At 42.3% G+C, this 72,089-nt stretch overlaps 1 protein-coding gene across 1 annotated transcript; it reads right to left on the bottom strand.

Annotated features, from left to right (window-relative positions):
- Positions 1-24,695: 24,695 nt before the first annotated feature.
- Positions 24,696-48,273, bottom strand: LOC130069978 (tripartite motif-containing protein 16-like). The gene is made up of 6 exons (XM_056234202.1): positions 47,379-48,273; positions 46,506-46,601; positions 46,185-46,418; positions 30,747-30,900; positions 30,549-30,596; positions 24,696-26,077 (listed from the first exon to the last, which is right to left on the bottom strand). The coding sequence occupies exons 1-6, from the start codon at positions 47,946-47,948 to the stop codon at positions 25,539-25,541; spliced, it is 1,641 nt and encodes a 546-aa protein (XP_056090177.1). The 5' UTR covers positions 47,949-48,273; the 3' UTR covers positions 24,696-25,538.
- Positions 48,274-72,089: the final 23,816 nt, after the last annotated feature.

Raw genomic sequence — 72,089 nt, 5'->3', positions numbered from 1 at the left:
GTGTACGCATTGTTACGTGTCAGAGCTATTGTGTCTTTTGGGATGTAGTGTGTTTTATATGTGGCCATACATGTTGCTGCCAAAGTGGTGTAATTAAATGGATCAAGGCCTGTACACAAAATGAATTCGTCGCGGTACTTCATGCATGCCTCCCTCAGCAAAACGACATCGTTTTTACCATAAAGCGCAAGTTCTTTTTTAAAATCGAACACTTTGTCAGATATGGTATTGTACCAATCATCAAACGCAGCCCTGTCTTGGTTCGACATTGTTGCATACCCGTAAAATTTCTTGTCAGGGTACGGGCCTATGTAGTTGTCATTTTCAACGCGGTTAAAGTGGTGCGGAAAATACCCCTTCTCTGCATTAGTCAGATTAAATGCAACGGGTGTCTTGGCCAGACGCATGGGTATGAAGGAATATGTATCAATAAAACGTTGCTTGAAAGCTGTGTCATACATTAAGATTAGCCTGCAACCTTGCATTGTGATTTTAGGAGCAATCCCCATCTTAGTAAAGAATTCCAAAATTATGAAATTGTCAAATCCTGCTGCATTGTGCGCAAGCCATGTGTAATTAAGGTAACGTGGTTGTCTGAATTGTTTAACGAGACGATCCACACAATCGGTCCCTTCAGCCACGAATTCCTCGCCATTAAACGTGATAGCACATACAAAATTGGCAACGTGTTTACCATTTTCATAACGGGTCTCAAAATCGTAGAAAATGTAACGATCGTTCGGCATCTCCGGCTTAACTGGTTGGATAAAACACTGATGCATACCATCGGTGACCAAACTCTCACCACAGTGCACACAACGATCTGCAGGGCATTTATGGGGCTTGGGTTTAGTACCGCTGACATGGTAACGTCTATTACATTTACCGCAATATTTAGTCACGTCGCACTGCGCGTATTGCATACCCCGAGGTGGTTTTTTATGCATCTCGAAACAATAGTCAGACTTACAGTAGCGCAGGCAGTCGCCGCAATGTTTTGGCTTTTTGGGGTGTTTATGACATTCCGGGTCATTACAGACATCGCAGATGTACCGACATCTGTGATCTCTCCTACAGGTGAATCCTCGGTGGCAGAACTCACACACGTATGGGGTGCCAATAAATGCACGTAGATTTTTAATCATAAAATAATGATTGTCATGCAGGTACAAAAATACTGTTTTAGGATGCGGATCGTCTGTGTTTGTATACTTCTCCAAAACACCCGTATCAGACCAATAGAAGACAACTATTTTAACGCTCAGCATCTGTTCAAACCGTCTGATGTCATTAAACGCTATCTTGTATTGATCACCATAGCCAGCTGACTTCTGTATTGAAGATGCTACAGACTCAAGCTCTACGTGTGGTTTCTGTGGATTTAGGAAATGTGCCAGACAGATTGCAAAACAAAGATTGTTTGAAATGTTCGTGGGACAGAACAGATTAAGTCTGTTTTTGGTAATCACTTCATTGTGGGCAAGATCACGGATCTTTCGATAAACACCGCCGTGTTTACTTCTCGCTATCGACAGTCTTAAATTCAATCTCTCATCAAACTGTACGTCAGAGTTGCTCTGCATTATTTTTTCAAGGTCGTTTATAAATAGATCTACACTATAACCATTGCTACCCGTCAAAAGTGTACTAACATCTGATGTCAAACTCGATCCCCTCAACGTGATGCTGATTAAACACCCGTCTCCGCCTAACAGTTTGGAAAACTCCACAATTTCAGAAAGTGTGTCATGTAAAAACACTGTGTAGGCTGCTAAATCTGTCGAAGATATCTCTCGCAAATTTATAAGCCTGTGGACTTCCAGACCATTGAACCGTGCTCGTGGCAGTACCGTGTACCCACTAACATCACCACCTACTGTTACAAGTGATTCTATATCTCTATCTGTGAGACCCATATTGGGCGCTTCAGGGTTGAGTGTGCGATGTGTCTGTGTACCTGGGCCCTCGCCTGACTGGTGAAAAGACACAAGATGATCAAATGCAGAATTTGGTTCTGGACGAGGTTCTAACACCTCTCCTGCTTGTTGGGTATTTACAACATGTTCAAAATCATTATTTGGGTCAGGATCCTCATCGGACATTGATCTCACGATGTTTAATAATTCTACCAACGTATCAGTTGAAGACTCAGACCTATTCATATCCTCCACAGTCTGTATTAAATAGAGCAATGTTTCTGTGTTACTGCACTGTTTGAGGGGCACCACGCTACCATCGTTTCGTCTAAACCTAGCTACCGGACCCTGATCAAAACCATCTGGCTCCCGACAACGTTTAGGCATTTTAAATCAGATCTTTTTTATTTTATTTATTTAAATCACATGTAGCAACACCTTAAAAACTATGGATAATAAACCCTGTGTCCATACAGTAAAAAAGATAGAATGAAAAACTGTGACAAATGTTGAAGAGAAAAAAAAATAAATAAATAAAAATAAACATAGTATGCAAAATATATATATATAAAATGTAGTCAACTCACCCAAGTTTCTTTTTAAGCATGAGCACCAGTTGCTTTAACAATTCTGTAGTTAGGCCTTGTTCTCTGGCTACTTTTTGAACAGTACCACTATGCAACCGTTGCGCTGCTATGCATTGTTTAAGCCAAATTCCCTGTTGTTGTTGTGTTGACTCATAAGCATCTAAACGTCTCTCAATGGCATTAAGGCGTTTGTCAAAACGTACCTCGAAGGCATTCAATGCGGTCTTGACAGAGTCCTGTATCAGTCCGGCTATGTGCTGATTGTCTATAAAGGGTTGTGATTCCTGTTTGTAAGCCTCCTGATTTGAAGGCAGCTGTTCAGGGTCGGATTCCTCCACGACCACGACCCGTTCGCTGGTTGGAACAGACTGCGGTGTTTCTTTAGGGTCGTTTGTAAATACACAGCCGTCCCACGATTGTATCAGACCCTCACTCCAGCTCTGAACATCATTTATATCGGGAACTACGACCACCTCTGTTAACCCTCTGATGGTCTTCAAAAAAAAGTCACACTCGTGGTCTTCGGGGTCTATTGGACCCCAGACAACAACATTTAATTTTGTAACCGAACAATATATATTTTTTTAACAAATATAATTTTACTCTGTTTATTAATGTTTTTACTCAACATTTGTGCAGTTTTTGGAGAATTTGTGATTTTTTTAAAATTTCTATAAATAAATAAATAAATATTTAATTAAATAGGATTTTTACAAAAAAACAGCATTTTATGTTAAATAAACTTTACAAAAGACCCAGATTTCTAACTTTCATTCCTGGGGATACCATGTATAATTTTACAAGGTTTAATGTAAGATTTTTGCCAATTTTTTGGAAAATACAGGTTAAAATTTGTAATAAATCACTTTAACCACTAGATGGCTATAGAGCTCCATTATATGCTATTTGCTATTTGAATTACTGAAAGATATAGTTTCTAAAGTTGGATTCATATCTAAATATTATAAAATCACAATTATAACAAAAATAATCTAATTTTTGTCAAAATTTAGCATTTTTTGTTCTGAAAAAACACTATGCATGGTAAACCGCATGACTTCTGCAGACAGGGTTGGAGCAGGTTTGGCACTTCACTGTTGTTGTTGTTGTTGTGTGTGTGTGTGTACATTTTATTTTTATTTTTATGTGTACAGTGTCACCAATTTATTTTTGTGGTGGTTCTTCATTTTGTATGATTTTATTTGACAAATTATAAGACTTTTTATAGCCTTACAAATGTATTCCTGTGTGTGTGTGTTTGTGTGTCTGTGTGCGTGTGTGTGTGTGTGTGTGTATGTGTGTGTGCGCACATTTTCAATGCGTCTAAGTGTTACCAATTTATTTTTCTGGTGGTTCTGCATTTTAGATTATTTTATTTTACAAATGATAAGAGAACAGTTTTTATAGTCTGTATGTATTCCTGTATAAATGTATTCATCTTTATGTGTGTGATTGTGTGTGTGTGTGCGCCTGTGGTGAGCATGATAATTTTGGATTCTGGATGTTTTTTGCATTGTTGGAAGTGTGCCACTTTATTTCTGTCATTTCTGTCTATGTGTTCTACGTTGTTTCTGATTTTGATGATGTTATTTTGTCTATTTTGATTGCGGGGTCCAATAGACCCCGAAGACCACGAGTGTGACTATTTTTGTCACGCCAACATAAAAACAGATATCATTAAAATTTTTTTTTTTTTTTGTAGATCTAGAAAGTGTTGAGAGCCGTAGACAGTTTCAAACCATTTGGACAAAGAGAACATTTTTTTTAATTTGAGCGAAAGTCATTTGGGGTCCAATAGACCCCGAAGACCATCAGAGGGTTAAGAAGTAGAAAAGGGTGCAAACAAAAAAAAAGTTAGTACAAATGTGTGTTAATATTATAATGATAACAGTAATATTAATATTAACTATATTTTCTAAGACTAAAAATAAAATAAAAATCAGTCTGGTACTAATGTAACATTAAAAACAATACGTATTGTCAAATTCTCTCTCTCTCTCTCTCTCTCTCTCTCTCTCTCTCTCTCTCTCTATATATATATATATATATATATATATATATATATATATATATATATGTATATATAAACAAACAATCAAACAAGACCATGCTAATATGGAATGGCACAGCAGCCTAAAATCATCATGTCTACACTTTTTTTTTTACACACAGTTCTCCAATGGTGTAATGTATGATAACAACAGTTCTAAACTAGCGTATTGGCACATTATACATCCACAAACACATTCGACCTCTCACTATCACATTCAAATAAACAATATTTATCTTTCTGATTTAGTGTGAACAGAAAACAATCCATCAGCTTTTGTTCATTACTTACTTTTAACAGCTGATCGTCTTGGCTTTTTCGGGACAGATGTCTGTGGTACGTCTCTCGATGACCCATCAGCAGAAGCTTTTGCGTCCGCATGGGACACCACTGCAGCTTTACGTTTCAACTTATTTTTCGGTTTCGCCACTATCCGCTTCAAGATAGCCTTATCCGGTTTATTCACACATTCAGACACACCGACATTGCTCACAACGTTTGATAAACCATCTGTAAATACATGTGTTAAAGTTTTAAAACAAAATCAACAAACCATAGCAGCATAACATTGTTTGATAAAGCCAAATTACAATGCACTTACCCAGGGGAATAACTTCAACGTTAGCTGACTCGCTGCTTCGCTGTGGTCCGTGTACTAAGGCCTTGATAGTTACGCGTTTCGGCCCTGGTAAAAACAAAAAAACCCAGAGAAGATAAGATATTTTCACACAGCCACAACACTGTTTAAACACAGGTGTAACAACATTTAACAATACCTGGCACAAGTGCTTCCGTGATCGCTCGTGAAGAGGCAACAGCTTTGTGCGTTGCCACAGCTGTGCTAGGTCTAGCCACGCCTCCTGGCGAAAACAAAAAAAAACATCATCCGTCACACACACGCACACAAACACACACACACACACACAACGTATGCAACATTTAAACATAATTATACGTACCGCTGGCTTGATTTAGGAAATTAATCTCCTCAACAAGATCGAAGAGACTCAAACTATCACCACCTGAAGCGGGCAGATAAAACCTTAAGTAAGCAATAGAACAGCGACGCTCGTAAACAAAAATAATGTTTCTTAACAATGTTACTAAATAATAAAAAACACTCACTGTTAGAACAGGATTCCATCTTCTTGCACTCACGATTCCAACAACACAATATGGCTTGGAAAATAGTTTGAGAACGAGAATAAACAGCGGTGATGCTTGACACGAGACACGACACACTAGTACGCTTCAGTGACTGTGCTCGCGTTCAACACACATTTATACACGCAGGTTTTGGCGAAGTGTGAAAACGGGCCTCCCCAGCAGACAGAATACACAACGACATAACATCTCGCGCAGGTAGACGGCCAATAAACCCGGAAGGCCAAGGGCCAGACACCTTTCTTTTACACCTCTGACCCAGGATGTCAACGCAGGAGGATGTCACATGGCGTCGCGCAGCCTAGACATACCGGAGCCTGTCAGCGACCCATCATAAATCAGAGACAGGGGAACCTCAGAACCATAAATCAAAGTCATAAATCACCTTTTTTGACACATGGTTTATGTTAATACTACTATTATTTTATCAAAATCTAGAATTGTTCCCCATTCTGCTTAAAACATTCTTCATATCATGTTAATCCCTGTCAATCATACAATGCCTTATTTTATTCTAAAACTTTTCATATCATTTAAACAGTTAATTTGACTTCCATAAATTCTGTCAGACCATGTCTATTTTCATCACAATAGTTGTCTACTATATTTCTCCTTTCTTTTCCCTACATGCCAGTTCCTTCATTATCCTCTCCTTTCTTTTCTCAAACATCCCAGTTCCTTCATTATCTAACCAGTACATGATTGTTTGCACAATCCCCACACAAACATATCTCACACACCAACCTTTTGTTTTTCACTTTCTTCTTCCATCAAGTCTCTCACCCGTCATAGTGACACTTGAATTTCCAATCTTTCCTTTGTTTTGATAACATTAATTTTAACTTTATTTTTTTTCATTATAACTACTTCTCACAGTATTCCTTTATCAAATGGTTAGTCTGAGTTCCAAAAAAAATGTTATCCGTATTGTCTCAGTCCCACTTATCTTTACTGTTTTGCAGAAACCAAAATATCAAATTACAATCCCCTATTTCACACAGACAGCCTTATTGCTGCTTGCTACTTCAATCCTTATCATATAAATTTAAGTTCTCTAGACATCTAATGTCATGCATCCATTTACTGGATGAAGAGGTAAAAACCTTATTTCTCTCGACAGTTCTTTTTTATCTGCCCCTTTAAGACCAATCCATTGTTTGTCCACATTGCTTACACACGTTGAACACAGCCATAACAACCTTTTTGTTTCTCACTGCCCTGTCCAACTGATTCTCGCACTACTTTCAGTCTAGTTGTGCTCAGTGTTCCCTCCCTGGGGAAATCATGGTATTTTCTCAGTTTTTTCAATATCTAAAACATAAATTTTCCCCCATAATTTTCTCATTTGATAGAAAACCGGTGTATCAAATTTGCATGCTTACCTTGAGACTTCCCCATATTTGCTGCTTCTCTGTTCTCTGTGGATTTCTCTTCAAAGCGCGTTTTCCTGATCTGTTAGGCGTCCCCAATAGACCCGATTTTTTCTTTTAACCCAAATCGGTCGGGTTGCACTATTAGTGCCCTCCTAATTAAGGTTTACCAAAAAACTGTTCTGGTTCCCCCTAATTAGCCTCAGTACCTAAAAACAATTTGCTCCGTCGTGGAACAACTGATTTTCAGGGTACCTATCTGTTTGAAATCTCTTGATCTGTTACAGTTCTCACTTAATCCCAGATTATTTATCTGCTTGAAATTTCTTGTTCTGTCACAGACCTCAATTAATCTCAGATAATTTTCTCTCGTATCTGTTTGAAACCTCTTGATCTATCTATAGATCTCAATTAATCTCAGATTACGTACCACAGAAACAGCCCTCAGCCAATATGGTTCACTCACATTTCATACCCGAAACAAAATACTTTTCCCCAAAAGAAAATATTTTAGACGTCTTTTACCAGAGATATGTTGGTTGCCACGGGTTCGCTTTCTTTTGATTCCAGTGGAGCCCCTCCCGGACCCGACAGCGGTCGGCCCCTCTCTCTCAAGCTTAAGAGGTAGAGCTGGAACTGCTCAGTCCAGGTGGCCAAACACCGCCCGCTCTCAGGTCCAGAAGGCACTTCAATTGAAATTTTGTGTGAAAAAAACTTTAAATAGGCTACAATAAATAAACTACAATATTTATAATTTAATAAGATATGGGGCCTACATTTGGACACAGATTTATCCTTACAATAATTTTGCCTGCTCATCAGGCTGGCTATCCGACACTCTCCATATGAAAGAGGAACATTAACACCTTTGTTCAGCAACTGTCCCTCCAACCCCCCACAGGCTATCGGAGTCTGAGGCTGACTTAACACAAAGAGAAGTCGCAATTCACACTTAAATCGCTATTCTAGACAGTGTTGATAATGAAGGAATTAAATTATTTAAGTTACATGTAGCCTAGTGATATTTCTGTCATAAAAGTTTATTACTAAATATTTCATTATTTCAATAATTGATGAAATAAAACTGGTTTGGGCCAGCTTTTTCCAAGCAAAACTAAATATAATCTGAAAAAACGCATGTTAATTTGTTGTCATGAACAAAATATTCAACTCAATATTAAAGTCTACAGGGATCTTTGGATCCTTACAACCAGGCATGCAATTTGTGAATTAAGTTTTTATTTTATTTTGTATTATTCAAATACATATCGAAACACGGTGCTTCGTGGTAATGCTGCTAAATTAAATAACATTTATATAATAATTATGAACTTAAATGAAACAATATCGCAACATTTCGACAAATACATTATTTGATCTGTTTTTACATTTTAATTCAGGGCGATTTAGCCTACATTTAATTAGAGCGAGATTTTCACCCTTGTCTTGTCATTTTCTCATTGGGAAGCGATCTTCCCAATGAGATCTTCCCGACGACAGATATACTGTTTTTGTCGTTAGCCTATATGAATACAAGTTTACAGTTTTGAACGATGTAAGCTACTCTACTCTTATCTGTATGACCAAAAAATTACGGGGGGGGGGGGGGTGGGATTAAAATAATTCAGCAGAAGCAGGGATGTTTAGACCAGAAGGAAATCCTAGTCCCCCCTGGCAAATCACACTTTACTTAAAACCATGTTTTTAAAAACTCTAGGTTGTAGGGAACAGACCTCTCTGCCATGCGCGCGCACGGTTTGGAGCACAATATCTGTCTCACAATATCTGTAATATATGCACGCTCGCTCTAGATAGATTACGGGATATTTTAACTAATTTGCGGTATAATAACTAGTCGATCACGAGTGGCTCAACAGGTAGATCTATAGATAAACTATATCTTTTAGGAATTTGACCGACCGGGTTGACACTTCAGCGTGAGAAATCGGGGGTGTGGCGTGAGAGCGTGAGATTTGGGTCAATTGCGTGAGTACTCTCACGCTCAATGCGTGAGAGTTGGCAGCCCTGAAAAAAAAACTATATATATATAGTATATATATATATATATATAATTAATTTTTTTATAGAACTGCTTTTGAAATTACGATTGGTAGCCTATTATTATACAGATGCAAAGTCGTTCTGTTGGATGCTATTTTGTTCCTTAGTGTAAAATGGAAATGCATGATATTTGTATTTTATAAATATAAGCAAAAAAAACTGTATGGTGTAACAGAGTTTTAGAGCTAGACAAATCTAAATAAATATAAAATTTACAGCAGACCATGTTTATGCGGGATTTGAACCCGTGTCATCTTGATGATGAACCGTCAGTTCTACCGCTGGGCTATGAATTTTCTCACTGAGAAATACCCAAACGTCTGTTTCTCACATGAGCGAGAAAACGTTTTGTCTTTAGCCTGTGAGTGTAGGCCTATACTTTAGCCTTTTAAAGTTTTAAAAGATTATATCTTATCTGTATGACCAACAATTACGGAGTAGGCTATAAATGTTTGTTGTAGGCTTATTTGGAAATTACCATAACTTGTAGTATTTCATCCTTAGGCTACAGACATTAGCCCCACTAAATGTCCCTTTGCGCCACCTGGCGGTCGTTTTGCGAACGACTTTGAACTGCGACTGGTTTATTTTTACCGCGGTGGATGGCTAAAAATGGTATGTGGGTGGCTAAAAGGTGTGACTAAAAATGTGCTTTTGGCTTTCATTTATATTTTGATTGTTTGTATATATATATATATATATATATATATATATGTGTGTGTGTGTGTGTGTGTAAATATTTATTTATTTATATATATATATTGTCCTTGCATTCTTTCTTGTGTGACACCCCTGAATGAAAGGCTCATTAGTATGCAGTCTGCTCAGGTGAGAACTGCCTAATTATTCATGAGGGGGTTGGGCCGTTCCGCCCATCCGCATATTGCCTTTGCAAAAAAAAAAAATGTTTTTCACAATTTAAAACAATCTATTGTTTTATGTGAATGATTAGGCAGAATGATTTTAGATCAATTTGAAGCAAAAACTCTAGGCGACAACATCCACTAGTCAAAAGTCTTGTGGACAAATATTTAGTATGTTATTTGTGGCCTTATATTAGAAACTTTAGTTTTTAGTTTTTTCAATAACTACGCATAAACAATATTCTCTCAAAAATACAAACATGTACATACATGTTGCTCACATATTATGGTAGCCCTGTGTGTGCTATATAGAGTGTAATTTCACCTGTGCCATTAATATGTTTATAAGCAACTGAAAAAAGCAGAAATGTCAGAGCATACCAAAACATCTCAAGGACCCCGAAAACACCTCAGACCACAGAGGGTTAACATTACGTGTTAATAAAGTATATCCTCTGTCCAGGCAGGGAAGTTTAGCATCATGTGCTAATGATTTGGTTTTATCCTCTGTTGTCAGGCAGGGAAGATTAACATTAAATGTTAATATTTGTGATCCTCTGAATTGTCAGGGAAGTTGTTTTTATCCTCTGTTCAAGCAGGGAAGATTAGCGTAAAGTGCTAGTAATTTGGGTTAACAATAGTTGAGCTGTGTTAACAAGTGTAGCCTCTGTTGATCAGAGAAATTTTAGTGTTTGTTTGTGTGGTAACAAAGAAACTCACAAAATGGTTAGAAGGAATGCTAGGCTAGTTCCATCAACTCAGAAAGGTGGACTAGCTAGCCCTCTATGGACAGACAGTGAGTTCAAATCACAATGTTAAGAGGGTGGTGGTGGTGATGGCGCAGTAGATAGGACACATGCCTTTGGTGTGAGAGACCCGGGTTCAAATCCACTGTGAGACACCAATGTGTCCCTGAGCAAGACACTTAACCCCTAGTTGCTTCAGAGGCGTGCGACCTCTGATATATATAGCAATTGTAAGTCGCTTTGGATAAAAGCGTCAGATAAATGTAAAATGTAATGTAAATGTAGCACATGGACTCCATACTGAGTCAATCAGATTTAATTTGATAAACAAATTTGGTATTCATCCAGACAAAGTATGGTCAATTGACGATTGTAAAAAGGTACTAGGAGCAAGTATTCGCAAGAACAATGTGAAAGCCATTATTTGTTGTCACAGAGAATTCAGCTTATCCATTGCACAAGAACAAGCTCAGTGTATTGGTAAATTAAAAGAACAGAACAAACAATTGCACACTCAAGTGTCCTGTCTCAAGAAAAAGGTGGGCCACAACCAGGCCTCAACCAAATGTGACTCTGAAAACCAACAGTCAAATGAAACTTATCCTGACTTAAAGGCACACTGCGGAACTTTTTGGCCACTAGTGGCGCTCGACCTGTAACTTTCACGTCTAGCATCCCTAGAGGCCACAAGCTCCGCAGCACTGTCGCAAAAGTCAACAAACAGTCAACCGGTCAGCCCATAGACAGTGGGTCAGCTTCCCGTGTCTTTAGATTGTGTGTGCTTGCAGTGTTTGAGGCGGGCAGCCTTGCCGCGCTCGATTCCCTTATAGCAGTCTGCTGAGAGAGAGCGAGCGGCTTAGTGCTAACATGTCTGTGAGTGAATGTGGGCGCGGGACGGCGGGCACATTTACTGCACTAAAAACACCGTCGGCCTGAGCTGACTGTAACTTATGTGTGTTGGTTTCGTTTTACAGAAACCGTGGGACATGTTGTGTGTAGTGTTTGTGGGCACTGAGTCGTGGGAACGTTCACTACATTTAATGTACATTTGACATGAGTCGATTTTATTTGTTCGAGCCCTGCACTGTGGCGGGCTGTGTTTGTGTGTAGAAATGAACAATGGGCTGTGGGCATTTTATTACACTCATAACACCATCGGCTGTGGCCGGAATACCAGAAACTACTACACTGCTTATATGATTTATCTGTGTCACCTTGGAAACGGCATTTGTGTGCAGGCAAGCGTCAGCATCGGTCGGGCACCCCTCCTCCTCCTGTAGCTCACGCCAGCGAGCGAACGCTGGACCAATGGTGATCCTCGTCCTGGCTTTTCATTTGTCACTATGCTTTTTTCTTTTTTTTAGTGTCCTCTGACAAAACCTTTGCCTTCTTCCTTGTAGCTGTTGGTTCGGCCATGACGAAAACATACAGACGGCAATCAAACGCGAGTTGAGCACTCACGTCAGAATCTGAGGAAGTTGTGGGTGGTGGGGGAAGTGACGTATGCCGTAAAGCGGTCGAAGTTTGTAGTTCTTTTTGTGCTCGGGTTCCTACCCGAACCCCGAAGTTACATAGTGCTAGGAAAAGCGATACAGACACCTTCAGGCTACGGCAGACGTGTCATTCAACCTATTGTAAGTCGATGTACCATCTCAATGGGTTTTGGTAATATATTATAAAGGTTGAAAAGTTCCACAGTGTGCCTTTAAAGTTTTTCTGTAGACTAGAGGACACTAGCAATTCTGGATTGATAGATACATTTTTATTTATTTATTTTTTATGGATTACCGATTGGGGGAGTGTCTTTTGTCTCCCCTGGTGGGAATCTCATTAATATTCATGCCCATCAACACTCCCACGCATACAGCGGTGCTGAGACAAAAACTGACAAACAAAATGTAAATCGTTATTTGGTTGTTTGTGAAAGAGTGGTCAGAATGATTTTCACATCATTTTGTAGTAAAAATTCTAGCCTACAAGAATAGTAACTCAAAAGTCTTGTGGACAACTATTCAGTATATGTTGGGGGTATATATGGGGGGTCTCATAAGGGCAGGTGGAGAGATGGAGGGTCTCATAAGGGCAGGTAGAGTGATGGAGGGATTCATAAGGGCATGTGGAGTGATGGAGGGACTCATAAGGGCCGGTGGAGAGATGGAGGGTCTCATAAGGGCAGGTAGAGTGATGGAGGGATTCATAAGGGCAGGTGGAGAGATGGAGGGTCTCATAAGGGCAGGTGGAGAGATGGAGGGTCTCATAAGGGCAGGTGGAGTGATGGAGGGTCTCATAAGGGCAGGTGGAGTGACATGTACATGAATTTTGCTCACATATTATTGTAGCAGAGTTTGTGCTGAATACACCAAAATTACATGTTGGCCAATGGTATGCTGTAGTAGCTGAAATAAGCACAAATGTCAGGGCATGTCAAAACATCTGAAGGGCCCCCAAAACACCTCAGACCCCAGAGGGTTAAAGCAGTAACTAATGTTTACAATGTAATTTTTTTAACAGACGTGTATAAATGACGGTTATTTTCTTAAGTTACGGCTCGTTAGTTCTAGCACTCCGTCCGCTTTAAATAAAGTAGAGCCGGATTACTTTTATTTGAATGAATTATCACATTTATTTAAATTCATTATTAAAAGAGAGAGACAGAGAACTGAAAGAGAAGGAAAAGAGAGAGAGAGAGAGAGAGAGAGAGAGAGAGAGACAGAGAGAGAGAGAGAGATGCGTGCGCGAGTTACCTGTGCGCGTCTCTTCTTTAAAGTCTACAGTCCCCTTGTTGCTTAAGCATAGCTAACTTAATGATTCATGGATTTATAAAAATTATTTATGAATGACAGGCAACACTGACAGTGACAAGGCAATCTTTATTTGAACTAATCATGTCATTTATTTAAATGAATTAGCTGTATCTGTATGTCAAACCAAACTTTTACGCGGATGATGAACGCTGGTGTCTTTTCCATTTTTCCTGTAGCGCTTTAAAACTGATTTAAAGACGGCATTGCTTGACTTGAAGTCTTTATCCCTTATGATGTTGTATTTTGTATTGTTACGGTTTATACCCATCAAACTTGCAACACTGTATTCGCGTCCAGCGGTAGACTGAACAGAGGCATAAAACTCCCGCAATGTCTCATTTAAAAGAGACGCAGAGTAGGTCTCGAAATCACAATTGTTGTGTCTTTGACGCAAAAAGTCACTGAAAGTGTTAACTGCACATTTAGTTGTCTTTTTCGTATTGACCTCATCTTTGTCGTCTTCGATCTTATCTAGCTCTGTCTTTTCCCTCAAAAAAAAGCCTAAAACTTAAGTAGCCTAATATACAGTATTTCGTTGTCACCCTGCCTCTCCAAATGCAAAACTGACATTAACAAAATGCAATAATGCAGTAACAGCTGAAAAAGTACTTGGGTGTGTGTTTTATTTTATATTTACCGGTCAATAATGCAATCGCTGCTGTCTGTCCCATAGAAGAACAATGACAGCCAGGGGATGCTTTGGAACTATTGGGGCTTACTTGAACCACATGACAGCCATCGCGGCGACATCAAAGAGCGTCGCAACTCTTTCTCTCTATGGGTCTGAGCCTACCTAAATAAACGTTTTCATATGTGTCTCTCTCTCACTCTTTTGCAAGTGTAACTCTGTTACTATGGTTACCAATGTTTATAGTAGCGGATTCATTTCGAACTGTAATCAAACTGACTGGAACTACCTGTGCATTAAACGGTTTTACTGCACACCTTCCAGCCAATCAGAATCGAGTATTTAAACAGCCCGTGGTATAAGCAAATGTAATTTCAAATGCATTAATGCACACAGTATATTATAGAATAAACACATTTAAAATACAGTAACAAAATAATTTTGGACAACACACTTGAGTTGAAATGATTGGACAGAGGACCAGGACTCTCCAATGAAGAGCGGCAGACAATAGTAAGTGGTGGGCAGGACACGGGGGACTACAGTTAGGTAGCGGCAGACAGTGGACTTTCTCTTTTCACAGGACAGCATCAGACAACTGAGTGTCACCTTTCGTTCGCAGGGCAGCAGCAGGCAGAATGCAGCGGCGGATGACAGGATCTCTCTGTTCACAGAACGGCAATGGTGAGTACAGAATCCAGCAGTTAATAACTGAGTTTTCTCTTACTACAGGACAGCAGATGCAGATGAAAATAACTTCACTTCACCTGCCCTTATGAATCCCTCCATCCCTCCACCTGCCCTTATGAGACCCTCCATCTCTCCATCTGCCCTTATGAGACCCTCCATCACTCCACCTGCCCTTATGAGACCCTCCATCTCTCCACCTGCCCTAATGAGACCCTTCATCACTCCACCTGCTTTTATGAGACCCTCCATCACTCCACCTGCCCTTATGAGTCCCTCCATCTCTCCACCTGCCCTTATGAGTCCCTCCATCTCTCCACCTGCCCTTATAAGACCCTCCATCACTCCACCTGCCCTTATGAGACCCTCCATCTCTCCACCTGCCCTTATGAGACCCTCCATCTCTCCACCTGCCCTTATGAGTCCCTCCATCACTCCACCTGCCCTTATGAATCCCTCCATCACTCTACCTGCCCTTATGAGACCCTCCATCTCTCCACCTGCCCTTATGAGACCCCCCATCACTCCATCTGCCCTTATGAGTCCCTCCATCACTCCACCGGCCCTTATGAGTCCTTCCATCTCTCCACCTGCCCTTATGAGACCCTCCATCACTCAAGCTGCCCTTATGAGTCCCTCCATCCCTCCACCTGCCCTCCATCCCTCCACCTGCCCTCCATCCCTCCACCGACCCTCCGTCGGTGTATGAATGAGTGAGTGAATGGGTGAATGTGAGGCAATATGTAAAGCGCTTTGGTGGCCATTGGGTCTGTGAAAGCGCTATATAAATGCAGTCCATTCCATTTATGATACCCTCCATCTCTCCACCTGCCCTTATAAGACCCTCCATCTCTCCACCTGCCCTTATGAGTCCCTCCATCTCTCCACCTGCCCTTATGAGTCCCTCCATCTCTCCACCTGCCCTTATGAGTCCCTCCATCTCTCCACCTGCCCTTATGAGACCCTCCATCACTCCATCTGCCCTTATGAGACCCCCCATCACTCCATCTGCCCTTATGAGACCCTCCATCACTCCATCTGCCCTTATGAGTCCCTCCATCACTCCACCGGCCCTTATGAGTCCCTCCATCACTCCACCTGCCCTTATGAGTCCCTCCATCACTCCACCTGCCCTTATGAGTCCCTCCATATCTCCACCTGCCCTTATGAGACCCTCCATCACTCCACCTGCCCTTATGAGTCCCTCCATCACTCCACCTGCCCTTATGAGTCCCTCCATCTCCCCACCTGCCCTTATGAGACCCTCCATCTCTCCACCTGCCCTTATGAGTCCCTCCATCACTCCACCTGCCCGTATGAGACCCTCCATCACTCCACCTGCCCTTATGAGTCCCTCCATCACTCCACCTGCCCTTATGAGTCCCTCCATCACTCCACCTGCCCTTATGAGTCCCTCCATCACTCCACCTGCCCTTATGAGACCCTCCATCTCTCCACCTGCCCTTATGAGTCCCTCCATCACTCCACCTGCCCGTATGAGACCCTCCATCACTCCACCTGCCCTTATGAGTCCCTCCATCACTCCACCTGCCCTTATGAGTCCCTCCATCTCTCCACCTGCCCTTATGAGACCCTCCATCTCTCCACCTGCCCTTATGAGTCCCTCCATCACTCCACCTGCCCTTATGAGACCCTCCATCACTCCACCTGCCCTAATGAGTCCCTCCATCACTCCACCTGCCCTTATGAGTCCCTCCATCACTCCTGATGGTTACTTTTATTCATTATTTTACTTATTTATTCATGTTTCTTATTGTTGTCAGCAAATAAAATACAATTATTTAATATAGTTATGCTTTGATTCATTGCTTGACTATAACTGAATTCACTGCATTTATCTAGTGTGTATTTATGCATATCTATGTCATTTGATAAAACAAATTACATTTAGCTTGTTTTACTAGTTTTTACTTGTTACTAATTTTCAGTAAAAAAAAGTTTTGGTCAGCATTTATCATTATTATTGTGTGTAAGTTTTGGGGTGGGCTAGCGATGCAATTCATTCTGTGGTAATCTGTTTTTTTAAGGAGTGATACTTACATTTTTCTAGTATAAAAATCAACTGTCTTCTCCAAAGGCAAGATCTTCGAGCAGCTGCAGAGCTGTGTGCTGTGAGCAATGTGCAGACAATACAAACGCCGAGGAAAACCTTTCTAGGTACGGCTGTCGAGTTACTGATGTTATGAGGTGTTAGTGCATCTGTTGCTCATATCATTTTTTTATTGCAGAACTTATAGTTACATACAAGATCAGGGAAAGATACGATGGTTCCCTTTCGAGGGAACTCCAACTGCGTCAAATGACACTTTGGGGGAACGCCCCTCAGCGTAGCGCCTCTGAAGCATGAATGAAACTGAGCCGATCTCCGATTGGTGCAACGTCATGACGTAATGTGTGACGACACATAGGCGGAACTATAAAGGGACGCCGGCAAAACAAAATTTCAGCTTTCTGTTCTTCAGCAAGCGCTATCTGTGACTGTTTGTCTTATTTATTGTTGTCTGTTACTGAGTGAGTGAAATGGCGAGTGTGAGTTTCAGGAAGTGTGTGCATCCTTGCCCTCGCTACATCACGGGCGGGGACACACACCAACTGTGCACACATTGTTTGGGAATGCAGCACGCGCAGACAGCTCTCGAGGGGGCTGCTTGCGAGGATTGTGAGAAAATGACAATCCGTGTGCTGCGTTCCCGGCTGGCTATCTTCGACGAAGATGGTCAGCCTCGCGAGCCCCGTGGTGCGGGACCTGCGTCCGCTGAGGCGGCGCGGCGACGCTCTTCATGGGGCTCGCAAAGAGATCTGTCCGGGGATCCCGAGCCTGCTGAGGCACCTTCTCTGGATTCATCGGGCAGTTCTGATGTCCTCGAGCCTCGCGCAGAAGCCCGCCCCGCGGCTTCTTCTGCGCGAGTCGAGGATCCGATGTTTGAGCTGTCTGCCTCTGAGGAGGTAGACGTGCTCAGCATCGAGGGCGGGGGATTTCGGGGACGACTCGCCGCCCCGTGTCCCTGCGTATGAGGAGTTGGTGGAGGTTGTTTCCCGTGCAGTGGCCCATTTAAATATCAGCTGGCCACAAGATAAGCAGGAAGCGCATACTAAAAGTAAGCTGGATGAGCGCTTCCTGCAGCACAGGGAACAGCCGCATCACCGGGGCTTGCCGTTTTTTCCCGATTTGCACAACGAGTTGTGTAAATCGTGGAAGAAACCACATTCCTCTCGTGTTTCCAATCCCCCTGTTTTGAACTACAGTAACATCATGGGGGCACGAGAGAACGGTTATGGGATAAAGCCGCGGGTGGAACAGCCTCTAGCGAATTATTTATCCCCTGAGTCGGCGTCATCCCTTAAAGCCCCGGTGTTGCCCACTAAGCCGTGTAGAGACACATCATCGCTAGTGGGCAGGGCTTATATGGCTGCGGGTCGGGCTGGTGCAAGTCTTCACACCATGGCTATGCTCCAAGCGTACCAGGCCGACCTTCTTAAAGACATCGATGAGGGCGAGGGCCCAACTCCAGAAGACATTTCGGAGTTGAGGAAGGTCGCTGATTTGTCTCTCCGAGTCACCAAGGAGACGGCCCGCACGGTCGGTCGCTCCATGACGGCAATGGTGGCCTCGGAGAGACATTTATGGTTAAACCTTACGGGCATCAAGGAGAAAGACAGGGCTTTCCTCCTTGATGCCCCGATTTCGCCTTCTGGCCTGTTCGGCGACGCCGTTAATACCGTCGTCGACAGGTTTCAGGGGGCGAAAAGACAATCAGCGGCCTTCAAGCAATATCTCCCTCGCCGCTCGGTGTCTAAGAAGTCTGCTCCCAGTGGGCAGCCACAGCCATCCACCAGCTCCTCCGCCTATAGACAGGCTCAAAAACAGAGCGTTTCGTCTAGAGCCCCCCCTCAAGGAGCCTGGGGGCATAGACAGCGCTCTCAGGCGAAGCCTCAGCAGAAGCAGGGCGACCTGAGGGCCGTCCTGCAGGCTAAAAAGGCTTCGTCGAAGAGGTCCTAGCTGGTCTAGGATCTCTGCGGGCGGCCCCACCCGTGGTGGAACGACCGAGGTCGTCGCCTTCACGGAGCCTGCAGGAAATCGATGTTGCTCTCCCGCCGTTAAACACGCTTCGGGACACATCGGTATCCAGCGAACGCAGGCTGCACTGTCCGCCCCACAGGCTTGCGGTCAGGCAGCATTCGCGTCCGCCCATCGAGAATCGTTGTTGGTTCAGCCCTGCCGGGAATCCGCTTCAGGGGGCCGAGAGCCTGGTTCCCTTGGTAAAACATTTCGAGGCATGGAAAAATTTGACGAATATTTCTCCTTGGGCCCTGCGCACCATTCAAAATGGGTACAGGCTGCAGTTCAGTTCCCGCCCACCCAGATTTAACGGGGTGGTCTGGACTGTAGTCGACCCAGTGCAGGGTCGGGTATTGGAACAGGAAGTAAACTCCCTGCTGGCAAAGGAGGCTATAGATCGTATTCCTCCACCGGACAGGGAGTCCGGGTTTTACAGCCGCTACTTCATAGTTCCCAAGAAGGATGGGGGCTGGCGTCCAATAATAAGATCTCAGGCACCTGAACCGTTCTCTAAGGAGATTCAGGTTCAAGATGCTCACTATTCCCATTATCGTGAGTCAAATCCAGTCCGAGGATTGGTTTGTCACGATAGATCTAAAGGACGCATACTTCCACATATCCATCCTTCCATCTCACAGGAAGTTCCTGAGGTTCGCTTTCGGGGGCGAAGCGTACCAATATCGGGTTCTTCCGTTCGGCCTAGCTCTCTCCCCTCGCACATTTACCAAATGTATGGATGCAGCTCTGGCACCGCTGAGGCTTCAGGGCATTAGGGTGCTCAATTATATCGACGACTGGCTGATTTTAGCACAGTCACAGGAGCTGGCGGTTCGGCATCGAGATGTCGTCCTCGCCCACATCCAGAGCCTGGGGTTGAGACTCAACACGAAAAAGAGCGTGTTGACACCAGCCCAGAGAACTACGTTCCTGGGAGTGGTGTGGGACTCGGTCACGATGCGGGCACAATTGTCTCCCGCGCGGATCGAGTCCATCCTGACCAGTGTCCGGGATAAGGCTAGGCCAAGCCATCACTGTAAAGCACTTCCAGAGAGTGTTGGGGCTCATGGCAGCAGCATCCAGTATCATTCCATTCGGCCTGCTGCACATGAGGGCCCTTCAGTGGTGGTTAAAAACCAAGGGGTTCTCCCCGAGGGGAAACCCATTCCGCATGATCAGGGTTACGCGCAGATGCCTTCGTTCCCTATCTATGTGGAAGAAAGCTTGGTTTCTGTCCCAAGGGCCAGTGTTGGGAGCGTCATGTCGCTGGAGAACCGTTTCGACAGACGCCTCCCTCACGGGCTGGGGCGCGGTCCAGTGTTGCCAGATTGGGACGGTGATTTCCAGCCCAAAAGCTCACCAAAACCCGCCCACTACAAGAAAAAACCGCCCAAAATTTTACTGCCAAAATAATGTGATATAATTTCATTACCATGTCATGTAAGGTTGATAAGCACAATTTGTATCTCCTTAAAACAAAATAACGATGATAAAATAAAATAAAAAATAAATAAATTTTCCAGCAAAACAGATCAAAACAGGGCAATAATTAAGGAGAATTAGCCAATATGACTAAAATGTCCAGGTGGACACTGTCAAAACGGCAATCAAGAAATGAACCGATGACTTTAACCCTCGGAAGTACACATTGCAGAACATAACGCAGAATTTAGCAGTCAAAACGGATTCATCGTTGATTCAAACAAACCTTTTTCAGCAGCTGTCAGGGACAAGTAGAGTGCAGTCTGGATGGTGTAAAGTTGCAGATGTTTGGTTAGGCTAGTGTGCACATATGACATGGACAGGAATCGTCCCATATTTGATTTCAATTCAAGTCATTCAGCTGTGCTCTCCTCTCAGAGAGTGATCTCCTTCCACGTGTGCGTTTTTTAGAGTTGCTCACTACTGTACACTCTTTTGTATAGTAGGCTATGTCACTTTGCCTTAGCGATCACTTGAATATGCAGCTACAACTTCTCGCGCTCAATCGCGTCTGCCTGCGGATCGCTGATTGGCTAAAAGTGCGTGCTCGTCGTCGGTGATGTCAACACTAACGCCAGCTGATTCTGCATGAGCGTGTGTGTACAGTAATGTCATGATGACTGATTTTATGGACTACATGCACTTTAGTTTCGTTTTTTTTAACCAATTAGACTTTAAAATGTAGATGTTTGAAAACCGCCGAAATGATCCCAAACCAGCCCAAATTTTGACCACCCGCCCAAACCCTTTTTTACCCGCACAATCAAATTCAAAACCGCCCAATTGGGCGGGAACCCGCCCAATCTGGCAACACTGGCGCGGTCATGGACGGCCGCTTTACGACAGGCCTATGGCAGGACCATCATGCCTCCTGGCACATAAACTGCCTGGAGATGTTGGTGGTGTTCCGAGCTCTGAGGAGCTTCCTGCCGGACCTCAAAGGCCATCATGTCCTTGTGAGGTCAGACAATATGTCGGTAGTGGCCTATATAAACCATCAGGGGGGTCTGAGGTCTCGCCCTCTATGCAGACTGGCGCATCAGATCCTCCTGTGGTCCCAGGGGAAGTTGTTGTCTCTAAGAGCAACATTCATCCCGGGGAGTCAAAATCAGGGAGCAGACATCCTGTCGAGACAGGGGCTGAGGCCCGGGGAGTGGAGACTCCACCCCGAGGTGGTGGAGTCAATATCTCAGAGGTTCGGCCCAGTGGACTTGTTCGCGTCTCGAGAGACGACCCACTGTCCACTGTGGTTTTCCCTCTCCCATCCAGCCCCGCTGGGGTTGGATGCCATGGTGCAGACGTGGCCGAGGCTACGTCTGTACGCATTTCCCCCGATCGCTCTGCTCCCGGGAGTTCTAGATGGAGTCCGTCGCGGCGGGATCAGTCTACTGTTGGTTGCCCCGTTGTGGCCGGCCCGAGTATGGTTCTTCGACATAATTTTGCTCCTGGACGGCCCTCCTTGGGAGATTCCCCTCAGGAGGGACCTGCTGACACAGGCAGAGGGCTCAGTATTTCACCCTCGCCCCGAGTTATGGAAACTGTGGGTCTGGCCCCTGAGGGGGCACAGTACCTAGAGGCCGGCCTATCAGCTGGAGTAGTGGAGACCATACTCGGCTCTAGAGCTCCATCCACGAGGAAATTGTACGGCTTAAAGTGGAACGTCTTCACCGTTTGGTGTAGGGAGCGTGAGGTGGACCCAGTTAACTGCCCATTGGCTTCAGTGCTGGAGTTCCTCCAAGATCACTTCTCCACTGGTCTTACCCCGTCCACACTCAAGGTGTACGTGGCTGCCATTGCGGCTTTCCACGCTCCTCTGAGTGATGGGCCTCTGGGGAGACACCAGTTGGTCGTACGTTTCCTCCGTGGGGCATGGAGGATGAGACCTGCGGCTCGTACCAGGGTTCCCACATGGGACCTGGCAGTGGTTCTTGAAGGGTTGGCTGAGGCCCCCTTCGAACCGCTAGAGTCGGCCAAGAACTTGTCGCTGAAGGTGGCTTTTCTGTTGGCCATTACTTCTCTGAGGAGGGTAGGAGATCTCCAGGCGCTCTCCATATCTAACGGGTGCCTGGAGTTTGCTCCAGGCAACATTAAGGCCATTCTTCACCCTAGGCCCGGCTATTTGCCTAAGGTGCCGTCCAGTGCGGCACGGCCTACGGTTCTGCAGGCTTTTCATCCTCCACCTCACGTGACGGCAGATGAAGAGAGACTTCACTTGCTCTGCCCTGTCAGAGCACTGAGTATTTACATTCAGAGGTCCTCTTCATGGCGGAAGTCGGACCAGTTGCTGGTGTGTTTCGGGTCGCCCAGGAAGGGGCTTCCCGCCTCAAAACAGACCATCAGCAACTGGATTGTCCATGCGATTTCCACGGCCTACCAGGTGCGCGGTTTGCCTTCACCTTTGGCCGTGAGGGCTCATTCCACCAGAGGTATGGCGTCCTCTAGAGCCCTTCTCGCGGGGGCCCCCATCCAGGAGGTCTAGGGCAGGCAGGGTACGTTGTGGCGTAATGGGTACTCCTTCCCCCAAAGTGTCATTCGACGCAGTTGGGAGTTCCCTCGAAAGGGAACGTCCTCGGGTTACGACTGTAACCCTTGTTCCCTGAGAAGGTAACGAGAACTGCGTCCCTTGGCCATGCCTTCCCCTGCCTGGGAGCGCTTGCCTCATCACAGAGGCTGACATTTTGTTTTGCCGGCGTCCCTTTATAGTTCCGCCTATGTGTCGTCACACATTACGTCATGACGTTGCACCAATTGGAGATCGGCTCAGTTTCATTCATGGTTCAGAGGCGCTACACCAGGGGTGCCCAATCCTGCTCCTGGCGATCGACTGTCCTGCACAGTTCATCTCCAACCCTAATCAAACACACCTGCCTTTAATTTTCAAGTGATCCTGACGTGCTCTGAAGACCTTAATTGGTTGCTTCAGGTGTGTTTGATTAGGGTTGGAGATGAACTGTGCAGGACAGTCGATCGCCAGGAGCAGGATTGGGCACCCCTGCGCTACACTGAGGGGCGTTCCCCCAAAGTGTCATTCGACGCAGTTCTCGTTCCCTTCTCAGGGAACAAGGATTACAGTCGTAACCCGAGGACGTTTTATCTTTAACAATGAACAATCAAAATGACAGAAAACATAAATATGGGTTTGCACCCATCATAATATAAGATTATATACACAGGAAAAAAGAACAATGACAAGTTTAAATATCTTTGAAAAATACATAAAAACTGATTTTTTTGTTGTTGTTATTTACAAGCCTGAGGGATGAAACATTCAACAAGAAAAAGAGGAAATCATAAAGGACAGCCCTTGGGGGCCCAAAAGGGCTTTTTGCTTGTGGGTGAACATTTTGGATATAAAATAAAGAAATTAACAACATATTCAAGAGATGACGATTTGGGGTTTTTGTAATAAAAAATTATATCTTTAAGGATAAAACTGTGGGTCACATTAGAAGGGTTAAAAATAAAAATATAAGAACTTAAATTGACCATAAATGTATTGGTTATACTACAATCACAAAATAAATGGGCTGTTTCTTCAACAAAACCACAAAATAAGCCTAAGCAAGTTTCATCAATATCAAGATATTTACAGAGATTAATTAAACCTGACGCTCGTATATTTTAAGTTGTTGCACTTGTGATAACGCGTCGTAGGTCACATGATAACGTCAACATGGCAGATGTCCGGTTCGCATTCATACTCAACGAGATCAGGCTATAAAGTACCTACTCTTTTAGCGCTCGTTAAGTAAGTACTTATTGCAATTAAGTACCTACTCATCGAGTATGCGGTTTCGAACGTAGCCATCATCTTATCTAATGGTCGCCCTGCCGACTGCTCTCTTGCCTATTTTGGGGGTAAATTTCCTTACTTAAGAGTGGGCTTTACAGCTTATTTGTTAAATGTAACAAATAGTTATGTGTCTGATTGTCTCAGTTGTTACATCACTAATGTATTTTGGTGCAACACCAGATAGAGCGTTGTACACAAAAACAGCAATTTTAAAATCAATCCTAAACTTTACAGGAAGCCAATGTAAAGTCGGTAAAATTTACACAAACACACGACACATTCTGTGAAAACCCACAGTTAGAAGATTAAACAAGAGTGCCAGGGAAATAAGTAACATAACATATACAAACATAAATGACATAAATTCATAATAATAATAATAAAATGAATAAATGATGACATAGTGTAAATCAAATGACAAATACATATACATATGACTAATGATTATAAATTATTAAACTGAATTAAATCAAAGAAAATAAAGCACAAAACAGATGTATGGTTGAATTAACACACACACACACACACACGTTTCTATTGAGAATCATGAGATCCTTCATTTACACAGGAATTGATCAACAAACTGTGAGATTGATTAATTCTCTTGAATATGTGTTATTCCCCACAACTTTGACTTTCTGTTCCTGTATTTCTTTCATTGTTGCTTCTAACTTTCGCATCTTTGTCTTTTGAGATCTTTGAATGTCTTAAATTCAGTTTTGAGTTGAAAGTCTTGGATTTGTTCATCCAGACATTTTTGCAGTGAGTCTCATTGTGTCTCAGATTTCCTCCCTCTTCTCTGTTGGTATATTTGCCTGTTTTTTCTGGGTTTCTCTTTATTTCACTGACAGAAGTTCAGCTGTAGTATTAATGTAATGAGGAGAACGTAAGAGACTATAACATCTGACTGCTACTGTCACCATTACCTGTATGTCTCTGTCTTCATGGACTCTTATTTTGAATTCATTTTGTCTTGTGTTTGGTTTTCAGTTCCTGTGGTTTAGTTCCCGGTTCCTGTGTTTCCATTTCCATAGCAACACTTGTTTGTAACCATGACAACTTCTCACCATCACCTGTCCTTCATTTAGTCTCTTGTTATCTTGTGTATTTAAACCCCTCAGTCATTATATGTTCATTGTCTTGTTTTAATGTTTCCTGTTGCTGTTTATCCCTGATGTTTATTAAATATAAGTGTTCATCGTCTTTCTGCATCAAGCCTCTTATCTCGGATTATCTAGTCAAGCCAGCGTGTGACAGTCACTGATTTATCATGAAGCTTAAAGCATTATGGGCAGAATTTCTCTACAGTCTATTCTGATTCATCAACAAGTTTCACTGATGATCTAGAATAAAGCCTAAACCCAGGATAGAGCATCTGAGTGAATGTGGTGTGGACTGTGTGTATGAGGCTCATTGTGTCAGAGACGCTGTAGAAGGACAGAGTTCCTGCACTGTGATCCACATACACTCCTATTCTCCTGCTGATGGGCTCTACAGGGAGTTCAGTCTCTATGTTATTGTGTCTGAATGAGTAACTGGAGGAAGAGCAGTACAAACTCCAGGACTGATCATTAGATCCAAACCGACACTTATTACACCGTCCCTTCCTGCTCATGCTCTTATATGACACTGATATAAACACACTTCTCCCACGCCACTCAATCTCCCAGTAACAGCGTCCACACACACGCTCTCTACACAACACCTGCTGAAACACATCAAATCTGTCTGGATGATCAGGATACGGCTGGACTGTGAAAGTGTCAGTGAATTTAATCACTCTGTTCTTCTCAGACAGATGAAGGTTTTTATGTGCTGTGTTCAGATCCAGATTGAGCTGATGGGAATCTAATGGAGATAAAACATATCAGAATCAGTTATGAATCTGATCTTTTAATTTGTTAAACAATTAAAATGAGTTAAAACCACACATTTAATGAACATTTTGTCTTTACCTAATTTTATTGTGTAAAATCCACTTTAATACGCAAAACTGAAGTTTACTTAATTCATTTGAACTACCTAAATAATTAGTGTTGAATTAACTTAAACTGGGCAGTGGATTTTTAGTTCCCAGCATGCTTTGCATAGGTCTTGACCAGGAGAGTAAATGTTGAAATTAAGTGCTATTTTATGTGTTTTTAAAGGAAATGCCTGTTAGTGTTTAATGTTCAGTTATGTTTGATATGTAAAAGCGTTTCAGTTATGTCAGTTTTGTTCAGAAGAGTGTTTGTGTTCAGGCTGTGAGAGGCGACATGACAAACATTATGTGTCGCACTGAAACGAGTCTCTTCTTACTTCTTCATCCCGTATGTTACATACAATTACAATAAACATAAGTGTCTTTAGCATTTGCTAGTTATTATCTACAGCAGGAACTTAAATCTATTAGGTTGGTTCAACAAAACATTATTTGTTTATTGAACTAATTTTGTTTTGTTAAGCCTTTCTCTGCAAGCATGTCAAAAAATAAGCCGATCAGATTTCACTCCCCTTCTGACGTAGGAAGGGGATCTTATTATAATATTACCGCCCCTTAATCTGCACGTTTCCACCCACGCCGCCGCCATTTGTTTTTTTCAAGCGACAACAGTGTAACCAGTTCTAACGCAATGGCAAAAGATCCAGCAAGGCATGAAACTGTTCTGTCGTTGCTGCACAGACGAGCACATAACACTATTTGACCAAAACATTTCACAGCTGTCTTATAAAGGTATGAAGGAAATTGACAGGGTTCGGCTAAAAAAGGGAACTCAACTGGAGCAAAAAAAATGGGCACATATCCAGTCCATTGGAGGGGAATGGCGCAGCAAGCCGACACAACGAACCGGGCTTACAGTGAAACTGGCTTCATGGGAAGCAGCGGTTCGACAGGTGTCGCCCCGGCCCCCAACTCTAGAATATCTGTCAGTGAAGCACTCTGTGTCAACGCCTAGGCGGGAGCACACACTCATTTAAGAGGAGCTCACCACCTAAGTGGACATGTGCATCTCGGGATATTCACCAAGATGAAGACAGCCACATTTCCAGTGGGCCAACCTCGCTTGGAAACAGCCTTCCCTCTCTGCTGATTTCCTTAACAGATAAGAGCTGGTATGAGGTTCTAAGGCTTGCATTCTGTGCACGTATAAACGCAATGAAGCCTGCCTCCTACGGGGCAGCGCTTGCAGTTTCACCACCTGGTCCCAGTTTGAAGGGAGAGGTAGGAACCATGAGCACATATCCAGATCGGGGTCTCAGCTCGTGAGAGTTAGCCGGCCCGAATTCCAGGCACAAGTCATTGACCGAAAGCAAGCAAGTCCCTACCCTCTAGTAGAGACCATGCGAGCATGAGAACTGTTTAAAAACAGAATTTTTAACTCACTGCCTGCAGTGGCTCAGGGGCGGTCTCTGTAGTGCAGTAGCACCAGAGATAGGCCCAAGAGCCAGCAGCCATATCACCCTGTAGCCCAAGACTGGTTGCCCACTGAAGCTAAGCAGGGCTGAGCCTGATTAGTACCTGGATGGGAGACCTCCTGAGAAAACCAGGTTGCTGCTGGAAGAGGTGTTAGTGAGGCCAGCAGGGGGTGCTCACCCTGTGGTCTGTGTGGGTCCTAACGCCCCAGTATAGTGACGGGGACACTATACTGTCAAAGAGCACCGTCCTTTGGATGAGACGTTAAACCGAGGCCCTGACTCTCTGTGGTCATTAAAAATCCCATGCCACTTCTCGTAAAAGAGTAGGGGTGTAACCCCGGTGTCCTGGCCACATTCCACCCATTGGCCCCAGCCAATCATGGCCTCCTAATAATCCCCATCCACTGAATTGGCTCTATCACTCTCTCTCCTCTCCAACTATAGCTGGTGTGTGGTGAGCGCACTGGCGCCGTTGTACTGTGGCTGCCATCGCATCATCCAAGTGGATGCTGCACACTGGTGCTGGTTGAGGAGAGAACCCCTGATATGATTGTAAAGTGCTTTGGGTGTACAGTAGTACATATGAAAGCGCTATATAAATGCATCATTCATTCATTCATTCATTCAAGAGGATAAAGAGGGGCGCAGGGATGACCTCTGCTCCCTCAGGAACCTGACGATCAGAAAGTGCTTCCCATACTTCTGCATATGATGTTCGTCATCATATTGAGGGTGAAGGAACAGCCTACTCCAACCCAACTTGCAGGAAAGAGAGCACTGAAATGACCGAACGCTCTCGGGATCTCCTCAGGGAGAGAAGACTCATTCAACGAATAGGTTCCACTTCTAACTTAGCGAAGCACAACTGCCTTATCTTAAGGGGGTGCTTGCAGAAGTGATGGTCACTACCACATATCCTTGTGGTAGCCAGCTGAACCTACCCGTCCAGTTTTTTGAACGCGGGTGCAATCATGCCACGTCCCTGAAATGTATTCAGGGGAAGTCAGGAAGGCTGTCGAGGGAACTAGGTTTGGTTGGGCCAATAAGGGGCAACTATCAAGACCTGTTCCACTCCTGACTTAGCACAGTAGATGCAAGCGACATGCAGGCACAAGACAGGAACACTGCTCAACAGTACATGTGAAGATCACTGAGCTTCAGGAGCATCTCTGCTCAATACTTGAGTGTGATAAGTTCACTGAGCTCAGTTAATAACTTTAACTTTGCCTGTTTTTAAAGCCTGGATGCCCTTTTTTTTCGTGTTTAAAACGGCCAGCTATGTAGGCAGCATCGCATCTCTGAAAAAATTTCAGAGGATGCTGGGCTGTATGGCATCAGCTGCAGCAGTCCTTCAGCTGGGTCTGCTGCGCATGCGCCCGCTGCAACGCTGGTTGAACGCTCGTGTGCCTCACCGAGCCTGGGCATCCGGCGGCATACGAATCAGAGTGTCTCAGAGCTGCGTTTTAGCGCTGAGACCCTGGTTAGCGGCCGACTGGTACCAGCAGGGAGTGACAGTGGGAGCTGTCTCACACCGAAAACTGTTTGGAGATGATAGCGGTCGAGAACGAGCTGAAGCGCTTCCTCCCATACATACGGGGCCACCATGTTCTAGTCCGCTCGGACAATATGTCTGTGGTGTCCTACGTGAACAACTAGGGCGGTGTCAGATGCAGGAATCTCTGCAAACTGACAGAACGCCTTCTCGTGTGGGCCCATCACTCATTGCGCTCACTGAGAGCCGCGTATGTGCCAGGCCACATCAATGTCGGCCCAGTTAGACTGTCCAGGGACAACATTCCTCCGGGAGAATGGTCCCTGCACCCTCAGACAGTCCAGTTATTATGGAGCCTTTTCGGCAAAGCGGAAGTCGACCTTTTCGCGCCGAAAGACAACGCGCACTGCCCGAGATTTTTCTCCAGACCTGGCCCAGCTGCCCGCTGTACGCTTTCCCTTCCAATCTCGCTGTTACCACAGGTAATCAAGAGAATCAGGGAAACGTGCCACTCAGTGCTCCTCATAGCTCCGCGTTGGGAGAACCAAACCTGGTTCTCAGAGCTGGTGAGGCTGTCGCACGTAGCCCCATGGCCGATCCCAGTGAGGAGAGATCTTCTCTCTCAAGCCGGTGGATCGATTTGACATCCCCACCCGGAGCGCTGGTCTCTGCATGCATGGATAATCAACGAATACCCGTTGCTCTGCCAGAAGGGGTCGTAAACACGATCATACAGTCTAGAGCCCCTTCTACGAGAAGGCTCTACGCGTCTAAATGGTCAGTGTTCTCTGAGTGGTGCTCCACAAAAAGCCTGGACCCACACACGTGTGGTGGGTTTCCCTGGGATGCATGTAGTGGATGCTCGGCGCGCACGGCGTTGACAAGGGGTTCCCGTAGCGTAAGCAACTTACGCAATACGAGAGAACCTCTCGTAAGAGAACATATCGGTTACCTAACATAACCTCAGTTCTCTCTAGATGAGGGAACGAGTATTGCGTAACCTGCCGTGTTCGCGCCTTGAGCTTATTCGCTTCAGTCGATGAAAACCAGAGATCAGCCTGTCGAGCCCCTCTTTTATACACGCAAGCCACACCCATTCTGGCGGGCTGTGGCGCGTGGAGGGCGCGACGTCACGCGGGGCTCAGCGGTAGGCTGCTGCAGTTGCCGCAGGACAGTCAATGAGCACGCTTATTCAGCCTGCTATGGTCTGCTGTCTGCCGCACTGCGTTGACAATATATACAAAATTAAGGATAATTTTTGGCTTCAGATCTCAAGAAAACCCGTAGCGTAAGCAACTTTCGCAATACTCGTTCCCTCATCTAGAGAGAACTGAGGTTACGTTAGGTAACCGAGTAAGTTTTCTTTCACCTTCTACAGGAAGAACATGAACACACTCGGTGAGTTTTCTGCTTGTTTTCTTAGTGACTTACATTGTAGGAAGTCGTTCCTGGTCTTGGGAACAATGTTGGTGAAAGTGACTGTGGAAATCAACAGATGTGAAGAGTGTGATTATCATGTCAAGAGAAAATTATCCTTGCATCTGTTCCTAAGACATTTCTAATATGATCTTTTACAGGGTATGAGATGATTGAGGATCATTTCTGAGAGCAGAATCTCCAGGACTTTACCTCTGTCAGAGATCTTCTTCTCTTTGCAGAAATCCTCCAGTTTGTCTCTCAGCTGACGGACAGCATCTCTCACGCCATCAAAAGAGGAGAGAGAACTGAAGGGATTGTCATTTACGTCTGTAGATTCAGGAGGAGCTGAGAGAGACTGGAAACTCTACAGAAAACAGAAATCAAAGCTCATCACCTCCACACCTCATCAATAACCTGCTCTACTGTCAGATTTGTGCGGCTCTTGTTAATCTTTAGTAACTCCTCAATCCAGCCCTGCTCAAATTCATTGTATAATATTAGAGCTACAAATTCCAGCGTTTGCCATTTACACTATATGTGAACTTTCTAGGAAATCAATTAGATGATAAAGCATCTGAAAATAAAATAAATGTAACAGATCAAGCGCATCAGTGGTGTCACATTAATGGTTGTTTCCAGACACAGGTGAAATAGTTAACACTGTAACTTAATGACACTGCATTTTAGCAGAAAAATCACCATGTGCTAAGAACATTTAAGCACAAGACACATATTAGCATAAGAAAGATATCATTTTTAAATTTTATTAGAAAGACTGCGATCATGAATCCAAATGTTTAGTGTATATGGAAATTTTATATAAAATAATAATAATGACAGCAACAGCAAAATACCATGTTGGGTTGGTTATAACCACATTTAAAAAAAAAAACATTTGTCCAGAAACCATGAAAGTGATCCATTCCCAAATCTAAAGGTCAGTAATATACCAACATCTATCTTATATGAAATATTTTAAACAATCATAACCTTATCTGCTAACACTTTACAATAATGTTCAGTTATAAGTTTTTAGTTAATGACAAACTAATCATTTACAAAACATGACAATACATTCATATATTATTAATAAGTGGTAGGCTAACGATTTACAAATGTGATGTAAATTATCTTTAAAAATTAGTAAATCATGAAAAAATCTCCTGACACTAAGTCATTCATAAATGTTTATTCACTTGAATTTAAATAAATTATGCTTCTTAAAAATAGTGCTTCAACAGACCGCATGTTTGTCTTACAACTTCATGATACACCAATATTTAGAAACTACGGTGACCGGGAGGGGACATGTTTGGTTCACTTAGATTTGTCGTGGCCACGAGTTATTTACTTACTTTCGTGGGAAAGTCAAATTAACTTGTGGGAACGTGGTAATAAGTCGTGGCAACAAGATCATTTTGTCGAGGTAACGGCATCCTTATATATGGGTAGGGTTGGGTATCGTTTTTTAAAATTTTTATACCGGTGCCAAAACGATACTTTTAAAACGGTACCGGTGCCTAAACGGTGCTTGAACCGATACTTTTAAAAAACAAGAGAGCCTCAAAACGTTGGTGAATGACATTAAAGGGCCCCTATTATGGATTTTTGAAAATGACCTTTCATGTAGTGTGTAACATAGCCCTAAGTGAATGAAAACATCCTGCAAAGTTTTAAATCTGAAAGTGCACTCGTTTTTTCAAACGAGTCATAAGCCGTTTCGTTGTGACGTCAAGATAAAACATTAGCATATTGCCCGGCCACGTATCGCGCGCGCAGACACCAGGGAAAACTTGAACCTCAAACACTGCAGCTGATTCCTGCACTCAAAAAAATAATTCATTGGATGAACATGATTTAATCATGCCACCTATATTCCATCTAAACAAACCAAGTTAAGTCAACCAACCTTTATCATTTTATTTGAACACAAAATAGGTGCGTTGCTTAAACATGATATTAACATTTCCATTTAACTCATTTAAATCTTTTTTGAGTTATATGTTCAGTCTTAGTTAATTTAGTTAGATTACTTTTGAGTGTAGCTATTTGGTAGCAGCACATATTAGCATCTTAAATGCTAAGATTTACACGCTCCTTCAACCAAAGCAGTAGAAAATATGGAAATCAGTCCAAACAAAATGCTCCACTCTTCTCCACCATGGTAACCCACTGTAATTTAAAAGGTTCTAATAATTCCAATCTAATTTAAATTTAAACACAATTACACACTATCAAGTCTTCCCCTTTTCTCATTTTGTGTAGGTCTCCTGCTAACTGGCTAATTCATGTTATCACTGTCTTACTGAAATACTTCTGCTAATCAGTTGTGGGCCACTATTACGTTTGAGAATCATTGAAAATGTGGTGATCATTGAAAATGTGGTAACTCCAAAACAACATTAGGAAACTTTAAAATAGCATAATAGGGGCACTTTAAATAACGGCTTTTTTATTGAAAAGTAAATATATAAATATAAGTAGTCTAAATACAAAACACAACAAATTTACATAACAAATTCACAATAAAACCTAAGCCACCTAACCCAAATACAATAATTTAACAATAAATAACATTACAGTAGCCTACTAATAACAGCAAAGTAGTCTTTATTCGGTATGCTACAAACTAGCTTTAAATTTCAGCAAATCTTGTCACATATTTTGCCTTCTCTGGCTAAATACAACACCTCTCCTGACTTATTGCATGTCCTGCACAAGGTGAGCGTTATTTTAGAACGCATCACCTTAAATGCCGTGATTTGAAACCCATCGTGAAAGAACGCCGTCATTTACAACTGTGGCAATGAGCTCTTATCAGGATCAACTGAATGCTGGATTTCAAAAGTATGTGAAGTTCGCGGCTCTATTCTTGCAGAAAACCTGCACAAAGTTCTTGAATTAATAATTTATTAGATGCATGTCTGTTATTGTATGGACATCGACTTTACATTTTCACACTAAACATGACGTGGAAAAAAACAAACAGTGATTGGTTGCGTTTCATGTCAGTCAGTCCTTGGCAGATATTTTTATTCTAAAATACATGTAATTGAATTTCTACCAGAACCAGAGATGGGGACTCGAGTTTGAAACTCGGACTCGAGTGCGACTTAAGTCCCACACACAGTGACTTCAGACTCGACTCGAGACTCTTCCTCGAAAGACTTCAGACTCGACTCGGACTCGAGCTGCGGGACTCGTGAACAATGTTTATTTTTAGGAAACGTCTGATGAGCTCGCTGTTATCCCCCTCCCTCCGTTACCTATAACCTGCCTACGTAACCACGTACTACGTGGCCTATTGCTGGCAGTGCGCGCGCGACCACACATGAGAGGATAACAAACAAAAATGTCGACTGCACCGGCCGCTGCTGTGCCATTCATCGTTAGCTTTGGGGTTCAAAAACTTCAAACAAGACGCGCTCAAAAGAAGCGCTCAATGCAAAATATGCAGTCTCACAATAAAAGATTGTGGCTCAACTACATCTAATTTTATCAGGCATCTGAAAACGCACCCTGATAGGTGAGTAAACATGTTTAGCTCAGCATTGACCATCTACCGTTAGCTTGCTTATTGCTTTAGCTACCTAACGTTACGGGAGGTTAACTCCGACTGTCTTATGAAATATTAATGAGCGTTTGTTTAATTGCCAAACTTGTGGTGGTCGATTAACGTAACGTTAACGTTAATCATTTACGTGCCGCTGGCTGCCCGTTGTCTACAAACAGGTTACAGGATTATTGTTGATCATGTAACGTTACTGTTTCATTTAGTTATAACGTTACACTGGTTTGAGAGTCTGGGATGTGTTGACTTACAGTATATAAGCTATGATTAGTTGCATAGGCAGTGCAGCCAGAAGAAGCCAGAAATGTTTTGTGGCCCATACCTAGTGTGTTAAGAGAAGAGAAGGTTAACCAGTCTGATCTCACCCTTTGGATTTTTTTATTTCTAAGCATTTTGTTCTTAACAAGTTACATGCCATAAGTTGGTCAGTTGCTTCACATTTACACTAAAGATCTTGAGCATTTTAATGTTTTGGAAGTGCACTGTAGTGTTAAAAATTTCATTTGGATGCAATAGTTTATTTGCATTTAGCTACACTGATGTTTTGGACTAAATAGGAGTGTGTCAATTTTAGTGTTGTGAGTTATATCATTTTCTATATTTGGTCTTATGTCTTGGTATGTTCAAGCTACAAGGCAAAATAAAGAAATTAACTAAAAGTAAAGCATTCTTGGTGTTTTTGTCATGTTGCAATAGCCTGTTTACACTGATTATATACCAAATTCAAAGCTGATACTGTATGCTAATAGATAAAGGAGTCATAATAACATATGGTACCACTTTATTTTGATAGTCCACTTTAGACATTCTACTAACTATAAGTAACTTTGCAGCTGCATGTCAACTAACTCTCATTAGAGTATTAGTAGGCTGTCTGCTTAATATCTGCTAATTATATATTATAATATCTTATTTTGTTGGTTCCCCAACAGATATTCTACTGACTATAAATAACTTGGCAACTACAAGTCAACTTGTTCTCCAAACCCGAACCCACATCATAACCTGACAGTCTACTACAGTCTACTAATACTCTAATGAGACTTAGTTGACATGTAGTTGAAAATGTACATGGTTAGTAGAATGTCTAAAGTGGACTATCAAAATAAAGTGTAACCTACCATATTACATGCTTTGAATTCCTTATATAAAGCTATGCAGTGTTCTAAGCAACCTGGATGGGTCGCTGTACGTGATGCAACACTTATAACCACAAGAGACACAAGAGCCAGAGCGCCTGACATCAAAGCAAATTTAAAAGTGCTGGCTAATGCTAATCGTAAATTCTCTAAGATCATTATTCATGTCGGCACTAATGATGTTCGACTCCGCCAGTCGGAGATCACCAAAATTAATATTAAAGAGGTGTGTAAACTCGCAAGTACGATGTCAGGCACTGTAATTTGCTCTGGCCCCCTTCCTGTACGCAGGAGTGATGAGATAGTTAGCCGATTGGCCTCACTGAATGGTTGGCTGTCGAAGTGGTGTCCGCAGAATAATATAAAATTCATAAACAATTGGAAAAGTTTTTGGGGCAAGCCTGATCTGTTGAAAAGAGATGGTATCCATCCCTCCTGGGCTGGTGCTGCTCTTCTCTCTAGTAATTTGGCTCATAGTCTTAGAGCTAAAACATGACAATCTGGGGCTCAGGTCAGGAAGCAGACAGACTGGCTAAACCGACCGTCTGCTAGCGGCCTCACGTCACCAAGGTCAGATAAATCCCATCACATAGAGCCTCTTTCACCTAGATATCATCATATAGAGACTGTGTCTGTTCCCCGAATTTGGAAATCCAAAAAACGTCAGGTTAAAAATTTAATTGATGTTCAACAAATAAAAAGCAGATATAATACAGATGAGCAAATGATAAAGCTTGGGTTGCTGAATATTCGATCCCTTACTTCAAAATCTCTTATAGTTAATGATATGATTTCAGATTATAATCTTGATATGCTGTGTTTGACAGAAACCTGGCTAAAACCAAACGATTACATTATTTTAAATGAGTCAACCCCACAAGATTACAGTTATAAAAATGAACCTCGTCTGAAAGGCAAAGGGGGAGGTGTTGCTGTAATTTATAGTAATATTTTCAAAACCACTAAGAAATGTAGCTTTAAATATACTTCTTTTGAAGTATTGGTGCTTAATGTAAAAATATATAGTGTAAACGATAAATCACATTTGAGAATTCTGCTGGCTACGGTGTACAGGCCACCAGGGCACCATAAAGATTTTATCAAAGAATTTGCGGACTTTCTATCAGATTTAGTATTGGCTGCAGATAAAGTACTAATTGTTGGTGATTTTAATATACATGTAGATAATGAAAAAGATGCTTTGGGATTGGCATTTAAAGACATTGTAAACTCAATTGGAGTTAGACAACACGTGTCAGGACCTACTCATTGTCGTAATCATACTCTAGATCTAATATTATCACATGGAATAGATGTTGATGCTGTTGAAATTCTGCAGCAGAGCGATGACATCTCAGATCATTATCTAGTCTCATGTAAATTACATTTAGCCAAGGCTGCAAAGCCGACTCCGTGTTATAAATACGTTAGACCTATAACTTCTGCCACTAAAGATTGCTTTATCAATAATCTTCCTAATCAGTTTCATCATCTCAGCATCCCAGATAACTTAGAAGAACTCGATATTGCAACAGAAACGTTTAACTCTCTCTTTTCCAGGACTTTAGACGCAGTTGCTCCGTTGCGCTTAAAGAAGATTAAAGAAAATAGTCCAACACCATGGTACAGCGAGCACACCCAGGCCCTTAAGAGAGCAGCCAGAAAAATGGAGCGCAACTGGAAGAAAACTAAACTAGAGGTATTTCGGATTTCGTGGAAAGAGAGCTCGATTGCTTACAGAGAGGCTTTAAAAGCTGCTAGATCTGCTTATTTTTCAAACCTATTAGAAGAAAATAAACATAATCCTAGGTATTTATTTGAAACAGTGGCTAAACTAACGAAAAAGAAAGCTTCAAGCTCAGAAGTGTCAAAGCAACACGGCAGTGATGACTTTATTAACTTCTTCACTTATAAGATTGATAATATCAGGGACAAAATTATAACTATGCAACCGTCTACCACAGTATCGCATCAGGAAGTGCATTGTAGTCTCCCTGAGGAAAAATTTGATTTATTTGTTGCTATAGGAGAGGACGAATTCTGCAAACTCGTTAATTCATCTAAATCGACAACTTCTATGTTAGATCCTATACCGACTAAGCTACTGAAAGAGATGTTTCCAGAGGTCATATATCCTCTTCTTAATATCATTAATTCATCTTTGTGGTTGGATACGTACCAAAAACCTTTAAACTGGCTATGATAAAACCGCTTGTTAAAAAACCACAACTTGATCCTACAGAATTAGTCAATTACAGGCCGATCTCGAATCTGCCTTTTCTGTCAAAGATATTAGAAAAAGCAGTATCTTTACAACTATGTTCCTTTCTAGAAAGAAATGATATCTGCGAGGATTTTCAGTCCGGATTTAGACCGTACCATAGTACTGAGACCGCTCTCATTAGAGTCACAAATGATTTGCTCTTATCATCCGATCGTGGTTGTATCTCTCTATTAGTGTTACTCGATCTTAGTGCTGCATTTGACACCATTGACCACAACATTCTTTTAAATAGACTAGAAAACTATGTTGGCATTAGTGGAATTGCATTAGCATGGTTTAAATCATACTTAACTGACCGTTATCAGTTTGTAGCAGTAAATGAAGAGATGTCTTATCGATCACAAGTTCAGTATGGCGTACCACAAGGCTCAGTACTAGGACCGCTGCTGTTCACTCTGTACATGCTACCATTAGGAGATATCATTAGGAAACATGGAGTTAGCTTTCACTGTTATGCCGATGATACTCAGCTGTACATTTCTTCAAAACCCAACGAAACTTACCAATTCACAAAATTAACGGAATGCATAGCTGATATAAAAAATTGGATGACTAGTAATTTCCTACTACTAAATTCTGAAAAGACAGAGATTCTAATTATTGGACAAAAAACTTCCACACGTAATAACCCAGAATACTGTCTAACACTTAATGGCTGCTCTGTCAAGTCTTCGTCGTCGGTTAGGAACCTGGGTGTGCTATTTGATACCAACCTTTCTTTTGAAAGCCACGTGTCTAGTATCTGTAAAACTGCATTTTTCCATCTTAAAAATATATCTAAAATACGCCATATGCTCTCATTGGGAAATGCGGAACAATTAGTCCAGCCGTTCATGACCTCAAGGCTAGATTATTGTAATGCTCTACTGGGTGGTTGCCCTGCACGCTTAATAAACAAACTACAGCTAGTTCAAAACGCCGCAGCTCGAGTTCTTACCAGAACCAGGAAATATGACCATATTAGCCCGGTTCTGTCAACACTGCATTGGCTCCCTATTAAACATCGTATAAATTTTAAAATATTGTTGATTACCTACAAAGCACTAAATGGTTTAGCTCCGCAGTACTTGAGCGAGCTCTTAACGCATTATAGTCCTTCACGTCTATTGCGATCTCAAAATTCCGGCCAGTTGATAATACCTAGAATATCTAAATCGACTGCAGGTGGGAGATCCTTTTCCTATTTAGCACCAAAACTTTGGAACAGTCTTCCTACCATTGTCCGGGAAGCAGACACACTCTGTCAGTTCAAAGCTAGACTAAAAACACATCTCTTTGACCTAGCATACACATAATACATTATAGACTTCTATAAATTCAATGTTAGGCTGCATAGATTAGGTCAGCCGGAACTGGGAACACTTCCCTTAAATCTTGATGTACTTGCTACATCATAAGAAGAATGGCATCTACGCTAATATTAGTGTCTTTGTTTATCCCGAGGTTTTCCAGCAGCCTGCCGGATCCAGGCCGTGTCCAGATCTGACGAAGGAGATTCGCCTGGACCCGATGACAATGCAGTGCTGAAGTATCCACTATCCTCTCCCTATGGAGGATCCCTTTCCCACTCTACAGATAAAGCGCTGTGAATTCCGGCTCGCGTACCCCGAAGTGATAAAATAAAACAAAATTCTGTATCAAAATTTATAGGCAAGAAAAGTAGTTTGTTTAGGCTGGGTTGTATGAATTACAAACCTGCGCACATATTTTAAAAAGCACATAACTATAGAATTCTGAATGAGCATGTGAACGCCGTCAGCGTTAATCACAGGTTCGCGTTTAAAGTCTGATCATTTCGACGGAGGTGAATCAATCAAAGTTAACTTTACCTGGAAGTAACATTATTCAAGAACCGCTATAACGCCAAAACAATCTGTTACCTTAAATTATATGTTTATCTCTGTAAAGCTGCTTTGAAACAATTCATTGTTAAAAGCGCTATATAAATGAAGATGACTTGACTTGACTTGACATCCTGCGTGAACTCCAGAGCCTGTCTCTCAAGCTGCAGAAAAGAGAAATGTCACTCGTGGATTCAAGTCTCGCCATCCAACAAACTATCAATGTTTTGACGGCCATGAAGACTACTGGTGGGGGGGAATCAACCAAGAAGGCTGAACAGTCTGTCTCATCTGGCCTTTTTAAGGGTGTAGAGCTGAATGAAGGCAGGGCGAAAATAAACAGGTCTCGGTTTCATGAATCAGTGATTGCGTAACTTAGCGATTACCGGACTCAAATTTGGTCCTGATGCTCAAAGCTCTTGACAAGCATTTTTGGCCAGGAGAGCAGGAGGACTTGATTTTGCATGGCGAACCAGAAGTACACAGCCTTGCGAAAGCGCTTGGAGAACCAACCAGGGAGGCCGTGGAGCAGTTTTGAGACTGGAAACTACAGGGCACTGCACCGGGGAAAACATTGGAAAGACTGTGCATAGCAAGTCGCACGTATCTCCCCATGTCAGCTGAGTGTGAACCAGGCTTTTCCGCAGTTAATAACACCAGCAACCAGACGCGCAACCAACAGCCTGTCTTCACTCCTGTTTGTTGATCTCAACGGACCTCCGCTGGACAAATTCGACCCAGTTCCATTCGTCAGAAGCTGGATTAAAGCAGGACATCGCCTCTCTTCTTCCTGGAAACCAGGACGGCAACCACAAGAAGTCGAGCCAAGGCATCTTTTGTCTATTTTGATTTAACCCTTGAGCCTTCTCAATATGTAATATAACTGTTCATATCTGTCCTGTTACAGTTAGTAACTGAAGTGTAGATTACATTTGTACAATTATATGAAAAAAGAAGAAGACTGAAGTAAAGATAAACTCTAAAAACTCAACTTTTCTCTTTGTAAACATCTTTTTCAGGTTTGATTGACAAAAAATGCTAAACTTTGACAGTCATTTTTATTGTTATAATTGTGATTTCATAATATTTAGATATGAATCCAACTAAAACTTGTGAAAAGATATCTTTCAGTTAGTCACACAGCAAATAGCATAGTGGAGCTCTATAGCCTTCTATTAAAACTGCATTTTCCAAAATATGGGCAAATATTTTACACCAAACCATGTCAAATGATCCATGTTATCCCCATAAATTAAATTTAGAAATTTGGGTTAAATTAAATTTTTACATAAAAAAGCTGCTTTTGTATAATTTTTTAAAAATGTATTTATATAAATTTTAAATATATCATAAATCCTCCAAAAACTGCACAAATGTAGAGTAAAAACATTAATAAACAGAGTAACATTACATTTGTTTAAATAAACTTATTTTGTTACACAATTACATTATGTTATTAAAAATTGTTAAGTGTGCGTGTGTGTGTTGTCATGTAGGCTATAGACTGATTGTCTTGGCTTGCATCCATGAAATATTGTAATGTTACAGGTACTGCATAGAGAAAATTTAGATTGGTATTGCGCAACAATCGGGAGATGGGGACCCCCCCGAATATTGACGGGTATTTCGCACACTGGTTGGAACGCAGGAGCTTGGAGGTTGGATGGGATCAGCGGGCACAAAGGAGCCAGGAGGCTGAGTGGGACCAGCAGAGGAAGGAGGGTCAGGGAATTATTCAGAACCAGAAAGTCCATTAGGCCTGGTGGGACCTGTAGAGAAGAAGAGACCTCAAGGGTGGAAGCATGGGTAGGAGTCCATTCCAGAATATGTAGGTCAATGAGTGCTAGCACCGGGACCACCGTATTAGGGATGCCACAGCTGGAGAGTACCAACTCCACACACTCAGAGAATAGCATGCCTCTGTCTGCTCTTTGAGGCCGGCGTGATAAAAGGCACTCAGAAAGTCATCTGGGTAGTGCACCATGTGATCAAGATGGAGATTATCATGGGTGTGATCCTCAAGGGAACGGTCAAACAATTGTGAAACTGCACATCCATCAGGTTTGAAGATCACCTGAATCAACGTTGGTGAACATTACTAAAAAATTGGTACCATTAATTTCACCATGATGTAAGAAATCAGAAGGGAAAATTTGGTTTAAAAAAGTTGGTTCCACTTTATTTCGATAGTCCCCTTTAAACATTCTACTAACTATAAGTAACTTTGCAACTACATGTCAACTAACTGTCATTAGAGTACAGGGCTCTCAAGTTTTATCAAAAGTTTGAAGTCAGATCTGTTAGGGGAGGAGCCACCCAAATATTTGCAGCAGCGGCCCCTCGGCCCCACCAAATTCGCTCAAATGTTCCTAGCAGTTCACATATTTAAAAAATACAAATTTATATAAATTTAAAAAAAAGAAATTTTGCCCCAAACGAGCCAACTGAACAGCAGTTCTCAATGTTCATACTCAGTCATAACAACTTGCCCTGAGCATGTCTGTCAAATTGTGTGTTTGTGTGGGTCTGTGTGTTTATGTGTTTGTACACATTTAGCTTATGAATGGTGATTTGTGTTGTAAGTGTTTGTTGCACTTTTTGATGACTTGATGACAGGGGTAGGGGGCTCCCACTTAAAGCACTGTGGCTCAAGGCCAGCCATTTTCACTGTCATGCTGGATGATAGCACTCCATCCAGAGCCAAACTGTTTCTAATTTTGGTTTTGTTCAAACCCACCATGGAGAACACCCTCTCTGCATCTGCATGTGAGTGGGGAAGAACTAAAACCTGTTTGGCAATCGTAGACAGCCTTCCAAATCTGCTCAAACCGGTCACCTTTAAAGGGGTCATCAGATGCCCATTTTCCACAAGTTGGTATGATTCTTTAGGGTCTTCATGTAAAGTTTGTAACATACTTTGGTTAAAATTCCTCAATGGTTGTGTAAAACAACACCCTTTTTACCTCCTCAAAAATAGCTCTGTTCACAGCGACCCGTTTCGACCATGTCTCTTTAAATGATAATGAGCAACTGCCATGGGGTGTGTCATCACAAGACAGTAAAGTGCTGCCTTGGCAACCTGCCTCGGTGGACAATATCATCAGAGTAAATTAATTGTGTGTAAATGTTTGTAACCAGATGCATTTTTATATTTTTATTTACGTAATGAGATTTGTTTATGTTTGTGTGTTGTAACTTTGATGTAAACAGCGATCATGCGTATTTATGAATGAACGGCTCGTTTTAAAATCTTCACGGTCTACTGACATTTGTTAAGACATCTGCTTAAAACATTACAATGCTCATGATAACTTTCGTTAACTCTACAATAAGTAAATCCACTTCACCAGCTAATAACTCCTCTACAGCGATGCCATAGAAATATACAGAGCGACCGCAAAAACAGAAGTTCAAAGACAATATTCTACAGATGGCTGCGCACTTGTTTCTCTGGTGCATAAGGTCTATAGTCAAGTCAAGTCACCTTCATCTATAAAGCGCTTTTAACAGTATGGATTGTTTCAAAGCAGCATTACAGTTATAATAGAAATTACCGTAAAAGATTGTATAGGCTTTACAACAGCATTAGGATAATGTTATTGTCCAGCTAAAGTTAGTTTTGATTTATTCACTTTCGTTGCGAAGATCATTAGTTGTTAACTTAGGGGCCGCTGTCACGACACCATTCTAACAGAAAAACTCTTAACGCGCTCCGGCCGCCCATGCGCACAAAACAGTGCCTGGTGTCTCGAGAACATACTCCCTGAAATAGGTTCAAAGGTGCAAATAGGTAATAGGTATCCGTTATCTCTGAGCAAACCTCAAAAACGCAAACCTGCCAAAACGCAGACGGCGCATGCGCATCACATGTTCACTCCATAGATATGCGCATTTGAATATAAATGTGCGCAGGCGTGTAGTCCTTCACAAATCAACCCTCAACAAACTACTTGTCTGGTCTTCAAAATTTGTAATACAGAACTTTTTTGGTCGCGTCTGCGTAGCCACGCGAACCGAATTATCCCGACAACGTTTTATATGTACAGAGGTAAAGGGAGGGAGGCCTTCACAGGGGAGAGAACATTTCAGGACTGCGTTGTCTTCGTGTCCAGGCGCTGGTCCTTTATCAGATCTGGATACGGCCTGGATCCGGCGGACTGCGGTAAACCTCGGGATAAACAGAGAGACTATACAAATGGCCGATGGCGTAAATATGCTAATACGGGATAGTCCGTTAGTGGTCGTGGGCGGAGCATGACCAATATGACATCATATTGCTCAGAAAATCCAAACGGCTTGATTATTGAGAATGTTTAGGCTTTTTGAGGATAAAAAAAAAAGAGTGAATGGATTTTTTTTTTCATTGTATGGTGGTTGTGTGCACACACGGCAAAGGCACATTTATATGCAAACACCATATAAAAGTAAATTTTGCATCCGATGACCCCTTTAAAAGCAGTTGGAGAGTTTATGACTGCATCAAAAATTATTTAGCAAGAATTTGGTTATATTCCTCAACATCAGCTCTCACTGTCTTTGATCACATGCAAGAGATTTCGTCCAAGAATCGTGAAATCAAAATGGTAAAAAAAAAAAAAAATGAAGGGGTTAATGTTACCTACCGCAAATGACATTCATCAGATCTTGCTCTTCCAACTTCCACTCTGTGTATGCGAGTGTTGCCTAGTAACGAACGTGCTTGCAGCAGGAACACGTAATTTACCCGGAAACAACAAATTATAATTTCTGATTGGCTGGTATGTGGCATATAAATCTGTATAACTCGAGACAGCAGCTATGAACTCGGCAGAGAACTTCCCTCCGTATGCCTGCGCCTCGTCCATTAATTATATAGTGGGTAAAGTTATCCCTTACTTCTAAGCGTGAGAAATACAAGGTGTGGCGTGTGAACGTTTGAACTGGTTGAAATGCGTGTGTCTCACAGTGAATGCGTGAAACTTGAGAGCCCTGAGAGTATTAGTAGATTGTAGTTGACTCTTAGGTTATAGGTGTTGGGGTTCAGGTTAGAATAAGATGACTTGTAGTTGCCAAGTTACTTATAGTCAGTAGAATATCTGTTGGGGGACTATCAAAATAAAGTGTTACCAAAAAGTAGATATGTTCTGGAAGTTTTGAACTGTTCTTTGTACTAGTGGAGCTTGGCAGCTAAATATATCTCCCAGAAGAAAGAGCTCAGAACATGTTCCAGAGCTGAAATGCATTCATAAGTGTCGTCTATTTTAAAGTCAAGTCAAGTCAAATATATTTATATAGCGCTTTTCACAATACAGATTGTATCAAAGCTGCTTCGCAGTATCAATCAAAACAACTTAACAGTGTATGTTTATTACTGGAAAAAGACATCCAAGTTTGGTAGAGCTGATCAGTGGTATGATGGGTCATTTAATTTGAATATCCCCAACTGAGCAAGCCAAAGGCAACAGTGGCAAGGAACCGAAAAACTCCAAGTGACCCGATGGTGTCCTAAAACTCCATCAGATGACCCAATGGAGAAAAAAAAACCTTTGGAGAACCCAGGCTCAGTCGGGGCCAGTTCTCCTCTGGCGTTTATGAATTAGAGGCCGAATTTACAGTAACTGTAAGATAAAAAAATTATATGAATGCCTGGCTAAATAGATGCGTCTTTAGTCTAGTTTTAAACTGGGAGAGCGAGTCTGAGCAACGAACAATATCAGGAAGGCTATTCCAGAGCTTCGGAGCTAAATGTGAAAATGCTCTCCCTCCTTTGGTGGATCTGGATATCCTAGGAATGACCAGAAGCCTCGAATTTAGTGATCTTAAAGAGCGCGATGGATTGTAGGGCGATAGAAGATCCGTTAAATAGATTGGAGCTAAACCATTTAGAGCTTTATAAGTCAAAAGCAATACCTTGTAATTAATACGGAACTTTATAGGTAACCAATGAAGTGATGATAGAATCGGTGTTATATGATCATATTTTCTTGATCTAGTAAGAACTCTAGCGGCTGCATTTTGGACTAACTGTGGCTTGTTTATTGAGGATGCAGGACAACCAGCTAATAAAGCATTACAGTAATCTAGTCTCGAGGTCATGAATGCATGAACTAACTTTTCTGCATCAGAGACTGATAGCATATTACGTAGCTTAGCAATGTTTCTAAGGTGGAAAAAGGCTGTTTTTGTAACATATGAAATATGCTTTTCAAAAGACAGGTTGCAGTCTAGTGTAACACCCAGGTCTTTTACTGTAGCGGATAAAGTAACAGGGCATCCTAATATGTTAAATTCGTGCTGTGAAAGGTTTTGTGGACGTTTTTTAGAACCGATAAGTATTACCTCTGTCTTGTCTGGATTTAATAAAAAAAAATTACGCGTCATCCAATCTTTTATATCTTTAACACAATCTGTCAATTTGGATAATTTAGCGTATTCATCTGGCCGTGATGAAATATATATTTGAGTGTCATCGGCATAACAATGGAAACTAATTCCATGTTTCCTTAGAATATTACCAAGTGGCAGCATTTATATTGAGAATAATAAAGGGCCTAACACAGATCCCTGCGGCACTCCATAGTTTGCCGAAGTTATGATCGATTTTTCTCCATTTAAGTAGACGAAATGGTAGCGGTCAGATAAGTATGAACCAGCTTAATGCTTGTCCTTAAACACCAGTGTAATTTTGTAGAGCAAGATGCTCAGACGACAATCTACCTTAAGATTATATAACACAACACATCAGTCAACAGCTCATTCTACTCCCATGAAATGTTTCTCTCTGAATCTCTTGCTCAAGTTCACTATGATCCTGTTCTTCTAGATCTCTGTTACCTGCAGGAAATGGATGTGATCCTGTGTGTGTGAAAGCTGCTCCAGCTCAGCGTCTCTCCTCCTCAGATCATTGATCTCCTGCTCCAGTCGCTCCAGTTGTCCTTCAGCTCGACTCACTGCAGTCTTTTCCTGATCTCTGATCCGCTGTGTCGCCTCAGAACAGCTTCTCTCAATGGAGCGGATGAACTCAGTGAAGATCCTCTCACTGTTCTCCACTGCTGTCTGTGCAGAGCGCTGTTAGGACAGACATCACAATCACACAGTGAGCTTCAGTGAGTCCTGACTGAGACTTCTCAAACTATTCTTCTTCTCCAGACTCACCTTATGAGACGCCACAGCCTCTCTCAGCTGCTGAAGATCTTTCTCTCTCTGCTGGATCCTCTGCTGGAACGACCTCTGTGTCTCCTTCAGCTGCTTCTGCACCACAAATCAATAACAGAGATGTCAGTTTATAATGCTGTCACATATCTGTCAGGGTTCTGTCACTTTGGTCTAGTTTATTCTTGGTTTTGTGCCATAGCCCTGACTCTCCTGTATTGTCTTGTCTTTGTGTGAGCGTATGTTCTCTTGTCTGTGTGCCTTGTTTCATGTTTGCAGCGTGGTGCTGCACTCATGTCTAGTTTGGTTTCGGTTCTGTGCCGGGATTCGGACATTCATGCTCCGTGTGTTTGTATTCTGTTGTGGACAGGATGAGCATTCGCTCGTTCTCATGCACTCTTACTTGTCGTGTAAGCATGTGGTTACGAGTTTGCTTTGGCCGTACGCTCTTCTGTCCGCCTGAAATTATCCCCTTGTGTCCTGCCCTGACAGATCCTATTTTCCTAGCCAAGTCGTACCTTTTCCAGTTGCTGGTCTGAAAAGTGTTTTTGTCTGTCGCTATTTTTATATTATATTATATATTATATATATATAGATATATTTTGTCAAACAATCTGTGAATATTTTCTATTATTTTATGTTGCTTCATCAAAGCCTGTTTTACAAAAGTTTGTGTTGATAATTATGTTTACTTTGCATTTTCACCAAGTGATAAGTTAAGTGTGGAGCACAAATACGCTCAGCAGTGAAAGTCCACTTGCAGCTTCTGTTCACTTCAGTTGAAGTCTGCAGTGTGAATGATGTTACCTGATCATACCAGTACCAATATAAATAGTGTCAACATTATTTCATCAGTGTCTAGTTTAAAGTTCATACCTGATTCTCTGTCCTCTGCTCTGCAGCTGATACAGTGTCGTGGTTTTTATGTTCATCCATCGTACACAGCAGACATATAAACTTCTGATCAGTGCGGCAGAAAACCTCAAGGAGTTTATCATGCGTTTGGCAGATCATCTCCTGCAGTCGTCCAGTGGCATCAATCAGATTGTGTCTCTTTCTTTTAACGAAACTCTCATGTTGTTCGAGGTGATCCTGACAGTAAGACTCCAGACACCCCAGACAGGACTTGACGGCTTTGCGTTTTCTTCCATCACAGACGTCACACTGAACATCTCCAGCTCCAGCATTACAGTCAGCAGGAAGTTTAGTCTTCAGTTTCTCCACCACTTCAGCTAGCATGGTGTTTTTAGCTAAAGCAGGTCTTGGACTGAAGGTCTGTCTGCACTGAGGGCAGCTGTAGACTCTCATCTGATCCTCCTGATCCCAGCAGCCTGTAATACAGATCTTACAGAAACTGTGTCCACAGGGAATGGTCACTGGATCCTTCAGGAGATCCAGACACACTGAACACTTGAACTCATCCTGAGAAATTCTGGCTTCTGCCATTTTACTGCTTGAATAGAGAGACACAAACACACAACAGCTCAACTGCACTTCAGTTTCAGTTTCTCTGAACTGAAGAGTTTCCTGTTTCCTGGTTCTGTGTTTGAGTGATGTGTGAAAAAAATGTGTCTGCAATTCTGTAAAGCAGGTTCCTCACTCCAAGTGTAGTTTCCGTCTGCGTTGTTTTCTTCTTAATAAAAGAGATCCCACACGATGATGCAGTTGTGATGTGATTTACTCTCGGCTTCTCTCAGTTTCTGTATCAAAATATAACAGACCCCATCAGACACTTCTAACAAGGAGAATCTCTGGTTCGTGCCTCTCATCGCCATGACATCCCGCGAAAGAGAGTGGGCGCCCGGAAATTACATCAGCTTTACACTCACGCTTACACAACTTAATGGTGCTTCCCTAACATTTTATACAGATTATAAAAAGGGTAAAACAAAGACAATAACACGGAAATTCATATATATGTATATATAAATATTAGGGGTGTAATGGTTTACAAAATTCACGGTTCGGTTCGATACGATACACTTGTGTCACGGTTCGGTACGTTTTCGATACAGTAAAAAGAAAGAAATGCCAGAGAAATTTCCTTGATTTAATTTTTTTAAATTATATTTTTATTAAAACTAACATCATAAAGTATGATATTTGTTTACTTTGAGCAATGATGGAGCTATACTTGACTTTTCTTAGGAGCTTATAAAACAAAACAACTCCTTGGACAAAATGAAATGTAATATTGTAGTAGTTATAAACAAAGGTTTATTTTAGTTCAGATTAACATTTGAGGGCAGCAATTGTATTCATAATGTCAAAATAAAACCGACGTGATGTTACTTGAAAGCATTATAGCCTACTATTCCTGTCAAACTTCCATGGTTACAAAACTTACAGTTAGTAGTTTTACTACAGTAAATCCATGGTGAATGTTGCTGATCTGTGGACACTGAATAGTTCATTCATGGCACAATGTTTCTCCTGGTTTCCACGTCAGCGCTGTTTGATCAGTTAATAACGGAGAAATGTGAATGCTTCAGTTCTCACTAGATCTCGCAGCGATGTTATTCCTTCAGTGGCGAATTCAAATGCTTTCTTTACTGATCTCTTAGCGCTGTGTAGTAACAGTGCTGCTTGATCAAGATCGACTAGCGCTGCTTTGGTCCAAACCGATAAACGGTCCGTCAACCACACAATAACGAGTAGCTCAGTTTCGTTCCGCTTGCATTACGTTTGCCATTTGATGTTGGGCAATGTTGTGGTCACGCCAGCGTCTCTTACATTATGAGCGTGCTTACCACGCGCGACGCGCCTACATTTGAAATAACTAAATGTTGGTCGGCAGGAAAAATGGTCCAATGAACCGTTCGGTTTAAAAATGCGTACCGAAAACCGAACCGAAAGCCTTGTACCGAACGGTTCAATACGAATGTCACCGGGTGAACAAACCAGGAACCAAAAATCATTGACTCGTTTCCAGGGGGAAGAAATCCCGGTGTAACACCGGGCCGGCGCTGGGTATACACATCATGGCCGCCGACCATGATGAGCGCCAGCTGAAGCCCATGAGAAATGCTTCATTGAACCACCTGCCCGGGAAAAAGGAGTATAAAAGAGAGAGGAAAAAGCTGATTGGAGTGTTCAAAGCTGGTTGTCCCAGAGAAGTGGTTGTTTCACGGAGAAGTGGTTGTCTCAGAGTTCGAGTGGTTGTTCCAGCGCAGTGAAGAGTGGTTTCGGGTTCCAGCTTGTTCAGGAAAGTTGTCGGGGTGCGGCCGCCGCCCATTGAAGTCTGTTGGATCAGAGTGATCGTCTGTGGGAAATCTGCTGGACCGAGTTATCGATTGGACCTCCACGGCGAAGAGAGAGAGAGAGATAAGTGCATTGATTTCATCTTACGAACATTCAAACAGTCTGAAGAGGATGCAGTGAGTGTGAACCTGACTATTAGAGAAGTGTGTGTTGCAGAGTGTGACGAGGAGGAACTGAAGGTTGAATCTCCCCCACGTGAGTGTAACAAACGGATCGTAGGCCTCGAATCAGCCCTATCGTGTGAGTGAATTGCAGTGCTTTTGCCTTATTGATACACATCGATTCATGGCTGTGAAATTGAAGTGAACACGAGTGTGTTTTTGCTGAGAAGTGACTCAAATCCATGTTTACACGTTTGTGGAAAGTTGTTATTATCTACTCTCCCTCAGAAGCCAGAGTGATACAGTTGAGCTGGAAAGTACTTTGTACTGTGAAGAATCCTTACCTGTTCTACTTACCGTCCAAGTCTGGAAGTATGCAGCATTGCTGGTGAAGTAAGATTTTAAACCACTGTCTCATTATTGTGCACCGACGAAGAGTACTTTGTACTGTGAAGAATCCTTACCTGTTCTACTTACCGTCCGAGTCTGGAAGTATGCAGCAATGCTGGTGAAGTGAGCTTTTAAGTCACTGTCTGTCTCACGAGCCTATTCGACGAGTCTGACGACGCAAAGAGCCACGAACGTCCCTGTCTCTGCTTTTACCCTGTTTAAACTGAATAAAGACTTACCTTTTAAAGTCACTGTGGTTGTCTGCCTCTTGGTGTCTTCTGGTGTCTGCTCCTCCGGAGTGTGGTGAAATAAAACCTTGGCCTTAACCCTGGTGACACGAATACGTGTATCGTTACACCCCTAATATATTGAGAGAGAAATGGAAAAACAACATATTTTCCTTATGGTCACATGACCATAGATTATTGGATTGTAATTTTTTCCTTCCTAACATGTCCGAATAGTGCGCTTCCAGTTCGATGAAGAATCTTTCGTCCGTCAGAATCATGAATCTTTGCTGCAATCCTCTGGTGTTATCTCGTGGGCGTCAGGCCAAACAAACTGGTCCTCGCCACACGGGCGAAACATCCGCAATCTATTTCCGCATTATTATTATTATTATTATTTTTTTAAACTGGACCATTGAATAATTCCTGCCATAGAGACATGGACAATAAGGTAATGCTGCCCTTTTCACGTGAAGGAACGGGCCTTCCTCCAGCGCCAGGCCGCCGCAACAGGCCCTAAGTAAGCCGCGCTGCAGATTCAGTCCCGGTCAGTCTACACTCTCAACGTCTGCCGGGTCAACTCTGAGTGCTCAGCTCAAAACCTTTTCATTTTCCGTCCCTGGGTGAACTTCGCATCACTTCAGTTGTTGAATCACGAGCCAGTTATGCTATCTGGATACTCATGTTTTGATCGGGGGAACACTCGTTTTAAATCATTTCTGTACAAAAATTTGCCGTCATTAACACGATGCTTCCTTGTGGCATAAACTCACACGTAAACAGTAGGTCGCACATTACGTGCAGATTGCACACAGAATCATTAAGAACCTATTGTTAACACTGTCCTGCAATGTATCTACAAAAATCGCTTATAAACTTGAAGTTATAGCGTAAATGTATTTTTATTTAATTTCTTGAAGTAATTTAAACCCGCAGCTTCACTATTGTTTTTTCTGATTCAGAACGAACAAATTGGCAGGGAATGTGACCCATAGCCATATAAATAAGTAAGGGTTAATGCCCGACGAGGTGTCCATTGTCAGGTTTTAATGGACGACGGCGAGGTGTGAACCGGCCGACACGCAGCTCCGCCGAAGTCCATTAAAACCTGACAATGGACACCTCGGAGGGCATTAACCAGCTTAATACCATGGTCACTTGCCAAATACATTTTTTTTAAAACATTAGTTTATATTTTAATTAGGCTAAATCTAGTTTTTACAAATAATAACTTGCCTGACGGTTTATTTAGCAACCGTAGATATTTATAGTCTGCTCAGCTTGTAGAACCCTTCAGGTCTAACTAACGTTAGATGTTTGTTTTGATAGAGCAAATTGTTAACGGATACTTTGACTGCCTGTTGCTATTGTTACACACAGCTGTTGTAGGCAGCACATTTATTTATTAATTTCGAACGGTAAACAGGCAGTTTCACCAGAACTACTTTACTAGGTGGCCTCTATCACTTTTTAACGGACACCCTGCAGCCAATCAGAATCGAGTATTCACCCAGACCATGGTACAATTTAAATTAAACTGTCATGTTGAGGGTTCCTACGCAACTTAGAAAGTAATTAAAAAAATTAATAAAAAAAAAAATTACTTCATTACTTAATTACTGACTAAATGAATATGCGTGTGACACTCAAACCAGCAACGGATAAATGAACAATCAATCATCTAAATCAGACTGTGCTTTGCTGTTTGATGATCATCCAACATCAAACAATGATTACTGAATCAAACCGTGTACCTCTGACTCAGAGGTAAATATACGCAGGTTCTAAAACGTTTTAGTCTTCTCATCATGTAAGCGCATGTTATCACTTTGAGAAACCAATGAAAAAAACAAAGAAAATAAGAACTTTTTCAAACATTTAATAATTGATAGGATATTTCTGATCTCGTCCACCTTCAACTTCAGATGCGCATAATCCTGCAAGGATTTAATCTCTCACCTCCTCTTCCTCACGTCTTGATTAACATGCAAGAAGATGAGCATCGGTCTGCCAGGCCCCAATCTCCTCCTTCCTTCCTTCAGCCTCACACCACAGGAGCTCAATTTCTCCAGGTAAGTTTCTCCACTGCCGCAGCAGTGATGTCTCCTCTGCTCCCACAGGAGCTCTGTTTCTCTGGCTATTTTCTCCACTGCCGCAGCAGTGATGTCTCCTCTGCTCCCACAGGAGCTCTGTTTCTCTGGCTAATTTTCTCCACTGTCGCAGCAGTGATGTCTCCTCTGCTCCCACAGGAGCTCTGTTTCTCTGGCTAATTTTCTCCACTGTCGCAGCAGTGATGTCTCCTCTGCTCCCACAGGAGCTCTGTTTCTCTGGCTAATTTTCTCCATTGTCGCAGCAGTGATGTCTCCTCTGCTCCCACAGGAGCTCTGTTTCTCTGGCTAATTTCTCCACTGCCGCAGCAGTGATGTCTCCTCTGCTCCCACAGGAGCTCTGTTTCTCTGGCTAATTTTCTCCACTGTCGCAGCAGTGATGTCTCCTCTGCTCCCACAGGAGCTCTGTTTCTCTGGCTAATTTCTCCACTGTCGCAGCAGTGATGTCTCCTCTGCTCCCGCAGGAGCTCTGTTTCTCTGGCTATTTTCTCCACTGTCGCAGCAGTGATGTCTCCTCTGCTCCCGCAGGAGCTCTGTTTTTCTGGCTATTTTCTCCACTGTCGCAGCAGTGATGTCTCCTCTGCTCCAGCAGGAGCTCTGTTTCTCTGGCCATTTTTTTCACTGTCGCAGCAGTGATGTCTCCTCTGCTCCCGCAGGAGCTCTGTTTCTCTGGCTATTTTCTCCACTGTCGCAGCAGTGATGTCTCCTCAGCTCCCGCAGGAGCTCTGTTTCTCTGGCTATTTTCCTCCACTGCCACAGCAGTGATGTCTATTCTGCTCCCACAGGAGCTCAATTTCTCCAGGTAAGTTTCTCCACTGTCGCAGCAGTGATGTCAAGTCAAGTCATCTTCATTTATATAGCGCTTTTAACAATGAATTGTTTCAAAGCAGCTTTACAGAGATGTCTCCGCAGCAGTGATGTCTCTTCTGCTCCCGCAGGAGCTCTGTTTCTCTGGGTATTTTCTCCACTTCCGCAGCAGTGATGTCTTTTCTCCAATACCCCACTATTCAGAATTAATATTCCTGTTAAAACCCCTATTTGATGCCTCTCTCTGTCCAGTGAGCATTGGTCTCCCAGCGGACGTTGCATGCATCTGTTTCCTCTTTCTCTGTCCACCGAGCATTGGTCTCCCAGCGGACATTGCATGCATCTGTTTCCTCTTTCTCTGTCCACCGAGCATTGGTCTCCCAGCGGACGTTGCATGCATCGATGTTTCTTCTTTCTCTGTCCAGCGAGCATTGGTCTCCCAGCGGACGTACTGTGTACTTATCTCTACTCTCTCCCGTCCAGCGAGCAATGGTCTCCCAGCGGACGTACCATGTACTTATCTCCAATCTCTCCCGTCCAGCGAGCATTGGTCTCCCAGCAGACGTACTGTGAACTTATCTCTACTCTCTCCCATCCAGCGAGCATTGGTCTCCCAGCGGACGTACCATGTACTTATCTCTACTCTCTTCAGTCCTGCGAGCACAGTGGACACAGCATGTATCTATCTTTCCATTACCTCTGTCCAGCGAGTACCTCTTTCCAGCGAGCATTGGTCTCTCAGCGGACTTGACACGTATCTATCTTTCCTGCCCAGCCAGCATTTTCAAATTCATTCCACCTCGCAGGCGGCCGGTAGAGCCCAATATCCTGACGCCATTGAGCCGCTCAGATCACAAACTACATGAACCCTCCCGGTCAGCCGTTTTTTCGATTCCCGCTGCTCCCCGTCCATCGGTCAGCGGGACTTACCCGTTAACGCCATGGAGATATCCCGGTCAAGCGATCAAGCTTATTGAAAAGCCAGCCAGCCAAATTCTGGGTCTTTAGGGGGTCTATAGTCTTGCGGCTGTCCTTTTGCTCTTTTGCTTATTGGGGGGAGTACTCTGAGTCCGGGCAGAAATTCCGAGCTCGGAGCCCTCCACCCGGACAGCACGCCAAATACGCATAACCTTTACCATAACAATTATATGTAGATGTGAACTCGTAAAACACTCCTCAAATCCACCCCCACTGTTTTACACTAGATTATTGGACAGACCAACATCTTGACATATCAGTGATGTCATATATAAACCACCTTATACAGCTTGTCAAAGATAAATCAAGGGTAGCTAATTCCCAATCTGTCAGGGAGCTCAGATAAATGGAGGAATAAATTGCGGTGACAAACAAAGTTTATTATAAAATTAATAGAAACATTCAAACAGTTCAAATTAGTGATTCTCTGTATGGTGGTTCACGTGCCTCTGCACACACACCAGTGGAGACACAGAAAGAAGATTGTGCGCACAGTGCTACAAGACAGCGCTGATTGCTCAAATCACAAGCTGCAGAAAATGACAGGACCATAACAAACAGAGAAGAAGTGGTGACACACCCAGACCCATGAAACAAACTACCATTTGAAAAACCATGCCATATACATAGTCCCAATTATGAAATACACTAACAATCACTCTCTATGCTTATTTTCTTAAGCAAACTCATGCATTATAGAACATAAAAGATCATTCCACCCATGACCAGATTTTCTTGCAACATAACAAGAATCTGCTGTATGCTGAGATGAACTCACAGGTATCTCCTGGAACTTCATCTAAATCAGCGATCCATTGAGAAGTTCGGTTCAGCAGTATCACTCTTCTTACAGTCAGTATGTGATGAATTACAGTTTGAACTCAATTCACACTCTAAATTCACAGAATCATCCCAAGCAGGCAATGGTAAAAAGTTCACAGGCACTAACAGGGTGACAAATAGACAGAAAGAACAGTTCTTACTGACCACCATATACACTGTGCTTTCCCAAAGAGCTGCTAATTTCCTTTTCCCCTTCTCCCGTTTGTTTGCCAAGAGGACTCTATCACACAACTCCAATAAATGACCCTTCAACTTGTGATTGTTGCTGCTGACATGCATTTTGTTGTGCAAGTAACATTGCCTCCCTTAAATCCTTTCCCAGAGACTGGACATATTAACTCACATCAACAGTCCCCTATCCAAATTACACTCTCAAAAAAAAAAACATACCCTGGCAATCTGGGGGTATGGCCAAACATCAAAAAGAATGGTGGGTAGCCAGTTGTCTAGTGCAATTGTATGAGAAAGTCGGTGTGTTCAGCATCTGAGGCCAATTTGCTTTAGTCGGACCTCGGAGGCAAGGACCTTCTCGTGTCACCAAGAGTACGATTAAACCTTTCAGTCTGAACGTTACCCATAGGGTGATAGGGTGTGGTATGAGATTTGGCAACACATGACAATTTCAACATTTCCACAATCAGAGAACTTTCCAAATTTGCACCCTTGTCTGAATGGATCCATCCTGGAAACCCATTTACAAAATAAATTGTTCCACAGAACACGGGCAACAGACTTTGCAGTTTGATTCAGTCAAATGTACACATATGGAAGTTTTGTGAAGTGGTCGGTTATTACCAACACATCAACAGACATATTATTGACATCCTCAGCTAACCAGAAATTGATACAAACCAACTCTAGCGGTGCTTTTGTGGCTATAGACACAAGTAGTGCCCTGGCCTCAGGCGTCTCACTCAACACACATCTCTTACATTGTGTCACGTACAGTTTTTTGTTCATCTCTACAGAATTCCAGTCAAATCTTTGTCTCACTAGCCAAAGAGTGTGGTGTGGGCCCTGATGACCTGTCTCATCATGCACCCCTTTCATTACCAAGCCTCTTAAGGCTGCCAGCACAACATGCTGGAAAGACCTTCTCTTGGTCGTCGGATTCTTAGACACATAGTAAAGTAAAATCAAAAACTTCTAAAATCCGGGAAATCAAATCAAAACTTCTTATTGAATCAAAACTGCCTCAGCACTTACCTGGACCTTTTCGCCTGCATGTCTCTGCTACCGAAGGACCCGACCCAGTTTGGTTCGGCCGTGTTTTGGGACTACGGATTGTATAGTTGGCAACGCCGCTGGATCGATCGGGTAAACACGCACGCTTTTGGGCGGATACGCTAACTTCTTCTGCCCAAGACGACTCAATCTTTCCTCCCGGATGATGTAGTACCTGGTCCTAGTTCTTTTTCTGCTCTCCATCCTGCCTCCTTGGTTGCAAAACTCCACTAAAAACTTCATGGTTTTCCGGTACTCAGCTAAACAGCTACTCCAGCTAAACTGTTATCCATCGGCTACTCCGGAGCTTACCGCTGAAATAAAAACCTTCGGACTACTTCAACACCACCGTTACATCCACAGAGGCTCCCGTAGAAACTTAATACACATATCCACCGGGAATGACAGCTTCGGAGCAACACTTCCTCGTTGCTTCTCTTCCGCGTCCCGGCATCTAAACAGCAACGCACAACATCATCAGAGCCAACGTCACGTGAACCATTTCAACCTCCGGTCAGTTCCCATTTCCGCATCATCCCCTTTAAAACAAAAGTCTCTCAAGCTTGGACTATTGAACATAAGATCCCTTAAGGCGAGACACGGCAGGCAAAAACATCGATTTTTCATGCAGAGATCAGTTTTGAGATTTTGGGCTAGTTTACTCCTTCAATATTCAAGCTGCTATAAAGAAAACGTTGAAAATATACATTAAGATGTTTATTTTATTACATTTTGTTTACTTGCGGCAGTAAATTTCTGCCGAATTTACCAAGAAGTTAGCATTCCAACGCGTCATACCGCGTTCCGTCTGTTTACTGAAGTCTGTCATGACTGGTATCGTTGTAAAGCTCTGAGTCTCCTGCACAACGCTATGTAACCCAAATATGGGCATTTCTTTTCTATCAGTAACCAATCGTGAATGTCCAAAGGGTGATTTAAAGCTAATGATGAAATCTCATTGGCTACTGCTGGTTTCTGCTAACGTGATTCGCTCAGACGCATCACGTGGTGTACTCTGCCAATGTTAATACATTGAGTTACTGCAGTTTTAGGACTTATATGCCTACCATGTTATTAAATAATCAATTTCATGAGCTTGAAATATTATATATTATTATTACTAAGGGCCTGAGTTTTTATTCTGTTTTTGAGCATTTTTTTTTTCAAATGGAAATGTATTAAATTCCCTACTTAAATCTTTAAATGCCTTTTTCTCAAAATGAGTTTTTTGTCTTTCTCCAGTGCAAATATCTCAGCCTATGTAGCACCTATGTACACCAAACTTTCCAGTTATACACTTAGCAGTATTCTGAAGATTTTTTCAGAGGGATTTGTTAATAAATCATTCCTGGCCTGATTTATGTGACATTTTAATCCAAAAAATATGGCAAAAATCTATTTTTTAAGGCTATGGACAGTATATTTTGATTTCCTAGGTAATGAAAGCATATATCCTGAAATCCCTCTGAACTTTTTTTTTCATCTTGTGTGTAAACAAAATGAAAAAAGAATTTTGCACCTGGCTTTATCATATGTTCAGATCTATCTACCAAAAATATATGCAAAATTGCTCATATTTAATGAGATAATGCCTAATTTGCATAATTAAAAGTACAGATTTCAAAACCTTATAATACATTTTTTTATATATACTTGTGTAAGTAATCAACTGAGGAAGTTTCATGGTGATGTCTATTATTTAAAGGTGCTCTAAGCGATGTCATGCGTTTTTTAGGCCAAAACATTTTTTGTCACACACAGCAAACATCTCCTCACTATCCGCTGGCTGCCTGTCCCCTGAACACACTGTAAAGAAACGCGATCTCTGTAGACAGCCCAGGCTCCACAAACAGCAACAAAAACAAACTGCGGCGACCCGCTCCCCGAAACATGACAAACTGTTCCAGCCAATCACGGACAAGAAGGGTTTGGGGGTGTGGTTTGGGGGGCTAGTGTGCGGATGAGGGAGGGTCTAGCTAGCCTCCGTTTTGTTTGACAATAGTTCGAACGTCAACAAGAAGTGACGTCACCCAGGATCGCTTAGAGAACCTTTAAAAAATGTACCCTATTCACCTGTAGTGTCTCGCCTTAACAATAAAAGCATCATTCGCAACAAATTCATCCTGGACTCGCAATTAGACTTAATGGGCCGGTTTCCCGTTAAGGGCTTAAAATAAACCAGGACTAGGCTAATTCTACTTAAATTAATCCACACTAAACAACTGACTTTCTGAGATGTTGCTTAAGTTTGGATTAACTAGTTCTAGACTACAGAGTCTCAGATTAAGGTAATCAAGGACAAGTGAGATCATCTTTTGGAAACCCGATTAGATTAATGGCATGCACATGTGGCTAAGGAGAGGTTGTTATAAAAACCTGGTATGGAATACTTGTAATTCATTAGTCTTAAGGAGTGTGTGGAACAGGAGTCACTACACTTAACCAAAAAATGGATAAAGGCCGAAGAAAACGCTCAAAAAACTTCAGTGAATTTGAGAAGACCCTTTTTAAACAAATTGTATCAAACTATCCTGTAATTGAAAACAAACAGCATGATTCAGGTACAGAAAACAAGAAGGCATGGATTTCCATATTGAATGAATTCAACTCAAATGAAAAAGTAACCAAACGGACACTCCAACAAGTTCAGGTAAGATTTATTGTTGCCCCATTCTTACAAATCAGTCAATTATAAATGTTTTCATTAACGAAATGTAAAAAGAAAACAATATTATATAGAACTCCAACTTCAGAGTATATATTATGTTGTAAAGGTCCTGTGGAAAAACATAAAAATAAACCTGAAAAAAACAACTGCTGCTATGCGTCAAGAGTGTTTCAAGACAAGTGGGGGACTCCCAGTTCCACCAGACACAGAGGAGTTGGGGGACTTGTTGGCTGGGATTATTGAAAGTCAGCAACCCTGGAAGGTATTCCAGATGATGACCATTTGGACAGTTCAGGTGAGAAATCTTTCAAAGACTCATTTTATAGGACACGTCTCATTTACAGTAACATTTGCTATCCCATCCAACATAATTAAATGCAAGTCATGTCTTGTAACAAAAATTAGGTAATGACCTTTATTGTTGAAGTCAAATGTAATGCTACATTTTTTTTCCATACAAAGATGACCTGATCTTGACACAGGACTTGGGGGGCGCAGGGAACAATTAAGATGCTCAAATGAATCCAGCAGTAGCCAGCACCAACATGCAGCAGCATCCAGTCTCCTACAGTAGCATTAGTCAGCATCCAGCAGTCTCTAATCCAGGCAGCAGGTCAAGAGGGAAAAGGATGACCATTCATGAGAAACATTCCATGAACATAAATTACAATATTTAAAAGAAGAACATGGAAGTCAAAATGAAAATTCTTCATCTTGAGTTGTCTATGAAAGAGAGAGACATGAAGCAGCAGCAGTGTCAATTGTCTTTGGAACAAAATCTCAGTTAAATAAATAATTTCCTGATTTTTTTTTTACCTGTCTATGCCAATCATTTATGTATCACTCAAGGCTCATTTATGAGAAGTGCTGCAACTGTGAAAGTTTTTAATCTGAGGTTAAACCTGCTTCTGACCAGGTTTAATTTAAGACTACATTTAGATCTGAATTAGGTCTAATCCTACTTCTAGAAATCCGATTGTTTAAGTCTAGACTAGTGCAAGTCTGAGACTATTGTAATCCATGTGTGAGAAAGCTACTTCAATAAATCCAGGTTTAAAGTGACATTTAGTCTACGACTAGGCTTAATCCCCGTACGGGAAACCGGCCCAATCTGTTTAACTGAAACCTGGCAAATACCCAATGACTATTTCTCCCTCAACCAAGCCACCCCCACTGGATTCTTATACATGGACCAACCTCGTCCTGAAGGCAGGGGCGGTGGTACTATTGCTGTCATCCACAGACAAACTCTCAAGCTTCGCCCTCTCCCCATCCCATCTGTTCCCTCTTTTGAACACCTCTCATTTAAACTCTTAGGCCCCACTTCTCTGACTATTTCAACAATTTATCGCCCTCCCAAACCCAATCCTTCCTTCCTGTCAGATTTCTCAGAATTTATAACTCAACTCTGTACAACTTCATTAACCCTCTGGGGTCTGAGGTGTTTTCTGGGTCCTGGAGGTGTTCTGACATGCTCTGACATTTGTGCTTTTTTCTGTTACTTATGACATTTTCATGGCTATAGTCTTATTACACTGTTTTCAGCACATGCTCTGCTACAGTAATATGTCAGCAGCATGAATGTAAAAGTTTGTAGTTTTGAGATAATGACGTTTATGCGTGGTTTGTGAAAAAAACTCTGAAATAAGGTCATGAAACCCATACTGATTATTTCTTCACAAGACTTTTGAACAATGTATCACATATCCTAGAGTATTTGCTCCAAAACTATGTGAAAATAATCCTGACTACTCATTCAGATAAGACAATAAAGTTATTCTAGATTTCTTAGACATTATTATTATTTCCTTTATTTTTCCAGGAAGGTCCCATTGAGATTAAAAGAAATCTCTTCCTCCAGGGAGTCCTGGCCAAGATGGCCACACTACAAAATTACACACAAACACACAACACATATAAAACATTCCAGAAAGTCAGAGCACAACATTCATCATAAATCAAGTAAAACAACAACATGATTCAATCATTGTATACTGCAGTAATTTTTTAAATACACTCAAAGGAGGAATTGTTTCTAGAGGGACAGTAGCTTGAAATTCATTCCACAGCCATGGAGGGCTGTGGAATGCCCTCCATGGAGAAAGGAGAAATTGAGTAGGAGAAAGATTATTTACCATGCCCCCCCCCCCCCCTCCCCCTCCCCCTCCCCCTCCCCCTCCCCCCTCCCCCTTAATTTGCCCCAGCTGTGTCTTGTTCCCCTATCTGTTCTCTGTGTATGTAAACCCTGTGTTCTCCCTCACTCCTTGTCGGTTCTCGTTTGTTTTTGGTGTGGTAATGTTTCCTGGATTCCTGTCTTAAGTTATATTTAGTAAAGATTATTGAATTTGATCTGCTGACTGCTGCCTCTTCATCTGCCTGCACCACACCCGTAACACTGAATGTACCCTAGGTACTACTAATTTAATCCCATTAGATGATCTAGTGCTATAGTTCTTTCTACATAAACATAGAAGACTAGTAATGTAATTTGGAAGCATACCCATCAATGTCTTTACAATAAATACTAACATATGGGATTTCCTTCTTTGATATAAAGAGGAACAACCCAAATAGTTGTACAACAAACAATGATGAATACGTGAACAAGAATTTGTTATAAAACACAGTGCAGCATGATAAAAGCCATCCAGCCTTTTCAATAGATATGTAGAAGCATGCATGTAAACAACATCACCATAGTCTAAAATAGGTAAAATAGTACTCTGTATTATTCTCTTTCTAGCTGTAAAGGAAAAACTTTTTTTCCCGAAAAAGAAAACCCAGTCTTGGTTTAAGCCTTTTCACCAAGTAATTAATGTGAACATCAAAGGCTAACTTCTCATCGAGCCATATTCCTAAGTATTTATAAGTTGGTACTCTTTCTATATGTAAACCCTCAATAGTCAGAATAGGCATAACAGTAGACATAAAACGGCCACGTGTAAAAAGAATATACTTTGTTTTATTTACATTTAAAACTAATTTTAGTTTCAACAAAGTAAGCTAAAAAGTATAAAAAGAATCCTTAAGAATTTCAATAGCCTGAGACACAGAAGATGCAGTGGAGTAAATAATTGTATCGTCAGCATAAAAATGTAGCTTTGCCGATTGTATTCCCTGCCCCAATTCATTAATAAAGATAGAAAAAAGAAGGGGTGCCAGCAAAGAACCTTGCGGGACACCCTTCCTGACTATTACCATGGATGAGGTGTAATTATCTACAGCAACACATTGAGTTCTATCCGATAAATAATTTTTAAACCAACTCACAGCCGAATTATCGAGGCCTACACTTTTAAGCCTCTGTAACAGTAAGACATGATCCACTAAGTCAAACGTTTTTGTTAAATCAACAAATAAGGCCGCACAATGTTTTGTGTGAGAAAGCTTTATGCGAAGGAGGTGTGATCTCATTAATATTACTGCTTTTCACACCTGAGAAAGACAAAGACCCTCCCCTAATGGCCCTATTAGGTGTTATCAGGCCCTATCATTATGAGGAGCCTTGCACAAAGAATGAGGAGATTTAAAAAAGAATGGCTTTTAGATTGTTTGGGTTTATTTACAACACAGCATAATCCAAAGATACACAACAAAGGACAAAAAAAAAAAACACATTAGTAAACACACTGATCTAAAGACAGATGCTTGAACAGTCACGCAACTTTGTGCCATTCCTGAATCATACTACATACCTGTCATTTCAAAGGTGTTAGATTTTTCACTTAACCATGTTCATGTACAGAGACTCCTGTGAATGTTGAAGTCAGCAGGACTCATCAGTGGGGCATCTGGTCCCTGTAAAAAATAAATAAATAAATAAATAAACACCTGTGAACATGCTGATATCAAGAGAAACTATAGGGATGCACGATTTTGGGGATACATTTTAGATTTTTCTGGTTAAAATTATTATTAAATATATATGAACACCAAGTTTGTTGTGCATTGTTATATGTGTAGGGCTGCATAAAATAATAACAAATAGGCCTAGATAGCAGGCAGCCTATAAATCATTAAGAAGGAACACTTCAGTAACACTACACTAGACAAAAATATATGGATTATCATATGTTAGCTCAAACGTTTCCATTCGTTATGAAATGAGATTGGAGTAAAAACATGAAGTCTTATGTTTGGCGTTTTTTTGCTTTTCAAACCCACAGCGCAAGTGACTCAAACTCAGCAGAGGACATTTACTGAAGCGATCGAGCCGCTCCAAACTATGAAACATTATTGTTACATTATACATATCTACGTGTGAGCAGATATCCACAAACACAGTATTTAACAGTAAACACGGGTCTAAACATTATAATATTCACCATTGAAGAATAAGCATACTTTATATCATGCTGTGTTTAATTATCAAAGATAAAAACATTCTTGTGTGTACATGTATATTCACTCCAATCTCATTTCATAACATTTTCGTCTGGCTCCAGTTTAACTAGTAGCTACAATGTAAAGTTTATGCAGTCATAAGACGCTTATTAGCCTATGTGTCTTACCTTAAAAATCGTTCTCATAATCAAATCGTGTTCTTCTAATTCTTCTGAGGTAAAGCCAAGGTGCACAGACAAAACACTTCCAAACTCGACGAAAAGAAGAGCAGGACTGAAGTCGCGATTCTTTGTTAAGAGGTAATGAGGGCGTTTGCGTTCCTTCATGTGGATCAGAGTATGTGAGCGGAGTGGAGCGGCAACAATGTTCCCTCCGCGCTCCAAGCATTTAATAATCACTCCGCTCCAGCTCCGCTCCGGGTTCACCATTTACCGCTCCCGCTCCACTCCTCGCTCACTGATATCAGAAACACCGCTCCGTCTTCGCTCCCCGAGGAAATTGCGAATAACTATTTAAGTGTGCTTTGAAATCTCACAAAATTTCTCCTCATCGTAATATATAGGCATATTATTATTGTTTTTTTTTTTAAACATCATTAGGAGAATAGTTTCAATGTGGTTTATTGGATAGTGTGCGAACTTTTCCTATGACTTATTACGTTATCAGCATTATAAGTTAAATATCATTGCTGCTTTTTGCAGAGCATATTTTGTTTGGAAAGATGAAAATAACGTTTTCATCAGTTATCTACGTACGGGTCACTACATTTCTTACAGTTTTCTGCTCGTTCGAAATCAAACCGACAGCACTGGAAGATTACATTTTTTTAATCCAATGCATTGAGACGCAATCGTGAGAAAGCGATTGCGTGTGTGAATAAGTGTTACCTGTTTAAAATGTGCTTTCACCCGATCCAGCTCGATCTCATGAAAGTGCGTCACACATTTTATTTCTCGTACCATTTATACGCCAAAAACTTGTTTTTGCTTGCATAGCCTAAGCCTAGGATACGGAGTTTTCGCGTGCATATGATACGGACTTTATGGCGTGCACGCACTTCACACACCTAATCATAACCAAGGCAAGGGGTTTAGTGCATTTCATTTGCACGCAAAAAATTTTTTTATGTATAAATGGCACAAAAAATAAAATGTGTGCTATAGATACGCACTTTCATGAGATACTGTTGCCCGATCATATTCAGTAGGCTTGAGAAATAACCTCCCGCAGCCACTCATGTCCATCTGCGTCATCATTCACATCCTTCACATTTTTTTCTGATTTGAGTGATCCATCTCTGTACCATGCTAGAGTAATGTGTTTAACGTGTGAATCCTTACTAAAAATGCAGTTCTATAATGAGCCGTTGGCATGAATTGTACTCGTGATGGAGCGGTAGTGGAGCGCCCTCGGAGCGAGTGAAAACCACGACGCTCCGACTTTAAAAAAATCCGCTCCGCACTCCATTCAAAATCACACCGCTCCACTCCTCGCTCCGCTCCCGCTCCACTCCGCTCACATACTCTGATGTGGATCATTTGAATTTGAACAGCTCGCACGTGTGTGGGCGTGGTCACATTAGAGTCAATGAGTTCGGGCTGAAGAAACTGTACATGTCGTTGCTTTCATACGGATTACTTAAACAGAGAATATTTGTTTTTGGTATTATTTACATCATTTAAAAATGGAGACTTAAAGCTTTGTAAAGACATAACTCTCACGTGTGGGTGGCAAGTATTTGCTGAGTTAAAGATCATTTTCTGTCGCGTTTCAGAATGAACTTCACATTGAGAGAGACGACAGAACGCGCATCATGTTTATTTTCTTTATTTTACGAAAAACACAACATTTTGTTTTTATTATTAGTGTACACAAATAAAAGTAGACATTTAACAGTTTTGAATGATGTATAACACTTACCTGTATCACAAAAATCGACAGTTATTTTAGTCTCTTTTGGACTGATAAGAAAAAAAGTGAGCTGGTATTGCCGGCGATACTGCCGAGCCCAAAGGGTTAACTTTATTACTTGTAGGTGAATTCAAATTCCATATCGACCCTTCCACCTCCAAACCTACCACGGATTTCTTGGACATTATACACAGTTTTAACTTCATACAACATGTCAATTTTGGGGCGGCAGTGGCTCAGTGGTTCATGTAGGTTGTCTACAAACCGGAAGGTTGGTGGTTCAATCCCCGGTTCCACCTGACCAAGTGTCGAGGTGTCCATGAGCAAGACACCTAACCCCAGCTGGATGGCGCCTTGAATGGCTGACACCGCCGTCGGTGTATGAATGAGTGTATGAATGGGTGAGGCAAATTGTAAAGCGCTTTGTTGGCCATTGGGTCTGTGAAAGCGCTCTATAAATGCAGTCCATTTACCATTTACCAATTTCCCCACCCACACCCGTGGACACACTTTGGACTTGGTCCGCTCTACTGGACTTAATATTGACACTCACACACACAGACCTGGCCATATCTGATCATCTCGCCATAACATTTCACATCAACCTCCCCAGCCCTCACTTCAAGCAGACATGCACCATATCTTACCGAAATCTAAAGTCCCTCTGTCTCACCTCTTTTTCCTCCCATATCGCAAACACAATTTCCATACCCAGCATCCCTGAAAATTCAACCACCGCCGACCTAGTAGCTCACTACAATTGCACACTCACATCCAGCCTCAATACTCTCGCACCAGTGAAAACTGCAACAGTTACATTTTCCCGCTCTGCTCCCTGGTTCACTCCTGAAATACACAAACTCAAAAAAGAACGCAGACAACTGGAACGCCTACATAAGAAAACTGGACTCACTGTACACCTACAAGGCAACAAGAATCACAGCCATCATCATAGATCAGCACTCACATCAGCCCGCACAGATTTTTATTCTGGGATCATTCACTCTGGATCCTCCAACCCTGGACTCTGTTTGCCACAGTTAATAAATTACTCAAACCCATTGACAATATCACTCACTTATTCACCATGGACAAATGCAATAATTTCATCGACTTCTTTAAATACAAAATTGACAGCATTCACTAAGAACTCTCTGTGAACATTTCTCCCAGCACAGACCCTCAATCTGACTCATCTATTCCATTTCACATCATTCTCCCCTCCCTATCAGTCATTACAGAAACCGATCTCACTAACCACTTCAACAAAATCCACCTCACAACCTGCCCACTGGACCCCATTCCATCTGCACTGGTCAAGCACTGCCTCCCCTGCCTCAGCCCACTCATCATGGCTATCATCAACTCCTCTCTCACCTCTGGAACAGTTCCTTCTTCCCTCAAAGTTGCAGCCATCACACGAATACTTAAAAAACCTGGCCTGGATCCTGACAACCCCAACAACTTCCGCCCCATCTCTAACCTACCTTTCCTGTCTAAAATCCCGGAACGCTTGGTCGCCTCTCAACTAAAACATCACCTCCTCTCCAATCAGCTCTACGAAACCTTTCAGTCTGGATTCCGCACTCATCACTCTACTGAAACTACACTACTCAAAGTAACAAATGACCTCCTGCTCACCTCTGACTCTGGTTCCCTCTCCATTCTCCTCCTACTCTCTGCTGCCTTCCGACACCATTGACCACTCCAAATCCTTTTACACCGTCTATGACATCTTGGCATCTCTGGCTCAGCTCTCTCCTGGTTCACCTCCTACCTTACCAACAGATCTCAATTCATATCCATCAACAACTGTACGTCTCACACCATACCTGTCAATCACGGAGTCCCTCAAGGCTCGGTGCTAGGTCCCCTTCTGTTTATCCTGTACATGCTTCCCCTTGGACGTATCATTCATTATCATGGATTAAAATTCCATAGTTACGCAGACGACACACAACTATACCTCAGCACCAGATCCATCACTCCTGCCACAGTATTAACCATCACAACCTGCCTCTCTGCAATAAAATCCTGGATGAACGGCAACTTCCTGAAACTCAATTGCAATAAATCGGAAATCATCGTCATCAGTCCCAAATCACTCCTCCCCTCCTCCCAAGACTTCACTCTCTCCGTCGATGGCCATACAGTTACCACCTCTCCCCAGATCCGAAATCTTGGTTTCATTTTTGACCCCACGCTCACATTTAAGCCCCATATCCGTCATATCACCAAAACTGCCTTTTTCCACCTACGTAATATTGCTCATCTACGCCCTACCTTCTCCACATCTGCTGCGGAAACTCTCATCCATGCATTCATTACATCAAGACTCGACTACTGCAATAGTCTCCTATATGGTCACCCATCCTCTGATATAAAAAAAACTGCAATACGTTCAAAACTCCTCACCCACTCCCGCTCCAGAGACCACATCACCCCATCCTTCAACAGCTTCACTGGGTCCCTGTACAACAGCGCATCCATTACAAAGTTCTGCTCATCACTTACAAAACCCTCAATAACTTGGCACCTCCATATCTCACAGACCTCTTACAGCATCGCCCCGCCTCCGCTCTGCCGACTTGGGCCTTCTCAAACCCATCACCAAATCAACACACCGAACTTTGGGGGACCGAGCATTCGCCATCGTTGCCCCCACCCTTTGGAACTCACTCCCCATCCAAATCAGAAACTCGGACTCACTGACCACCTACGAAAAACTGCTCAAAACCCACCTGTTTCAGCTCGCCGACAATCTATAATAACACTCTCATCATTGTTTGTTTGTTTCATTTGTAAAGCGTCTTTGAGTTCCTTGGAAAGCGCTATATAAGACTTATGTATTATTATTATTATTATTATTAAAGTATATCTAACCTGATTGTGTATTTGCCCCATTGTCTGAGTAATGTAGCATTGTCATTACCCTTTTCTCTTCTAGAAGGCTGTCTACCTGGCTCTGCAAAGAACCTCACCCTACATATCACTGGATCATGACATTGCTTGTTGAGCAAATCTGTATGGGTGTTTACTGAGTGGACACTGCACTGCATCCTCCAAACCCCTCAAATGCTGTACATAAGTGACTGCTCTAACAGCTGCACCTTCCTCCCAGGGATGGTGAGAACAGAGTACATCTGACTTCTCCTCACAGGACACATGCCCCTGAGTGACCTCAAGATACTTCTGTGACCCAGACAATTCCTCCACAGCCTCCTCTTTTGTGTGCTCACATTTCAAATTAACCATACCCAACCTCCGCTTCATGCTTTGAGATGTCATATGGTGTTCTGGTAAGTCTGTGCAAAATTTTGGAAGAGGCGAAGGGTTCCCCGCTCAAGGCATCAGCCACCACATTTTTTTGGGCCAGGTATGAATTGTATGTCAAATTCAAAAAGAACCAACTTCGCAACCCATCTCTGCTCGCAGGCATCAAGTTTCAGTTTAGTAAAAATATACTATACTATATTCAGCCCGTGGCTGAATGAAGCAAAAACTATTGCTGTTGCAACCACATTACCCTTCTGAACTTGAGAGAGAACGGGCCCAAGTCCACTTGTTGAAGCATCAACAGACAGTATAAACGGTTTTGAGAAGTCAGGGTGGGCAAGCAGATCTTGCTTTACCAGTGCAGCCTTCAAGTTCTCAAATGCCTCTATACATTCCTCTGTGCAATCCTCAGGAGTGAGTTTTCGGACAGCCCCTGACCTTTTTCCTACACCCCTTACTTTCCTAGGTCTCTACCGGCCAGACATCAGCTGAAAAAGAGGCCTCGGAATCATGGAGCATTTTCAATGAAATGCTGATGAATGCGGGCAGAGAATTCTAGGAAATGTAGTTTGTGAGGGAATGATAATAGTCTGATGTGGAGTGCCCTCTAGTGGCTCTCAAGGGCGCTCCAGCTGGTGATAGTAACTGTTACACTGATACTATCACCAGCTGGAGTGCTCTCTGGTGGCTCTCAAGGGCGCTCCAGCTGGTGATAGTAACTGTTACACTGATAATACTGAGCTCTATAATTCGTTGTGCCCAGATGAAATTTAACAATTCACAAAATGAATGGAATGCATAGCTGATTAAAAAAAATTGGATGACTGGTAATTTCCTAGTACTTAAGGATTTTAATAATTTTGTGTATGCCCTTATGATATTTATATCTATAGAGATTATCAAATTTAAAGTTGGATCATAATCATGCTAATTTGTGTTATATAAATGCCATAACACCACACAGCCCTCTTAAAATTTCAAATACGCAGAGACACAGAGAGAGATAAAATCAGTATTTTCAAAAAAATGAACATTTATGAAGCATCAGTTTTTTTGGAATTATGCTACATCATTACAGGCATTATCATGTACCATGGTATTATCATGCCTATTACACACTGGCAGTCAAAAGTTTGGAATAACAGTTTGACTGTATTGTTAGTAAGTAAATGTAGCCATGGTGAGTAAAAGAGGAAAAGATTTTTAATTAGTTTTGTACCTCCTAAACATTTGACATCAAGTGTATGTTTGTGTGTGTGGGTTTGCATTTCTTATCCATTGTGGATTTCGTTGTGGTGTCACTCGTTAATTTCTGCAGTTTGTTCTGCATTGTAGTAGCCTGGGAAAACCCAGACAACTTCCGGCAAATTTAGATTTGCTCTGAAAGTTAGTCTGGCAAAGAGCTCATTCAAGCCCATTTCCAATCCGTCAAAATCGAGGCACCAATCAGAAACGTTGGGGCAGGCTTTACACGATGACGACAGCGCTGGGATTTTGAAGCAGATTTTGTAGCCTACATTACAAAGATGGATGCCGCCGTCGAACATCACTCGTTTGAATCAGCTATCGCGTCTGTTTTAAGCGATTTGAACGTTTCCTTTTTGTTAAAAACCGAGCAAAGAACAACACTTGGAGATGTTTCTCTGCCGCTCTGCATACGTCATCTCCTTCATCGCTCTGATTAGGTTTAGGTCTATCCGCGACGTCCGTTGGTGATGCCCCTCTGGAAATGATTTGTCTATGACGCTTTGCCAGACCATAACTCAGTTACAACTGAGAATGGTCTGGTTTTAACCAGGCTAGCATTGTAGCAAATTTTCGACAAATTATGTAACAAATGAGCAAATGGGTTTATGTGTTTTGATAGTTTGTCTTTCAATTTGAAATGAAATAAGCAGAAATGAAAAAAAACAACACCTTTGTTATTTTTTTCCGTTTGTTAACCCTCTGGGGTCCAAGGTGTTCCCTTTCGAAGGGAACTCAACAATACGTCATTCGACGCTATGGGGAACGCCTCAGGCGTGACAGGTGTCTGAAATCACTATCAAATCACGTCAATCATATTGACCGGCGACAGCCCGTGAATCATTAGCGTGAATGATTAACGTGCGACCTGGAAGTATATAAGGGCGCCTTGCAAACATGACAAATCGTCTCATCGTCTTCAGGGACTGTTTTGTATGAAACGCTACTCAAATTACGAGCAAAAAGGTAAGATGAAACGCACAGCAAAAGCAGATTGTTTTCGTAAGTGTGCCTACCCGTGTCCGAGGTTTCTGACACCGGCTGACACACACGAGTTGTGCGTTTTTTGTTTGGGAGAAGAGCACGCACGGGAGGTTCTCGAGGGAACCTTCTGTGCGAACTGCGAGCATTTTTCTCTTAAAATGCTCCGCTCTCGTCTGGCCCTCTTCTCGAGTGAAGGGGGCTCAGCATCTGTTCCTCGTGGTGCAGGTCCCGCTCGTGCTGAGGCAGAGCGGCGACTTTCATCATGGGGTTCTCAGATGGAGCTCGTCGATCACCTTGAGAGGGCTGTAGACCTCTCAGATGATTTGACGGCTGACGAGAGCGAACTGCAGTTCGATGATGGGGAAGATTACTCACCGACTGTACCTGCAGTTGCGACTCTTCCGGACGCGCAGGAGATGGTTGGGGGGGTTTATGATCAGGAAGATCTTGAACCTCCTCAGCCACCCTGCCCCATGTATGCTGAGCTGGTGGATGTTATGGAGCGCGCTGCTGACAGGCTGCAGTTGTTCAGGAAGTTCAGGGAGGCGAAGGCGCGCTCAGCAGCATTTAAAACATGTATACCGCTGAGATCCGCGTCCGCACCCAGGCAGGCGGGAGAGCCTGGCCCTTCACAGTCTGAGGACCGTAGGCAGGGCCAGCGAGCCAGTGTCGCCTCTCGTGCGCCCCCTCCCTCAAGGAGCAGGTCGCAGAGGAGGCGTGACTCCCGCCACAGAAGAGATTTGAGGGAGGTTATCCAGAACAAACGCTCACGGCGTCGGTAATGGATAACCTCCCTGGAGGGTCACGACTTCTGCCCTCTCTCTTCTGACCCCCAGGCGTTCATTACATCAGGCCTGGGGATGGGCCTATGATGAGAACTATGTTCTGATGGCCCACCCGGGCCTGGTTGGTGGAAACGCCCCTTTCAGGCATGTAAAGTGGCGGTTCCCAGGTTCGTATAGAACTTCTGGCGAGTCTTCACTTTGCACGCCGCAGGTGAGCTGCTAGTCTTTTCAAGGAGTATATTTTTTGTGATAAAAAATAACATATTTCTCTTTACAGACCTCGTTCCCTGTATAAAGAGTTATGGGGTCATGTCAAGGTAATAAAGGTAAGATAACTTTATTGGATTATTAGGGCCCTGAAGTTCCCCGTTAGGTGGCCTGAACGATAACTATGTTAGCCTTTGGGCTGTTAGCCACCTCAGGGTAGAGTAGTTG

Source organism: Rhinichthys klamathensis, unplaced genomic scaffold (genome assembly GCF_029890125.1).
Source record: "Rhinichthys klamathensis goyatoka isolate OS25496 unplaced genomic scaffold, OSU_Roscu_1.1 h1tg000018l_1, whole genome shotgun sequence".
In the NCBI taxonomy this organism is placed as follows: domain Eukaryota; kingdom Metazoa; phylum Chordata; class Actinopteri; order Cypriniformes; family Leuciscidae; genus Rhinichthys; species Rhinichthys klamathensis.
Note: the sequence above shows the minus strand (reverse complement) of the source record. Positions and strands in the feature narration are given on the sequence as shown.

Excerpts from the sequence above, each read along its gene's own strand:
- LOC130069978 (XM_056234202.1), bottom strand. The coding sequence starts at position 47,948 with ATGGCAGAAGCCAGAATTTCTCAGGATGAGTTCAAGTGTTCAGTGTGT. Across the intron at positions 46,602-47,378 it reads AGCAGAGGACAGAGAATCAG|AAGCAGCTGAAGGAGACACA; the intron begins GTATGAACTTTA and ends TTTGTGGTGCAG. Across the intron at positions 46,419-46,505 it reads AGGCTGTGGCGTCTCATAAG|CGCTCTGCACAGACAGCAGT; the intron begins GTGAGTCTGGAG and ends CTGTCCTAACAG.